A 72089-nucleotide genomic window follows, 5' to 3' on the forward strand; every position below is an offset into this window, starting at 1 on the left:
GAAATGGAACTACCTTGTATATGATCACTGCTTGAAATAATAGGTTGAACATCATTAAGATTTGAAGTAGGTGGGTCGAGAGGACCATGAAACAAGGAATAATGAGACATATATAGTAGAAGTTGAAGGGTAACCCTTGAGGCAACTGAGTTCTCATTTAGATCAGATTCAAGATTGAACTTATGTGGACTGATATGATCTTCAAAACCCAAGGGATCGACTTTCACTTCAAGCACTATGCAATTACTGAACATGACTCATAGACGAAGACAGTGGTTTTTTTTGAAATTTTTTCATTATGTATATTTTATATTATTGATTTTTTATTTAGCCCCTTTGAAATTTTCCAAAAAAAATTCAAGCATTATGTTTAAAAGAAATTAAATTAAAAATATCATATAAATTCAAAAATGTCAAACTCATATGTCATTGGATAGAGGATTCCTTCACGAATCCAACATGATTAACTCTTCCACTTAAGGAAAAATTCTACCTTAACGCCACCAGGGTACAAAATGGTGTTGTAGAGAAATCTACAGAAGTGGTGCTAAAACTGTGATTTTTAGGCCTTCAACAGCTCGATCGAGCACTTGAGTTATAAATTCAAGTATCTCATTCGAGATTTTATCAAACCCTCGATTGAGCCATTTTACGTGGTTAACCAGTGGCTCAATCAAGATATATAACTTGATTGAGCCTTTGCAAAAATAAAGTTTTCTATTTCAAGGAGGTTTTATTTTTTGGGATAGATCCTTATGTGAACCCCATAGATTTAGAATCAAGAAAGATATAAAATGTAATCCACTAATAATTTAACCAAGTTGATATAATATAATTTTACTTAAAATGGAAATTCAACTAGATCAAGGTTATGAACAACAATGAAATAATTTTATGTTATTAATAAATGTCATGTGTTAGTTTGATATAAAGCATGGAAAGAATTACAAATGCATCATATTGGATTGTAAAAAGTGCAAAACACACACACACACACACACATATAGATAAGCTCTTGTAGATAACCTAAAAAAAAATCGAATAACGCTTATTTGTAGTTTATCTCTTCACATATTTTAAACTTGAATAAAACTTATTTAGGAAAATTCATAACATTATATAAAATTATAGAAATCTTATCATATATTTTTTTTTACCTATATTAAATTCCAATATGGTTGACTTATATCATGTTATTACTAAGATCTTGTAGATAATCTCAAAAAAAAATATTAAATAAAACTTATTTGTTGTTTACAAGACATCTTTTAAAATTGAATAGAATGTATTTCAATCTTATTTGTGTTTTTCAATTGAACCTTTAGATAAGGAATTGATCAAAATACTTAAAAGACTTGATCATGCAATGGTATATGGGTGGGCAGCAAAAGTTACCATATCTAGACTTTTTATGATAATATGGATGACTTTAAAATTAAAGTAATTTAATTTAAAAATTATTGTAATAACATACATGTTAATTTCACTAAAAGGCACTTTCTACAAGCGAATATGAAGTATATTTGTAATTATTTTTATGCTCAACATTAAATAACAATGTAAACTTTGAAACAAGAACTGACACTGTTACCCGTTTCATAGAGATAGCAAAAAAGTGACCTGATTTTGAAAAAGGGTGATGCAGAACACACATGTTTTTTTTAGAGCATAGTTTTTTGCACTTCAATTTTTTTTATGTACATTACGTTTTAGAATGGTAATGATTTTCATGTTGATTCTAAAAAGTGGTAATTCTGCATCAGGCCCTTTTTTTAAAAGACCTATTTTTTGACTTTAAATTTTCTAATGTATGAAATGTAAATAATTATTTTCTAAATTTAATAAATTTTGAAGTGGTCTTCTTCTTCATATTTTCTTGTTTTTTTTTTTTAGTGAGGTTTTTATTGTTTTTCATATTTAAAGAAGAAGGTCGATATTTTGAATTTTTGATATTCTAGATATTTAGATATCGTTAATTAATTTTTCAATCCACATGAAATAATTGTTTCTAAAAAACAATAATTTTTAATAGTTGACATAAAAAAACCATTTTCAACATAAATATAACTATAAAACTACACATTTTAATAATTTTTTGTAATTTTTTGCTAGAAATGACATGTCAAAATCACAATTTTTATAGGAAAAATTTAACTAAAAATGGTTAAATAATAGTTTTTTTTATGAATTTCATATCAAAAAAATAATAATAATCACTGTTTTTTTTTAAATAATGACTAACATAAAAGTTAACGCAAAAATTACATAATACAAATATTGAATGCATAAAAACCTTAATTGAGTGCTTATTCTTCTCATAAAATGTTAAAGTCAAAACATTACAAGTATAACTAATTAATAGTTACAAAAAATGGGCTTGATTTCCAAGCATAACTTAAATTTAATCAAAAATGTCACATAATCCAAACTCTTCGTCCTCTAGAGTTTCATCATTGTCTTCTTCCACAATATTTTCTACTTTATTTTGCTCATTTTCCTCTTTTAATGGATCTTTGATGTCTGCAAATCTCCTAATGTATGTCTTTCCAATTATTCCGTGTAATGGTGGTTGGGGTTCCTTTTCCTTTTTTGCCACACGTGATTCACTAAAGTCCCCTTTCTTCAACCCAATTTCTTGCATTGCATCTGGAAGAAATTGAAGAGCATTAATTCTTTGCTGAATAAAATTGGACTGTATTGGATCTTTTTCAATGGAAATGCAATTTCTTCCTTTTTGAAGGCAACATACTAGTGTTGTACCTAATTATCAAGCACAAAATAAATAGTGAAATAAATTACTACAATGACATATAAATTAAGAAATAACATATTGAAATTCAATTCCATATAATAAAACTTACTTGAGCCAGAAAATAAATCGAGAACCCAATCTCCTTCATTTGAACATATGTCTATAAGATAGTTAATCAATAACTATGGTTTTTGATAAATGTTAACCACCTCTCATTTTTCTTCTTTGTCTTCATATGTTAGTTTTCTCACAACAACAACATAAGTCTGTGTTTGGCTATGACTCTTTCCATCTACCCAATTAAAAATCATAGACATATAGCTGTCATCTTTTGCCCAACTATCAATATGGATGAACTCACATTCATTTATAAGTGATTGATCTTCACGGTTAAGAAGATTTGACTTTTGCCCATAACATGAAATAGTAAAAGTTCAATTAACTTGTACATAAATGAATTTTTTAACATTAATCAAATATACATTTTAAACGTCTTACCATGTAAGCTATATCCTTGAATTTGTTTTCTACTTAAAGCTTGACAATAACATTGCCAATTGTGTGTCTGAATGAAATGTCACAAATCTCCATAATGGTGATGACGTGACTTCTAGAAATCCTGCAACCACTTTACTAAGAGCTTGATAAGTATAAGGGTCACTATCAAAGTCAATGTTTGGAATATTGAAACCATGGGGAATATTTGCAATAACTAGGGCATAATCCCTTTTAGGTATGATTTTAGCAATGTCTTCACAGTCGCCTTGTATTACTTGATATTGAATAGTGTCAAGCCCATTCCAAATGAAATGAGTAAGAGTTGGATCAAGTTCAACATTCTTAAGATGTTGCTTCTTTAGTCTTTCGATCTTAATTTTTTCAATAAAGGTTCTGAAACTATCTGGTGCTCCATTTGCATCCTTCTTCATATCTTATAAAATAAACAAATATATGTGTAAGTTATAAATTAAAAATAGTATAGAGATGAATAAAAATGAATGTATAAATCGACATACCTTTTTAAATGCAAGATAATTTTTTTTTAATGTTGACATAGAACTTGAATATGGATAGTTGCATATGACATCATCCCAACTATCTTCATTCAACAATTTAACCATTTGTTCTTGAATTTTCATGTAAACTTTGTGGCTGAATAGATAAAGTAAAAAAATTAATATAATGATATGTATAACAAATACTACCAAGAACAATATGTTATATTTAAAATAAAATTATAATCTAAAAATAAATAAAAATAATTCAACAAACTTACTTTTGAAATTCCTCAAACCTTTCCTCGAATGATAATTCCCCTGACCTCAGACGAGATAATATTGCTTTGACAAGTTTTTCATCCTTCACTCCTTGCAATTCTCTCCAAGGTGTGATAGTCATATCTTCTGGAAGCTGCTTCATTTCAAGACCTGATTTACCGTTGCTACATGTCAATGGTTTAGACCTTTTGACCTTCTGGTTTTTAATGCCAATGTTCTCTCACATGCTAAAAAACTCATTAATCAACTCCCATATCTCTCCAGTTCTAAATTCCAACTAGAAAATGTTATCAACACCTATGAATAAATCACTAACTTTTCCGCCTTTGTTGCCTTTTGAATTGATTTTCTCTTCAATTTGATAGCTTATTTCCATACAACATTCCTTTCGGAAATCTACAATAACATTTAGCTTATCCCCACCACATTTTTATTCAAATTCACTACGAATAAATCTAACCCTTTGGATGAAATTCATAGACATCCTATATTCATTATCTGAATTATGATCCTATGCCACTAACTTTTCTTTTGTATCTAATAAACCTGCATAAATGATACATTTCATTGTTTCAAAATGCGAGTTATTGGGATATTCCTCCATAAATTATCTTTGAGCTTCTACAGAATGGTTCCCCCCAAGCACATAATAATTGTATTCAAAACATTTTAACTTATCAAATGCTTCTTTGTTGGGAACTTGAACTGGATCAACAAGAAGCACACAATTAACTACATGAGCATATGGATTGTACCTCATCAATGTCTTTAAGTTGTGAACATGCAGATGGTGTGGCTTTCTGATTTGATATTTACATTGTCCTTCACTTGCCTTATAGATTTGTCTGACATTAAGATGAAATGCACGACCACCCTCAATTAAGTTTCTCTTTGTCAAGTTCTGTCAAATGGCATTTTGTTTTGTTTTGATAATTCCATCCTCTAAATCAGCTCCTGGTGTAATGATTTCTTTACTTTCTTTTGAAGTTTCACTAGGTTTTTTACTGTTGGTAATGACTACTTCAAAATGTTCAGCTTTACTTTTCTTCCTCATAACATTCTCATCATTAACTGGAATGGATTTATTCTTGGGCATGGTTACTTTTGGTCTTTTATGACTCTTCTCAGTTCCAATGTCATCCTCAGTAACGACAACATATTCTTGACTACTGATTTCAACTTCTTCATCTTTAAAATTAACTTGTCTACCTTTGCTAGATTTATCCACTAGAGGATTTTTTTTCCTGATCCCTTGGATGTAGTTTTGTAGCATCATGAATTACTACATTTTGCTTGTTTTTCATATCTTCTTCTAAAACTTAGTAAAAACTGCTGACAACTTTCATAATATCACGCTCTATGAAATGAATGTCTCCCAACCTAATTGAACAACTTTCAACAAAATTATGTCAAACAAAATATCATATGTCAATAAAAACAAAGTTATAAAAATATAGTGAGACAGTTACAAGAACGCAAAACACAAATATAAATAACAATACTTACGATATTTTGTGTCATCGCATTTACGATTTGTTTACACAACTTTGTAGATACCTCTCTCGTGTTATACAATGAATATGATAACTGGTATTTAATCATTTCATGTGACTTGGGAGGTTTTGTAAGTATATAAATAACTTCATTGTCCAATACCGAACGCATGTCTATGACCTTTCCCATCACCTCATAAATTCCATTATTATTAGGTATATCAACATATAAATATATATGCACATTTTGGCTTTCTCTTTCTTTCACATACCATACATTTGATGGAAGTTTCACTTCTTTTGATTTCTTCCAGTATGAAATCATCTTCTTATCATTTGAGGCACTTGAAATATTTGTAGCCATCAGCTCAAGTGGGGTTCATTCACCAATGTTTTTTGAAGATCCACCTTTAATAGTCTTTGGTCCATAAAGATTCACAAAAATCTTCTTTGATGCTATTTTCATGAAAAAATACACATATAAATCAATAAATCACACAAAAATAACTTAAATTAACAATGAAAACAATAAATGACAATTAATTTTATAAACCATAACAATTAAAAAAAAAAAAAAAAAAATAAAAAATACATTGCCCTGCCACCCCACCCTGAAAATCGGTTGGCCAACCGAGCTGGTCCTTGGGTCTAACTCCCCTAGCCCACCTTAGCGGCCCAACAACTTTGCCCCCAACCCGACCCCCATCCCCACCCCAATGCGACCCCACCCCAAACCGGGAATCGCCTCACCACCCCTGTGGGCCGTTAGGCCGCTGGGGTGGGGCAGTGTGCTGGGTAGCCAGACCCAACGCCCCTAACCCATGGGCCCATTTGGTTGCCATGAGCATTACAGGGCCAACCATGCCCACTACGGACGTAGTGGATAAATTTGGCCCACAAAAATTTTTAATTAAAAAAAAAAAAATGAAACTTCATTAAACTTATTTAATTTTAAAATTTGCAAAGGAGAAAAATTAACTAACCTTTCAAATGCGAGAATCCTCTATTGAATATGTTGTTGATAGAAATGTAGCTGCTCCACAAATTCACTCCAAGTCTTTTAACGAACCTCAGAAAACCTTGATGTGATGTGAGTAATAGTGATAATGAAATTTATTATATAGGTGAAATTACGGAAATGTTTTACCATACAGTTAATGTGGAATTAATTTGTTTTTAAAAAAAATTTAATATGTTAATTTTGTTATGACGATATAAGAAACTATGATAAAGTGAATATTATGGAATTGTTTTACAGCATAGTGAATGTGGGATTAATTTGTTTAAGAAGGTATTGTAAAAATTTTAAAAAAACATTCAATTGTTTAGTAAATATTATATAGTTTAACTATTAAATTAATTTAGGTAAAAGATTTAGTTTACAATTTTAAATTTAAAGATTTATTTCATAAAAAAAAATAGTTAAAATTTTTCAATAAATTGTAGAATAAAATAATGGAGGGAAATACATGAAACGAATTTTTTGGAGGGAAGATTTCATTCTTTAAGCTATATAACATCATTAGGAGAGTCTACATTTGTATCATTCAACATCTTCTATTTGAAAGGGATGGATTCTTCTGATAGTGAAGTTTCTCTTTATGAAGCATCAACATCTTCGTCACGTAACAACTCTATTCATATTGATGAATATAATAGAAATTCTTCCACTATGAATAGAGAGTCAATTCTTCCACTTAGTCCTAATCCTAAGGACTATAAGAGCAGCACTGATGAAAGAAAAGATGAAGAATTTCAAATAAATAAAGAGTCATGGTTCCACTTAGTCCTAATCCTAAGGATTATGAGAGCGACAGTAATGAAGAGCACGATGAAGAATTTCAAAAGAATAGAACGTCACGATGTCCACTTAGTCCTAATCCTATGGGATATGAGAGTAGCAGTGATGAAGAGCATGATGATGAATTTCAAAAGAATGGAGTGTCATGGTGTCCACTTAGTCCTAATCCTATAGACTATGAGAGCAGTAGTGATGAAGAGCATGATGACGAATTTCAAAATAATGGAGTGTCACGGTGTCCACTTAGTCCTAATCCTATGGACTATGAGAGCTGCAGTGATGAAGAGCACGATGAAAAATTTCAAAAGAATGGAGTGTCACAGTGTCCTCTTAGTCCTAATCCTATGGACTATGAGAGCACAAGTGATGAAGATCATGATGATGAATTTCAAAAGAATAGAGTGTCATGGTGTCAACTTAGTCCTAATCCTATGGACTATGAGAGTAGTAGTGATGAAGAGCATGACGAAAAATTTCAAAAGAATGGACTGTCACGGTGTCTTCTTAGTCCTAATCCTATGGACTATGATAGCAGCAGTGATGAAGAATTTTAACTGAATAGAGTGTCACAGTGTCCACTTAGTCCTAATGCTATGGACTATGAAAGCAACAGTGATGAAGAACATGATGAATAATTTCAAAAGAATGAAGTGTCATGGTGTCCACTTAGTCCTAATCCTATGGAATATGAGAGCAGCATTGATGAAGAGCATGATGAAAGATTTCAAAAGAATGGAGTGTCACAGTGTCCTCTTAGTCCTAATCCAATGGACTATTAGATCAGTAGTGATAAAGAGCATGATGACGAATTTCAAAAGAATGGAGTGTCACGGTGTCCACTTAGTCCTAATCCTATGGACTATGAGAGTAGCAGTGATGAAGAGCATGATGAAAAATTTCAAAAGAATGGAGTGTCATGGTGTCCTCTTAGTCCTAATCCTATGGACTATGAGAGCAATAGTGATGAAGGACAGGATGAAGCACTTAGTCCTAATCCTAAGGACTATGAGAGTAGCAGTGACAAAGGACAGGATGTAGCATTTTCAGTAAGTAAACAGTCACATTTTCGACGTAGTCCTAATTCTATGGACTATGAGAGCAGCATTGACAATGCACATGAGGAAGAATATCCAATAAACATCGAGTCAAATTTTCCATTTAGTCCAAATTCTAAGGACTATGGCAGTAGCACTAAAAAAGGGGAAGATGAAGAATATCCTCCAAGTCAGTATTTGAAAATCATAGCTGATCATAGTGTGGATAATATTCCTCATAATGATGATGAAAATGCTTATACAAATGATGATCCAATGATGGAGATGTTGCCAAGAAATATTGTATCAAGGAGTAGGAGCAGACCTTTTCGTATCAATCCAAGATGTTCTAGTTATACAAGGGTTAGAGTAGAATATTTGACGAGAAGAAGTTCTATCAGCGCCCTCATTTCAAGTGAATGTTGTCAAAAAGATTGCTTGAAACATATGGATTTCAAATTTGCATTAGAGAAAAGGAAGAGATATTTGTCAATGAATAAAAGCATGCAAAATTCATATTTAGTTGCGTGCATGCAATCTACATTGCCAGGTTATGATTATCATATTCGGTCTTTATTTATCTGTAGAAAGGCTTTCAAAATGTTTCATTCGATGGGTAATTTTCGTCTCTCGAGAATCCAAAAAAATTTGGAAAAGGATCCCACATTTTATTCAAAAGTACATCATAAACGACAGTTTGGGCCATTATCAAATACTGCAATGTCATGGATGAAAGATTTATTTTCAAAGAAGGGAGAGTGTATGCCAAATAGAGAGTCAATACATATTCCAGATAATTTTTCAAGACGAGAAATCTACAACTTATACAAAGAATATGCAAAAGGTTCTGAGGGACATGGTCAATTTATTACATATCAATATTTTGTGAAGGCATGGAAGAAAGAATTCAACAATGTCCGTATTCCTAAGAAGACAAGGATGGGGATTCACAGTACATGTGCTTCTCTTAAATAAAAAAGGGACAAATGTGAAGGGTCAAAAAGAGGTAAGAATTAATAACTTTAACTTTTAAAATTGTATAGTCATCAACTATGAAAACGTATTTCTTAATGGCTTTCTTTTATGTTGTGTAGATTCAATTGTCAAAGAACTTCAAGAGCATCGCGAACAACAAACAAGTGAAAGGAAAAAGTTGTACAAGCATAGAAAGAAGTGTTATGATAATCCGAATAAATATTTGGGTTTGATAATTTATGGTATGGACCAGAATAAAACACTTTTAACATATTTTGTTCGCACACCCAAAAATTTATAGGAGGAAAATTTTATTCAGTCTCACTTGGTCAGTTGTATGGTCTTCAATGGGAAAATGTTTCCAAGGGTGTACTTCACAGCTCCAAATATTCATAATGATGCAAATCTAACAATAACTCTAATTCATGATGTGCTTTCTCATTGGTCTGGTAATCTTCCTAGAGTGTTGTATTTACAATTGGACAACACTTGTCGTGAAAACAAAAATCAGGTTGCTTTTGGATATCTAAACATGCTTGTTGAATTGAGAATTTTCAGAAGGTAAAGGTTGGCTTCCTTCTTGTTGGGCACACTCATGACCATATTGATCAGATGTTCAGTCATTTTTCAGTCACATGTAGGAGGAAGGAAGTTGGAAGCTTGCCATCATTAATTGAATATATTAAGAAATCATACATGTCAGAGCCTACTTTTGATGTGTTGGAAGAAACTGTTAACATGCAAAGGTTTATTCTGGGATCGTATGGTGAGGAGAAATGCATTGAACAACTTAATGAAATTAGCTTCCAACATCAATTTCGTATTCAAAAAAATTGATGGGAAAACACTAATATGGGGCAAGAAGCATTCAACTACTGCAGAATGGGCACCGTCATCAGGTTTGGAATTTTTTTAAGTTCATTCTATATCATCCAATATTTTCATCAAAAATATTGTTATTACAATCAGTTGTTGAAGTTCATAATGCACACAGACAGAATAGAGATATAAATTATTCTGATTGCCTAGAAGAAATTAAAAAATGTATTAGATATACATATGAGTACTTTGACATTGCTGATTCAGTTTGGTGGGAGTCATTTTTCAATAATCAAAGTGATATCATTTCAACAACAACAAATGAAGATATACCTTTGAAAAAACCATTTATTTGGCCACAAAATGTGTCAAATGAACATGAGGAAATAAACATTGTTGAATAGCAACAATCTTAAGGTATTATTAATTCTTCACATGTAGAGGAAAGAGAGATGTATATTGGTTCCATAAGATCTTGTGCACAATGTGAAGCCATGGACGACCTTTACAGGGATTCAATACCAGATATTAAGGAGGGTTGAAAGATCGAAGTGCTAGAAGATGGAGATCCCAATGGCTATCCATTCTGGGTTGTTAAGGTTATAAAGGTATTTATAGAAAATGAGGATGTTACAGGTGTTGAAGTACATTGGTATGCCACAAAAACACACCCATTCAATGGTGTGTATAAGCCAGAGATGGTAATTGACAAAACAATTGGTGGAAAGAGAAAAAGAAAGGGTACAAATATAAATCGCCGCCACACAGATCTCTTAAAATTGGAGGATGTTGACATACTTGTTTATGACTTCAATTTAACAAAGAGAGGAACTCTTCGCTTCAAAACGAGAAAGATTCTGAAAATGTTCTTACCAGAAGGAACAATGTTGAGATGGGAGTCTGCTGAAACCAATCGTAGATCCAGAAGAATTTTGAAACCTGGAATGGTGGGCATGCATGTGGACTTAGATGGGGCACTACTTGATGAAAGAAAAGAATATGGAACATCTTCGTATGCATCCAGTGATTCATCTGAAGATGTGAATTCTGATGTTGTGCAAGAAGATATGAGTGATTTAGAATAATCGTCTAAGAAAATTTATATAACTGAGGTTTGCATCGTATCTTGAAATAAAAAATTTGATTTTCATATGGTGTTAAATCAGAAGTTATGAGTCACTTTTATGTTGTTGGATTATATAACTTGATTACGATGATTTTTATTGTTTAGAATATCTACAATGCAACATTAAATTAGAGACATAATGTATGTTTCATTCAATATACAAATAATGACATTTTGATTAATTTAGTCATGTAATTTGTTCATAATGTCATGGTTTTTTAATTTTATGGTTGAAAAAAATCCAATTTTTTTGTATCTTTAATGTTATGGTTGAAAACAATTAGAATTTTAACAATCTTTAGTGTGATGTTATTATATGTTTAACAACATGGATGAAAACTAATAGAATTTTAATGTATTTCAGATCCCATTATTTTATCTTTATGGTTATTACTAAAATATGTTGAATTTATACTTAGAAAAGAAAAATGTTATTCTACCAAAAACATTAGTGTGTTTTTTGCTCATAAAAAACTGTTGTTTTGCACATAAAAATTCGGTTTTACTAGCATTTTTTAAAAATGTTGAAAATTGACCTTAAAAAAAAAACCATCATTCCAGTATCAACATTTTTCGTGTTCAGGGTGTTTTTTGCATGAAAATTTCATTTTCATTGCCACTTTTAAAACATGTTCAAAATTGACCTTAAAAAAAAACCATCGTTCCAGTATACACACTTTTCATTTTTAGCACTGTTTTTAATGTTTTTTCAGGGTTTTTTGGCTAGAGTTTCTGTTTTGAGTTTATAGTTCCCGTTTCAAAGTTTACATTGTTAAATTAATACATGATATATTTTAGTTCATTTTAAGTATCAAAGTGACTTGCATTATAGTAAGATTTTATTTATATCATGTCATGACTAAGTCACTTGTAGATGAACTAAAATAAAATATAATTGAATAAAATTATTTGTTGTTTACAATACATATTTTAAAATCGAATAAAACTTATTTCAATCTTATTTGTGTTTTTTAATTGAACGTTGAGATAAGGAATTGATTGAAATATTTAAAAGAGTTGGCCATGCAATGGTATATGGGTGGGTCGCAAAATTTTCCATATATAGATTTTTTAAATTATAAAATAATGACTTTAGATTTCAAATAATTTATTTTTAAAATCATTGGAATAACATACATGTTGATTGCACTAAAAGGCACTTTCTACAAGCCAATATGAAACATATTTGTAATTATTTCCATGCTCAATATTAAATTGATACATAATATATTTTAGTTCATTTTAAGTATCAAAGTGACTTTTATTAGAATAAGATTGTACTTATATCATGTTATGACTAAGCTTTTATAGATGACCTCAAAAGAAATAAAATTAAATAAAACTCATTTGTTGTTTACAAGACATGTTTTAAAATTGAATAAAACTTATTTCAATTTCATTTGTGTTTTTAATTGAACCAATAGCCAAGTAAATTTAGCAAAGCTCATAAAATCACATATAAAATTATATAAACATATATCATTAATTTTTTTTTTGTATATTAAATTCGAATATATATATGACTTAAATATTATGTTATGACTAAGTTCTTGTAGATGACTTCAAAAGAAATAAAATTGAATAAAAGTTATTTGTTTCTCACCAAACAATTTTTAAAATTGAATTTAAAACTTATTTCAATCCTATAATTTGTGAATTTTTAAACTAGCGAAATAATTAACAGGTCCATAAGCTGAAATTTAATGAACATCCATAAACAAGATTAATAAGTATTCAAAAATTGAAATAATGAATGTATCAATAAATTGTCCATATGAAAATATATGCAAATTACATTACATCAACGTCTATAAACTGGAATAATAAGCATCCATAAATTGAAATAATGTTCATGTACATCCATATAATGTCCATGTATCAAAATATACAAAGTTTGTATCACATGTGAATTTGCCCTATGAAATGGGCTTGAAAAATATGCAAACTATCCACTCTAAGTACCACCAAAACTCTTATGTGAGTTTAGTTGCGCAAAGTAATAGCTCATTATCCAGTACTACAATATAACACATCCAAATTCAAATTAATTAGACCATTATTTGTAAAAAATAAACAATCTGGAAATAAATGATTTTGAATCACATTTAATTACATATATGATCTACTAACCTCACTCAATTCCCAATGCAAGTTAGGTAGGACAGGAATTCTGATCAATCTGGATTTAGTTCTCCCCTACTGATGGTTCAAAGATTGGGGCATGTGTCAATGGACCTACATCGTTAATACCTCTATACCCAGCATCCCATCATGCATCCACATAACTACGACATCAACAATACTTTGCATATGGGTCTGTCTACACAATGGAAAAGGAAAATTATAATTAGTCGATGAATTAATTAACATCCATGTAACTTAGAAAAATAAAATATTGAAATCTTAGGAATATTTTTTTTACCTCAACTGTTGGTCCATGTGATTGTACATGTAGAAATTCTGACTGTAGATTAACCTGATAATGCAATATAACCAAAGCAAAATACTATAATCTACTTCTACTATCAATTTGTGGAAGCTTAAAGATCGAGCTGAACAATATAACCAGAAGAAGAAGAATCAATGCACAATACACAGAAGAATACTTCAGGGAAAGCTTCAGCTAAAAACCCCACTATTTGTATTATCATACAAGGTGGAAATATATCAGAATTATACAAAGCCTTAGCTCTCACAGCTAGCCAGCTCTCAGTACAATCCTCACAGATGCTCACAGGCAAACTTGGCTTCTCACAAAACCTTCTCCTCTGCCCTCCAAGCTCCTATTTCCTTGCGTAGTTTCTCCTGGGTGATCCTCCTGTTACCAAGTGGAACACTGATCTCACACACTGCTCTAACACACTGTCGAAACTGCGCAATCCTCAAGGAATGATGCCTTGACTGCATGCATGAGTTTTCTTTATAAGAGAACACATGTAACTAATAGTACATTGTCCCTGTCTTTAATCTCAACTGGGTCTTTCTCAAAATAGACATGCATGAGTTATTGATGAGGGAATCTTCAGCTATCTGGAGTACACTAGTTGAGTGCATGCATGCATCAATTGACTGATAACTCACAATTAGTTCCTCAAACAGTTTGGAACTAATTTAACTGGACTTAACTCAGTAAACTGAGTTAATTAATTACAACTCAAATATAACTCAATCTTATCTCCTTAATTAAGGGATAATCTCCTTAATTTAAAGGATAATTGTTGCATGACTTCAGAAAGACTTCTAACTTGAATTTCTCCAACTAATTAATCCATAATGAATTAATTAATTATTTCCAAGCAGCTAGTGAGACTAAATTCAATTTTAATTCAAGGAAAAATTAAAATTGGAATATTCTTGTTGCCACATTTCAACAGTACATAGTGACTCTCCTCTAAATGTGTGTTATGATGTGGAGGTGTAGGTGGATGTGGAGGAGAATCTAGGGAAACATGCACTGGTGGAAACTACTCTGGTTGATCAACTGCCCCCTTGGATGACCTCAGAATCTCATCCATGTATTTGGACTGTGTTTACATGTTATCATGAGCTTATTAATATAAATGCAATCTAATATGACCTAAATTAGTATAAATAATGTATAATTTGACAATAAGAGTCAAAATTTTCATATATATGTACTTGGTCCATGTCTTGTAGGTTGTGCACCCTCCAAGTGTCACGAATGGCATCACAACACATACATGCATATGACAAATTCTAGTCAATGGGTAGATTGGCGAGATATGAATCATCATATAATGGAACTGGCAGGTCACGAGGCAATGGTGGTGGTATGCTCATCTCTCCATGCAATGTGACATGTTCATTGGCCAATGTCATTCGCATGTTATCTACAATGGTATGTCCGGTTTCAACCCTGAGTTGCGACGAATCCTCTAGCTCTTTCAACAATACCACACTCCGAGATGGTAGTGGCAACAATCTCAGAGGTGGGGGTACATGCCCAGGGTTCGTATGAGCCATAGCACGATCATAGTTACATCCTAAGTCGAGTCTATAAAACTCAACTCCAGTGCTAGTGTAATCTGACCTCATATGTAGCACGAACTCCACATCTATATGTTTTGCAAAGTAAATGGGCACATGGTCATGGTGGGGGAATTAGACCCAAGCTCTAATGAATTGATCATAAAAAAAGGGGTCGCATCGACATTCTTACAATATCTGTGTGGAATCCTACATCGATGTCTAGCACGATGCTCAGGAGGGATGTCAAACAACTCCCCAAGAACATCAATGTCCTTGGTGGCATCTTTCACTGCCTCCCAAGTATGTGGGCCTCTAACCTCTAGCCTCTTAATCCTACGTATGAAATGTACGAGGAAACTCTGTGGGCCCGCCCTTTGGTATGTCTCAATCAACCAATTGATGCTCTCAAACATAAAAGATGAACTACGCTTAGTAGGAAAACTAATAGATATTTTACCTAACTCTGATGTGATTTGTATATGCTGGGCCCTAACATCCTCCAGTGTGATATTGGTTGTGGCATTGTCCCATAAAGGGATCAATGTTGCTCTGTGATCCTCAAATTCGCAGTACTGAGGTTCAGCAAATCATAAACATAATTTAACATATATATAATGTCAACTAAGCATAATAACATATACATTAAATTCAAACACATCAATTGAAGACAATTTAAAAATGAAAGACAATTTCAAGTCATAGACGTACAAAAAGTTTAAAGAGGATTTTAAAATGCACCAGTAGCAGGTGAATATGGTGCATTATCTATAACATGATCGTCAATAGAGATAGAAACATTGTCTCTGACAATCCGACTGGTGTCAGAGTCAGGATCTAGGAGTGGAACACACGCTCTGGTTGAGCTACGTTATCTATCATGGGATCGGCCATGTATAGCATATTGCCCCCCACACTTTAACGGCCTGTAGTTGGGGGGTGTATAGGAGATGACTTTGCATATTACATACAATACATATAATACATATAAAGTACTGAGTTCCATGTAAACACAATTGAAAGAAGGGATCAAATCTAACTTCACACTTTTTCCCATTTCCAAATAATGCATTTGATTCATAGAGCATAAATATGTAAATATATGTAAAATTTTGAATAAACCTATTCAAAAAACTAATAAAATTTCATCCCAGCCAAATTATCCATAAGACTATAAGTTCTTATAATGTTTTACTTTGACACATTACATGTAGTAGGTGAAAACACATGAAGACAATATGATAATGTTTCTGGTACATGTACTACATAATGAAACAATGATGCATTCTTGGATATATATATATATATATATATATATATATATATATATATATATATATATATATATATATATAGTTATGCTATGGTAAATGTTATACAGAACTGTAATTATGGTATAGTTATAATGTTATGTTATATATTTATAGTTATTTATAGTCATGTTACATAGTTATGAATTTACTATTTATAGTCACATTACATAATTATTTATTGCACCATGAGGCACTCTGAGCCCACTATGGTAGAGATGTTGTAATGTAATTTTTGACATTTTGACTAAGTCAAATTACATAAAAATATCAATAAAATAAAATTGAATAAAAAATTAATGTAATGTAAACTAAATATCTTAACTATTCGAAGAAAAAAAAATTAAAAATTAAAAATAACCTTATAAAAATAAAATAATAATTAAAATAAAAATTACCTATGGTATTGACCCATGGTATTTATGTGGAATGTAGCTTATTTAACGGGGGAAATTAAACCATCCTAGATCCATCTTAACTCGAGATCTACCAAGGGCCGAGAGGGATCAAATTTCTTGATATGCAAAGAGATTGGATGCCTTTGGATGCCTCTCGACGCTTCGTAGATCCAGAGTTAAGATGGATCTAGGTTGGTAGTTATGAATATAAAGAAAATATTTTCATATAACATTAGATAAAAACGTATTTAAAAATTAAAAATAAATTACATAAAGTTATAATTACATCGAAGGTGTTCTATAAGGTCGTGTTAGCCCACTAACCTTCGTCATCTATTGAAAACCACTTAAGAGTTTCCAAGTGTTTGTAGTTAAAATCCACTTTCAGGATGCCAAGTGTTTGCAATCAGCACATGAAGTCTTAGGCGCATTTGTCTGAACAACGTTATTAGTTAGTAAACTACCATTGTTATCAATCCTTCAGGCTCTGGAATTAGTGGAAGGCAAGGATCATGAACGTAGTGTAGTGGGAGCAGATCTGACTGTCGATCCTCGCAATGAAGAGGGAATTTTGGCTGTAGTGGAGAGATTTGATACTAGCATTGGATGGTATGTCGGTTAATTTTTGTGTATTTCCAACTACCAAATTGGCAGTGGACAAAATATTAAATTCCTATGTATTAAGGATAATGGTTTTTCTAAATCAGAAGGGTTGTGAAATAGAAACATTGGTATCTTTGGAGTTGTTGTGGGAAGACAAATGTCTGAAGCTGAAAATCATACTGTAGCCCTGTTGTATCTGTAATTCTATTACATGTGGCAATATCAATGACAATTATAAAGTAATCTACATATTTGAACATTATTTAATTTAAACAAACAAAAATTGCCCCTGAAACTATCTACCACCATGTATTTATCATGTCATAACCTCCATTATGCATAAATGCTGCAATTTACACCCTTCTTCCCTAGTTTAAGTTTCTCTATGATTGCAAGATACTCTATAGAAACCCATCAAATTGTTTGAAAAGATAGGTCTTCCAAGGAGTTTTCACCCCATGTGGTGCTTGAAGAATGTAGTTACATGAAGGAAACTGGGTTTTCGTACCACACTCTAACCACTGCATCCTTCCATGCCACAATCTGACATGGAATTTCCAAGGTTTGATTTTAAAGGCTTTGAATGAGTCATGCATTGCAGTATGAAAGACATGATTTGACCCAGTTAAAAACCTTGTGGGTGTGTTCATTAAGAAAGATACTATGGCTCAGAGGTGTAGTTTAAAGATAATAATAATATCCATATCTTTGTTTTCTATCTAAACCTCTATAATGCATTGTTATCAAATTTTGGATATTGCAATAATATGTTTGCCTATAGATGTATTCAATAAATCTCTATAATGCATTGTTATCTAAATTTTGGATTTTACAATGACGAGGCATACTTTATACTATTCCTCTCACAACCCATCACAACCACACTAGAATCTGAATTTACTATTGAAGTATAGTTCTAGGAATTATAATCCCATCAATTTTTTTGTTCCATGGTTTAGAGGGATGAGTAGCCGGGTTCTCCAATGGTCTTATTCCAAGCATTAGAAAATTTTTGAGGATGTGATGTAGGAATAAAAAATATTTCTCTTGACTTGCTATGAGGAGCCTGAATCTTGTAATAAAACAACAAAATTGTTTATTTATAACCATCTTCTATATTCTTTGAGCTCGCTCTATATACAGTAATGCCAACTATTTTGATATATATTTATTAGAAACAATTTCGTTGTGTTCTTGTGAATGGTAGTGATATTTCTAGCTCTTATGTAAAATGTTGACAATTTTTGAGTAATTGTTCACTTCAAAGGAAGCAATAGAGATTGCAACCATTATACGAGTCTCTAGTCCCATGGATTATTGTTGGTTGCTTCCTCTTTCATCCTGGATACAAAGAGAATTAACAGGGACTACTTTGACTTTTCCATTATTGAATTTATTTATTATGCCATTTTGGGGCTTGAAACTGGAAACATCTACAAAATTCTGATTATGTACAATGAAACTCTATGTACAAGCCCAAATAAAATCCACAATGAAAGAGAATCGTATTAATGATAAAAATAGATATTTATACATGTGAAATCTAGGTACGAGACAGTTGTGTCTCGGTAACTTATTAACTGTAAAAACAGAATGTAAAACTAATTACATATTATACAATAACAATCCCGAAGGATTAGTTAACATTCCCCCCTTAATCTGAAGGGACATATAACATGCCAATTAACATTCTGAACTTTTCAAACTTTCCATGTCCCAGTGGCTTTGTAAATATGTCTACGATCTGCTCTGAATTAGGACAATGTGTCAGATGAATAACATTGGCCTTTACATAATTTCGAATCAAGTGATATTTGGTGTTAATATGCTTGCTTCTATCATGAAACTTGGGATTTCTGGCCAATTGAATTGCACAAGATTTTTCGATGAGTAGTGGAGTTTGTTGTCACTCACTGCGTTATGAGTTATCAGTTGCCCAAAGTGAAAAATAACAATGAAGTTTGAAGCCAATTCCCAAGACACATAATCTATCAAAGCTTAATCAAGCCTTCTCCATTGGATAGCGCTCAGAATGATATTTCTAATGGTAGGTGGAAGTCCAAAAATGGACTCCTGGATCAAAAATTAGCGCAGATTGAAGATACCCTTTGAAAGCCAAAAAACAAAGAGAAAATGACTAAGGGTAAGACTCATCACAAATCGCAATCGGGGCTTTTATGAAGCAGTAACAGGGGAAGACAGTGAAATTTGTGATCAACCGATCGTCGATATCACAAATCACAGATCAGAGGTCCATGGCCCATAGCCTAATCGACATATCGATGATCGACATTGTTAAAGTATCAATCCGAACAAAATTACGATCAATGATTGTCGATATCGTGAAATTGGCGATCGAGAGTTTCAAGGTCCAGGCTTATCGATGATCGGCGGGTCCAAGGCATTGCACATCGGCGAATCAACATGACGACAGGGTGACAAAGCTAAAACATTGCAATATCGCGATGTTGTGATATGATAGTGTAAATCATCGGGGAAGGGCCAGTTGTGATTAACAAAGAAATTCAATACAAATCCAAGGGCAGGCGAGCCTTTTCTCTCTCCTCCAATAGGACGCGTGATAGCACAGGATTGGTCCCGATAAAGACACATGGCAGCGAATGTCAACATAATGTGGTGGTACAGAGGGACACGTGGCATGTTGATCTGATATTTTCAGGGGTCACATGGGGACATATTCGAGTGAAACGTGTCACCAGTCAGGATGTGCCACATGGCACTGATGACGTCATCAATCCCATAGATCAACGACCGGTGAAGGTAAAAAGTCACAACTCCAAATAAAGGGGCTAGCCCGCAATCACATGGAGGATCGAAGAACCAGGGGCAAAGCACAAAAGGGGCCAATCCCACACATCGGGGATCGTATAGGTTAAATTTCCTCCTCCATTGAAGTCCCTTCGGACTTGCGATTGTGATATGTGGGAACTCTCCCGGATGCGATATTCTATGTGATATGCCTTATGGAAGTTTCATGTCCAGACAATTAGAAAACTCTACGAAGTATGGTAGGAAGGCCCTCTCCTATATTACAATTGCGATATCCGAGGTGGGCCCATTCCCGCAGATGAACGATCGCAGGTGTCAAGGGAGATACCAAAGGCAACCACTAGAAACCACTGATTTGCGGGATTTTATTAAATAAAGCAAAAAGAGCCTCGGAGGGGAATCTAAAGGCCCTACTGCCTGAGGACTAAGCACCTGGTCATAGCCCCCAGTTGTATAAGAATAAATGTAGCCAAGGTCTAAACCAAAGGGGGCCAAGGAGCATCGAAACTCGCAGTTCTGCAATGCCTTTCAGAGTAAAATTCCCACTGCCATAAAGCCCCGATAGTATGGTACAGGGCTATGAAGGCAGATGGGTCGAAAGCTGAAGCATTGAATGAAGTATGGTGCAGTGATAAATCAGTATGGGGGGCTCCAAAAGACTTAATGGATCGACATGGAGCTCCACTCGGATACGAAATGAATCACTGCCTTGACTAACTCTATTTATGCTAAGTGACATGCAAACACAGTTAATCGCTATAGGCTATAAAGAGTGAAGAAGTCTGGGAATTAAGATGAAAGTGATGGGAACCAGCCAAGCAACAAGAAAGGGACATCATGGTAGAGACATGGCTTGATCAGAGGCTCTCACAGGAACAATAGAGGGACACTTCCTTCATCATCATTCAGATTTCCTTGTTTCTATTTTTTGTGATTTCTGTTTATTCTATATTTTTTTATGTATTTCCAAGAAAGGAATCAAATCCTTAGAAATCATTTTGGGGTAGCAGAGCTATCGTAGGCCTAGGCAGCTTGTAAATCTGTCAGCTAGCCCTAAGCTGAGATATCTTGTAAATGTGGTTTCAAAGCCCCACTTGTAGTGGTCCAAATTCTATGATTCCATTTTTGGTTCTAAATGCTTGTTCATGAGGGACTTGAACGATACACATGCTGAATGTAATGGACTGGTTATTGGGACCCTTCAAGTATTAATGAAACTATTCCAGTGATTCCAAGCAGATCAATGCACAATATGTTTCCTCTTATGTTTATCACTTCATGTATGTTTTTCTCCCTTTGAAATAGTGTAGTCAAGTTGTCGGTTTCTCCCCTTATTCATGATTGTATATTTGTTACCAAGTAGCAACAATACCTGTGCTAGTTACAGATTTACTTAAGTACCTATAATATGCCCATATTTTCTTGAGATTTTGGATACAAATGTGCCCATGAGGTATATGGCCTAAAAACCTTCATTTTCACTCCACTGTTTCTACCATTCCACCTCTTCAATCTTCCATACCTCTGCTGGGACATTGGAGCTTAGGATTTTGTTACAGCCCTATGCATTGAATCCCCCCTTTCTCTCTTCCTCTTCACCTTTACTACAACTGCAATATTAAGTTGTGTGATTGTTGTGTGTCGGCCACTAGAACAAGGCATTTCTCTTTGGGGTTGGCCTGATTTACCCCCTGAACATTTGGGTCCATGTCTTGGCTTTGAGTCTACTTTCAGGAAGGCTGATTGAACCAAGCCCTCTTTTTATCTTATTCTCTTCAACGTGACAATTGGAGTGATGTAGAAACCCTCTCACTAATAATATTCTCTATTTAAGATGTCCTAGGAACTGGTTTACAATCAACCTAGAGGCAGTCTCTAGGAAGCTTTCTATGTCTCCCAAAGCATTCGTGTTGTGAGTGTCATTTAAAGTGACAACATAGTTGAAGCCTTTTGTTTCTCCTACAATTCTTCAAGTATTTTGCGAAGCCAAATGATTTCTTTTGTAGTTTGAGCTTCTGCAACATATTCGACTTCGGTGGTAGAATCAGCAAGAACAGATTTTTTGCGTGATCTCCAATTGATAGTTGCTGATCCAAGACTCATCAAATAACCAGAAGTAGATACTCTATTCTCCTTATCTCCATAAAAATTAGAATTTGAATAGTCGGTGAGATGGAAATCTACAACTTTAGAATATTTGATACCATATGTTTGAATGCCTTTCAAATAGATGAGCACTTGCTTTGTTGCATTCCAAAGACCTTCACATGGCTTATGCATGAACCTAGAAAGTATCCCTACAACAAAAGCTAGGTCAGGTCGAGGAGTAGTCAAAAAATTCAAACTTCCGACAAGTTTCTTGTACTTTGTTGGATCTTCAAACATACTTCTTTCAGTGGAAGTAAGATTTAGATTCTGCTCCATAGGAGTAGCCACATGATTACAATTCTGCATCCCAAATATGTCCAATAGCTGTCCAATATACTTTTTCTGAGAAATGAAAATATATTTGGGTTTCTGATCAACTTCAATCCCTAAATAATAATGTAATAAACCCAAATCTATCATGTCAAAAAATTTCAATAATTCTCTTTTAACAGACGTTATATAGTCATCATTGTTTCCTATGATCATCAAATCATCTACATACAAAACCAAATATACAACTGACTTTCCAATTTTCTTAACAAAGAGAGTTGCATCATCCACATAAAATAACTTATAATTCAACTTTAGAAGGTGTTCAGTTAACTTTTCATACCATGCACGAGATGATTATTTCAGTCCATACAAATCTTTAACCAACTTGCATACCTTTTGCTCTTTGCCTTTAACAACAAAACATTTTGGCTGAAACATATTAACATCCTCCTTCAAATCGCCATTCAAAAAAATTGTTTTAACATCCATATTGTGTATCTTCCAGCTATTATGAGCTGCAAGATAAAATAGAGTTATAATTGTGCCCAATTTTGTTGCAGGAGCAAATGTATCTGTGTAGTCAACATCTTCCTTTTGAGCGTAGCCTTTTGCTACAAGCCTTGTCTTGTATTTATCAAGAGAACCATCTGCTTTGTATTTAATCTTATACATCCATTTGCAACCAATGGGTTTGACAACTACAAGAGGATCCACTAACCTCCAAGTTCTATTCTTAATAAGTGCATCATATTCCTTTTTCATTGCATCCTTCCATTCATCACAATTAGCAACTTCTTCAAAACTTCTTAGATGAAAATTTCTCCAAATGAGCCAGTTGCCTATTGACAGTGGAATTATTTTTATCCGATTCAAGGAAAATAACATCTCTGGAAAGAATGAATTTTTTATTTTCTTCATCATATAACATGTATGCTTTGGAAGAAGTAGAATATCCCAAGAAAATACATTTGCGACTCCTAGCACCCAACTTGTTATGCTGATGTTTAGGAATTAATGCATAACATAGAGAACCAAAAACTCTAAAATGTTGAACGGTAGGAAGTTGATTATACCACATTTCATAAGGAGATTTATTATTGATGACAAAAGGAGGACAATGATTGCGAATATAAGTTGCACAAAGAAATGTTTCTCCCCAAAACATCAACTTAACATTCTTAAACAACATCATAGATCTAGCCATATTAAGAAAAGTTCTATTCATACGTTCTGCAACGCCATTCTGTTTTGGATTATAGGGTATGGTAGTTTGATGTTTGATTCCATTGTCCTTCAAATATTGTTTAAAAACGTGAGAAGTATACTCGCCATTATCATTTCTAAGAATTCCTATATTCTGTTGAGTTTCATTTTTAATCATCAAATGAAAAGTTTTAAGAACTTCAAACACCTGTGACTTATCCTTCAACAAATACACCCAACACATTCTTGAGTAATCATCAATAAATGTCAGCACATATTTATTTCCATTGGAAGTTGCAATAGGCATAGGTCCACATAAATATGAATGTACGAGACCTAATTTTCATGAAAATCTGAAAAGAAAAACTATGAAAAGGTTGTTTACAATGTTTTCCCAAAAAACAAGCATCACAAGGTGTAATTTTTCTTGGAACTATAGGAACACCTTTAATACCTATTTTTTCATAATTTTGATGCTTCCATAATTGATGTGACCAAATCGAGCATGCCATAACAAGCTAGGAGATAGGATGTCACTTTGTTGCACCAAAAAAGTAGAACTTTCACAAAAATTAGTAGATGAAGTACCATTTAACTTTAAAAGTGTACCTTCTTCCACACCGTTAATAATAACTACATGATCAGATGTTCTTCTTATCTCGATGATGCCATCAAATATATGAATATAATGCCCCTGCTGCCGAATATGGATAAGAGACATCAAATTCCGCTGAAATTGTGGAATATAAAGTACATCCTATAGAGCATAATATGTAAGATTCAGTATCTTCAAACAAATAGACCCAATGCTAGATGGTTTAATTTGAGACTTGTCAGCAAAGTAAATAACACCATCAATATCATCACTAAAAGTTTAAAAAAAATCTCGCCTAAATGTCATATGACAAGTGGCTCCTGAATCCAAAATCCAACTATCTCGCCATGAAGAAAATGCAGTGTTGAAAACATCATTAATATTAAAATTATAGTGAGCAACAATGTAATGTGTAGACTCTGATGATTTTCCCTTATCTAGTGGTGGCTGATATTTCTTTTCATTCAATTGTTCTCTCCTTTCACTGACTTTCTCCAAAGGGATTTTATAGTTAGTAGCAGTATGACCAATTTTACCACATCTAAAACATTTGATAGCTGGTCTATCATTAAAATTCCTTTGTTTTCTATCATTTTGTTGTATGTCTCTCTGATTATTTTTGCCTCCCCTGCCTCTATAATTTATCCTACCATGACCTCTACTACTTTTATCACCTCTAGAAGTTTCAACATGAGACTTATGATCCTTTTGTGCAAGGCACAAAGTTTCTACATTAGAGTTAGGAGTTAGATGGAACCTCTTTCTTCCCAAAGGTTTTTTCTCTCAGAGCTATTTTTCCTACTAATTTATCAAATGTAATGTTTTTTAACTGCCCACTAGCTTGGAGAGATTTCAAATAATGTGAATACACAGGGTGAACGACTTTTATAAAAGTTGTAAGCTATAAGTCTACTTTAATTCAATTGGATTCTATATCATGAAAAATGGCTTTTACTTCAGAGGCATTCTTTAAAGGATCATTATCCTTCATCTCCAAATTAAACACCTTTAACAATAACTGAATAATTTCGAGTTCTCAGTGTGAACCATACAATTCTTTTAACTTCTTTAATGCTTCGAATGCAGTACGACAAGAAACGATATATCAGCTTACCTCTTCTGTGACCGATGCAGTTATTAATGCATATGCCTTGTTGTCTTTTGTCTCGCAAATTGCACGCTACTTCTCATTATCAGGCAGCTCCGGTGCAATTTGTTTTCCATCACTATCCTTCTTTCCTTGACAAACTTCCCACAAATCATTAAAAACAATGGTACTTTTATGCTTTGTAAACTACTCTGGATAATTTTCCTTTCCATTAAGAACAACTGCAACTATGGAAACTATCAAAGTCATATTTGTTATGTAGCCAAATATTCTTCAAATCCTTTCAAATTCAAAATATATGCAATACTTCTGAAAAGATATAAATTTTTTTCTCCTCTTATTTCAAACAAAGTTGGCTTTGTGGTTTAATGGTAAGTTTCAAAAATATTTTAGCAAAGAGCTAGGTTCAAATATTATTTGCCTACAAATATTTTATTTTACCAATGGTCTCTTAAAAAAAATGTATTTCAAATCACAAGAAAATTGACCACTCTTCAATTAAAAATTTAATTAAAACCACCAAAAATAAATACATGTATTTCAAATCACCAGAAAAATGATGACTTAAATTAAAGATTTAATTCAAAGGACCAAAAATATATATCCTTCATTTTAAGTATCCTTTAGTAAAAACTTTGTATCCTTCAGAAATCTTTTAGTAAAAACTTCGGGTATCTAAAAACTCAGGTTTCGGTTTGCAGTAAATGTAAATATTATCTTTCAAAAATTTTACTGTGATTAAACACCTATTTACTTATATTGCATTCAAATACATGGAATTTAGAAACAACTCAACCATGCTCTAATAAACTCCACAATAAAATAACACAATGAGAGAGCATCCTATTAATGATAAAATTATTTATTTATACATGTACTTCACAATAAAAAAGCATCCTATTAATGATAAAATTACTTATTTACACATCTGCAATCTAAATAAAAGACAATTGTGTCTTGGTAACTTATTAACCATAAAAACAAATATAAAACAAATTACATATTATACCATAACAATCTCTAAAAATTTATTAACACTCTGATCGTGTACAACCGAAATCTAAGCATTACATAGTATTTATGATTGTGTATCACCGAACACTGGGAATACTAAATGTTGTGCAGATATGTTCTGTCTAATTGGTACGTGTCTCAAGTAGAGTTCCACTCCGTGGACATTTCAAAATTGGCTTTTTAAAAGATAAGTCCTAAGTATCTGACCTATTCGTTAAAAAAAAGGTGAAATTTAAATGTTTTATAAAGTTCCAGAGAAAAGCATACCAAAGTAGACATTTATAACAAGAGTGTTAAGTGCTAGAGACTTCAGTTTTTAATAGTCTTTTACATATGCTAAGAGGATTCCTTTATAGACAACCTAAACGGTCTTCAGTTTTTAATAGTGTCTTTTACATAGGCTAAGAGAAATCCTTTATACACAATCTAAACGGGTTAATGTACAAGATTATGGTAGCGATTCAGTGCAATGGCGGTTATAAAATATCAGTGCTGATTTCCAAGTTCCCCTTACAACTCTTTGGGTTTCTCTTTATTTAACCTCACTAGCCGTTTTTATTTTTCTCTAACCTATTATCAATTTATGGTTTTCCAGCAGAGTTAACATTACACCAATCATGCATGCATTACTTCTCTTTAATTGATTCAACGGAAATTTTTTGAGGCAAAGTCGGTTAGTTTTTAAATATTATGGGTTTTAAAGCACAATTAAGATTACACCAATAATAAAACGATTCTCTTTAAATTGATTCAATGAAAATGTGCTGAAAATGTGTGGAAATGTGCAGAGCGTAAGGGAGTTTTGGGTGTGTTTAACATCATACTAAATATTTGATTGGCTTCAGATTCTTAGTAAAATTTTTGAAAGGGTAAACTAAAAGTCAAGCTTTTTAATTCCACGAGTACTTGAAGTATTAGATTTTTAAAATTTTAAAATTATAATATTTAATCAATTTTATTTAAAATTTTGAATTATTTATTTATACATTATTAATTATATAATTAAATTTTAATAATGATTATTTAAAAAATCTTAAAATATCTAATATTTAAACCTATAATTTTAGAAAAAATAATTTTAAACATATAATTTTAGAAAAAATAATTTTACTTTATTATTTCAGTACAAATGGCTTTGCTTTTTAGAAGGAAAAAATTAATTAGATTTTTATTAGGCACAAAAATCAATTATATTCATCAATCACATAGTGAAGTTCATATCATATATAAATTGTCAAACTTCATAATAGTTCAAAAACTCTGAAAAAATCTTTTCAAATTGATATACTTCCAAAACAGTGATTTAGGAAACAAAACAGAAATAAAAATGTCCATTGCTCAACACACACACACACACATATATATATGAAACTAAATCAGAGATTCCAATGTATGTTTCCGGCTAAGGAATAGTTGCGCGTCCTTCCTCCCTCACAATGTCATCTGAGATAAAACTGTAATATATGAATCACTCTGGATCGTTCAATCCCATCTTGGAAAGGGCATCAGAAGTCCTGTTGGATTCTCTGTAAATATTCATCATGCCGAAACTCCTGGAATCCTGTAACAATGTCCTGATTCAATCCTGCCATCCCCGAAGTTCTGGAGGGTCAAAATACGATATACCAGAAAATCCATCTATGATTGATTTTGAATCCCCATAGATGTGGATATTTTGGATCTCTCTATCTTTGGCAAACCATAGTAAACCCCACAGGGCCACCATCTCTGCCCTGGAATTTGTACCCATCCCCCCATGCTAGTGTAATTTGTAGCCAATATTTTTGTTGATGTGCAACCATCCCCCACATCCACAACGGCCATGTTGTGTAGCATCATCAAAGAAACTAGTCGGCAAGAAAATGTTGTGAGTCATAAAGCGCTATAACATATCTATGGTACTTGACCACCTAGGTACCATATACTCCAACCAAGATAGAAATTTTGTACAAATTTTGTAAATGTTAATCGACACCCAATGAGATATATAGTGATTTCGTGCCTTCCGAATCTCCCAGAAAGTAAACATTGGTATATAGTTATGTGTCCCTTCCTTGGAGGCACCCCATCTCAAGTAATGTTCAATTGAAAGAAAACATCTAGAGTTTAACTTACAAGACGATAAAATCATAGACCAAATTTGTAAAGAAATGTTGCAGTGGATGAAGAGGTGTGTTCCCATTTCATTACCGTCACTACATCGGATCCACCATCTAGGTCTCAGAAAGCCATGCTTGCATAAATTATCCCAAGTCAATATTATGTTTCTCCATACCAACCAACTGAATTGAATGATTTTCAATGGTGCGGTTGATCTCCATACCACGAGGAACCAAGGACTCGGTGCATATTATTGTGCAATGTGCGTGATGCGCTGGTAGAAATCCGCAACAACCACTGTGCCATTTATGAGTCTGCCTACCCATGATAGAGTGTCTCCTCTAGGGTGTTGGCATAACCCCACTCCTCTTAAACTGTTAATGTATGAATTACATGTTTGTGCAGCCTGCCCAAATAAACCAAGATACTTGACCTCTCTCCATGTTAGGTGTGCACCATTCCATCCACTGATTACTTGTTCAAGGAAGAAAATGCCCCTCTGGTGTAATGCCTCCATAGTGTCCTTCATGAGTCTATTATTGTTAGATAGTCCTACAATACCATCCCTTCCAATAATAATCATATTTCCCCTGCAAAAAAACCATTTGATCCGTTGTAAGAATACTTTTTTTATCTTCTCGAAGCTCAGCAATATAAAAGAGCCCTTTCTTATGCTAATTTCCCCCCTCCAAATCCAGTCTATGATTGATCTTCCTTTATGATATTTTCCTGATATGATCTCTTTCCATATGCCTTCGCCAAACAGAGCCCGCCACAAGGATTTCATTAATAAAGACCAACCAAATAAGTTTGTGTTAAGAATACCCCATCCACCCAGATCTCTAGGACAATAAATATTATTCCACTTAATCAAATGGTATTTACAATTCCCCTTAGTTCCAAACCACAAAAGCGAGCCAAAATTGTTTGTCTTTATGAAATAACACGCGCAGGGAGGGAAAATAGATGCATCCAGTAATTTACCGATTGTTGAAGGACATATTGTATCAATGTGAACTTGCCTCCCAGCGAGAGCCAACAATGTGTCCAACACTTGAGTTTGTTCTAAAATTTATTGAGAAGCCAAGTCCAATCCTCCACACGATAGTTGTTGGGTTTCAACCTACACCCCAAGTAAGTGAAGCCTTCATGAAGGGGTTTGCAGACGACCCCAAACATCTCGGCAATGGGTTGGATATCAGAAGGGCTTCCATGTGAAAAGATGAGAATTGGTTTCTATCCATTTGCAATCAGACCAGAAGCCTCACCGAAACGATGAAAAATGTGATATAATGTCTCCCACTCTAACCTGGAGATCATGCCAAAGGTCAAAATATCATCAACAAAGAAGAGATGTGTGATACTAACCTCTTGAATCATTTGCAATCCCCTGAAAGTCCCCACGACCCTGGCCATATTTATCTTTATGCTTATCCCATCCATGACGAGAATGAATAGAAGGGGTGATAAAGAACATCCTTGTCTCAAGCCATGACCCACACGGAAAAATTGAATGGGGTGCCCATTTATAAGAACTATTAACCATGCTTTTGTCACACATTCCATAATCCACTCTATGTTTTGAATTTTTAGTCCAATCCTCTGAAGGGTAATCTTGAGAAATGCCCAATCCACACTATCATATGCCCGTTGTAAATCAACCTTCATTACCAATGCTTCCAATTCTATTGTATGAATACACTCTTGTGCAAATGCAATTGCATCATGAATATATATGTTATGAAGGAATCTGAACCGCTCCCTAGAGATGTGAAGTAAGAGAAATTCTTTGATTCGTTCCACAATGACCTTTGAGATAAGTTTATGGATGGTATTACATAGTGAGGTCGGCCAGAAATCTAAAAAAGTGGAAGGAAAAATGACCTTTGGAATAAATGCAATGAAAATTGACTTAATAGAACCCAAGATGTGTCTCCTAATCCAAGACTCTTCTACCATCTCCAACAATTCCATATTCATGTTCTCACAGAAATGTAAGAATATCTCTATTGTCCAATCGCCAAGGCCGGGGCATTTGTCCCTAGAAAATGATTATAAAACTAATTGGATCTCTTCAATAGTGACAGGTCTATATATAGCCTTATTGGCTTCATTGTCAAACATTGTAGGGTATTCCCCACCCCAAATAATGTCTTCAATGTGTACCTCCTCCCTAGCTCTGAATAGATTTTCAAAGTAATGAACTACAGCCCTCTAAATCTCAACATCTGTGTAGACTTGTTTTGGTTTCCATCAACCCCCATGATGCTCCAAATGGCATTTCTATTTTTTGTTTGATTTGAAAATCGATGGAAAAATTTGGTATTAAGACCCCCCTCCCATATCCAAATAGCCCTGCTCTTTAATCTCCATGTGGACTCCTGAAATTTTAGTATGCATTTCTTCCTCTTCTCCAAGTATTCTAATCTATCCATTTGTTGTTCAGTGGGCATCATTCTTGTAAAGTTCTCCCCAATATCTCGAATGTCCACCACCAATGATTTTAGTTCCTGTAGTAGACAATCTTTCTTTTTCCTTTCCCATATATGCACCTAGCTCTTTAGGTGCTTTAACTTCCAAGTGCTGCTTTCCATGGTCGGTCGGTCCTAAATTGTATCATTTCCTCTCCAAATCCCAATAACCAGGTTGTTGAAAGATTCATCCTCGAGCCACATTTGATTGACTTTGAAAGGAATACCCCTTCTAACTGACTCTGCTCGCCATTGCAGAACAATGGGACAGTGGTCAGAGATGAAAGTCTTACGAACATTTGATCTTAAATTTCCCAATATTTCAATCAAATCCTAGTGTACATGAATCTATCTAGTATCTTACAAATATACTCATCTCCACATCTCCCATTATGCCAAGTGGGCTCGATGGGGTTTGGACATATATCGTTTAAATGATTTTCATCAAAAAAAGTTGTTAATCTTCATGCAAGGGGATCACTTTGGCATTTCATACCCCATCCCTCCTCCCTGGATAATATAGCACTGTAATCACCAAAAACGATCAATGAACTGATCTTTAAAATGTTTGAGGCCTCCACTCTGTCCCAAAATACATGTCTTCCCTTGTATGGTGCATATATATTGCCTATGTGTATTCGCTCCACCAGACCCCGAATATGTGCAGTGAGCAGGATCCTAGCGAAGAATTTATGGGCCTTTAAGTTTGCCTAGTATGGATCCCACAGTGCCACTAAGCCCCCCAACAAACCACATGAATCTACTACAACAATACACCAACGTGGAAATATGGACTGAAAATATAATATGGATCTCACAACCTCTACCATTGTTTCCTATATAAGGATGATGAACGAACGAACAAAGTAGAACATATGTCCAAGGGACATCATTTTCATGGCATCCCCGAAGTCATGCATATAAAAAGATATGCTGTTCATCATGTCTCAGTCTCAAAGGGCACATTTTCTCCAAGGGCCCCAGAAGAAGAAGAATCAAATATAAGCACATCAAATAAACCAATTGAATCTTGAAACAAATTTTTACGCAAGTTTTTCCCATGAAAATGTCTACTTCCCTTCGCCCCCCACCCCCGCAATGAGTAGTGATATTTTTTGCCAAATTTGGGCTAATAACAGGGGAGGTAGTTGAGCCTTTTCCCTTATGTACCATGAGGGTGGATAGGTCCATGGAAGGGTTTAGAAGTAGAAATTCAATGTCACTGTCAACGGAATTATGAGGTGATGGTGGAGGGATAAGGTGCGATGAGTGAGGGGAGGAGCGGATTGGATAAGATGAAGATGGGAGTCCGTAGCTAGGGGGTTTTGAAAGAGGATTGTTGTCAGCGCCTACGAGAGGGGGTAGTGGATGGACAACAGAAACTGTGGGCAGAGATGAAGTCTTATCCCCACAAATAATTGGTAAATTTGGTAATGGTTCGATAACATGCAAGTTTTGATCAGGAAAAGTAGTATTATGAATCCCCTTTAAGCATGAGTGCAATGTATTGATAGTAAATGTAGGTATCGACTCTGAAGGTTCAAAAATAGACATGTTTTTTGGTAAAATGGTTTTATCGGAGGAAGTAGCGGTACCTTGTTCAGATTCCAATTGCGATTGTCGAATTTGCTTCTCTCCGACCAAGCATATTTCCTGTGTTGAAAACATTGCAGACATCTCTCTAGTAGGTGGCCCATGTGGTGACATAACAGACAGCAGAATGGGATGCCCCAATAATCTATCATCTATCTAAATCACCGGGAATCCCACTCCAAATCAATGTTTTCCATGAGACCTCCCATGTAATTCACTTCCACCAGGGTGCACATACCCTTTTATCTCGTGCCCTAGGATAGGAGGGTCCATGTAGACAAATCTTCCCACATCATTGCCGATCCAGGTTACCCTTTTATCTCTATACTAGTACAAACTACTTAGTCACTACCAAATACATTTCGTTTGCAATCACCTATTATTACTATATATCATATATGAATTTGCACATAATTATCTCTATATTATTCTCTTATGGCTACTTTGTCTGTGCAAATTCAAGTTACCAAATAAACTATTTATAATTACTTATAAATTTATATATATATATATATATATATAACAATGGCCTACCAAGCCTATTTTGCTTAAAATGCAAGCTTCTTTGATTGCATATTCAAACCACTTTATACATACACCATCATCAAATACTAGGCTGTTAAAGCTGTCTGCAGGAGCGACAACGAAATGTGATATGTCAATCCTGCCTGGTCATACAAGTCACGCAATTCATGGCACATATAAATCCTTTATTAATTAATATTTAAACATTTAAGGAACTCTTAAGTTTTCGATGCCACTAGGCATCTATTACTGAAGTGAAAAAGAATTGTGCGTTAAAGGCAAGTTGCAGTGACTACAATTAAAATTTCAGATAATTCATGATTGCCAAGTAGAGTGCTTGGAGATTTTTTAAAAGTAAACTTATTCTATTAAGAGTGAAGTAGATTTAAAATTTGAGATATTTCATAATTGTTGGGCAGGAGAGTGGTCAGGGATTTTCTAAAAAAAAACTTATTGTATTCTTTTAATAGAATCACAATATCTGCATCGATAGAAATGCAGATGTAATTTGAAAATCAATTGTTAAGCATCTAAATTTATTTTATAGCACTAACTGGACATGCAGATAATAAGCAAAATATTTTCTTATGGAACAACTCCCCCATTCAAGAGTCAATTCAACTGTTAAATACACACAACTCATGCTTTCCGCTCCCCTTGACTCCAAGGATTGCTTGACATCAGTTAGTTTTTTCTTATTTTTTTTAATAATATGGATACGGATTTTTACGGTTGGCCGCTGCACGTAGATATCACAATTTATTTTCCTTTTTTTACTAATCCTCCGCTGGTATAGAGAGGTTTTAGCCTTATGACAGTTTTATACTAAATTCAAATCAATTCTAATTACAGCTAATTTTTAACCTTTGAAACATAGGGTGAAAAAATAATATAAATAATTGAAATAGTTTTAGACCAACCCACTTCACACACGAAGAGGGATGTCGAATATCATATGAATAATTTAAGGACGATCAAGAGGTTTAACTAATCAAGACTTCGGCTTGTGTTTCGCCTTATGCTCTCGGAACACTCGTGTGATATAGAGATATAAATGAGTTGCATGGTATGTGTTTTTAACTGACGACATTAGATAGCCACTTAAGATTAAGTGCCTGCCATTTTCAAAGAACAATATTTTTACCAACAAGGCAAAGGACAAGAAATGTGAGATAGCAGATGGGAGCTTACACTGGTGGTTAATTTCGACTTAAAATTTTTTTTTGATGATCATTAATATTATTTATTTTACAAGAATGGTGGTTTTTTAATTAGTTTATAATGGTTAATAGGTAAATTTATTTTTTGGGAGATTTTTTTGAAAGGAATAATATGAATTAAAATCTCAATAATGAGTAGAGGGATATCTTGAAATTGATTAAAATTTTAAATTAATAGAGGAATTTCAAATACTTAATTCCTAAAATATATATTTGGAAAAATTAGTTATAAGATGAAATGAGTTTATTTTTTAATAATTAATATTGTGAGATATTTTGAATTTAGAACAAATTAAAATTTTATTTTTTAATATAATTTAAGAAGAAATTAATTTTATAAATCAATAACTTTTTTAGTTTTTAAGTTGTCTTGCAATTTTTGTTTTAAATAAATTGTTAATTTTGCATTCAATACACTTATATATAGTCAAAATTTAACTAATGTATGAATGTTTTATTTAATTGTCAAAATTATAAAATGAACTTAATCAAACAGATTTGTGAGTGGTAAAGTATTTAGGTTTTGATGTAGTTAAGGCTTTGATCACTTGAGTGAGTTTTCTAGTGCATCTCTAACTCTTGACATATGAATCAAGGAAGTGCAATATGGCTTCCAGCAAGTTTTGACACTCAACCCTCCACTTCCATTTGGTATGCTAAGCCAAATGCATTAATCAACACACACCTTGTTGTCATTCATTTCCAAAGATACTTGTCCTACAATCGATAGATAACTTCAAATGCATAACCTCAAATACATTTACACATAAAGGGAATATAAACTATAATAATAAAGAAGAAAAAGAGCAAGAAAAAACCAAAAATCTAAAAACAAAATAACCCAATTCAACAAGCTTCCCATGATAGACATTGTAAATAAAGCTATACAACAAGCTTCCAATGATACCATTGTAAATCAAGCTATACAACAAACGTGCAAAGAAGTGCAAAAAAAGTTACTTATTGTTATATTTACGGTAAATATTCGTAAAAAAACGTTACAATCAATTTAACTATTATTAAGTTAACATTAACCATTGCAATTTATAAAATTTAACTTCAACCGATTGAAAAAAAAAAAAAAATGTTTTTTATATTATTTAAAAACTAATTTTCTGATTATAAAATATAAATGTAAAACAAAGCACTCAGTCATATCAGAAATAAAGTACTCAGTCATATCAGAAATAAAGTAGTGATATCAAACAAAGCTATGACAACTACTACTCCCCAACTATGACAAAGCTATGACAACTACTGCACCCCAACTTGACATATGACAAAGCTATGACAACTACTACACCCCAACTTGAGATAGAGCACAAACTCAGGTCAAACTTGATGAGGGCGACACAAACCGAACACGAAAATGACCAATAATACGTGGCTTCAAAGGGGCAAAGTGCCTACCAGCACGTACAGTGGCATTTTGCAGGTGTAAATCTTGTTTTCATCGCCCCACGCCTCTCTGAACCTTCTCAATACCGTTTCGTTCAGAAGATCGACGCCCTTCTCTCTCGCTTTGACCACCACATTGGCAGAATTGCACAATACCAATAACTTTTTCAACGACAGCTGCATCTCCATCTCCATTTCCAAGGGATTACCTTCGCTCCCCCCTCCATTTTCTAGCACCGGTTCGAACGGGAACGGCAGCTTCCTGTATCCATCGTTTACTATATCTATATCCATCTTTACTTGCCGGTAAGGAATGGTTGACTCACGGAATTCTGCATACACTGCATCGACAGCGGGACTGACGCTGAAATTCGCATAAGTCCACACAGCTATCACGCCCCCTGGTTTGCGCAGGAGACGTTTAACTTGAGAGTAAAAGGTGTCGATGTCGAACCAGTGGACTGCCGTGGCCACAGTCACCAGATCCACCGATCCCTCCTCCCCCACTATCGAAAACAGCTCTTCATCCGTCATGACGGGCGCAGTGACAGCATACGTCACTTTGGGATGCTTCCGCGCCAAATCCAGCTGCTCCTTGCTTCTGTCTGTGGCGATCACGCGATCGTAATGCTCTGCAATCTACGCTCTAATAATTTCATTAAATCTATTTTTGGCGGCAATGATCTCATAATTTCATGTGAAACCTGACAATTACTAGATATGTAAAAATGAGCAACGGAGTGAAATTAAATGAAAGGAAAGAAGAGGGTAGGAGAGGTTACAGAAACAGAAGCCTGCCCATTGCCTGCACCCACGTCCCAAGCCAGCTGGTGATTGGCAGTTAGAGATGCCAACATGGAAAACAACGATGCGGGATAACCAGGCCTGCTGTCTAAATACTCCTTCGCTTGTTTATCAAATGGCCCCGCCATTTCTCCTCTGTATTCTCGCGCAGTCGCTGCGAAAAAAGCGTACGCTGCCGGGTCTCTGCTGGCTCATGCCGACACATGATTTATAGAAAGTGCGCACGATTTAAGCAAATTTTTATTACGTGTGGTGCAAGTAATTGACCTAATCTTCTCCATTGTCAATTTTTTTTTGCTTTTTCCTATCATTTAAAGTTTAAAATAAATTTTTAAATATATAAAAAAATTAAATCAAACAATTTTTCAAATTCATTCAATTTCTAGGTGCATTCACTTTCTACACGATCATAACTCAATTATTTCTTTATTTATAAATTAAAATAACCATTCAGGACGAAACTTCTTGTCCTCCTTTTGGAAGTCAAAATCTAACAATCTAATTGTTAATTAAAATATAGTGAAATTTATCTCAATATAATATTTTAAATATTAATACTAGTTTATCATAAAGAAAATTTGTATTCATTGAAAGTATATATGCTTTTTTTAGAAATTATAATTTCAAATTCAGGAATTAGAGTTTTGATAAATTTTAAGTACACTCTTCAGTAATGTGTAGATCATCCTCTGAGACATTGAAATGTCATGCCGAATACACTTCACGAAGTCTGAGGTATTCTGAGAAATTCTTTTCCAGTCTCCTTTTGTGTCACATTAATGGGCCATCCATCTTCTTCTCGACCCACCTTCAGAATGATACACTGCCACAAGGGTTCAACATGAGAAAAAAATGTTAGGATTATGCATACTGCAAACAATCATGGAACAAGGTCGTTCACAGAGGGGCCATGGCAATAAGTAACACACAAAATAGGGATTTTTTTTATGTAATTCTTCACAAAGTTTGCTCCACACCAAATTGGATTCCATTCCAATTCTCTAATTTCGCTTGAGTTGTAATAAACTTATAAAAAGAAAAAAGTTTGAATGAGAACCATTCTAATTTTTCGGGGCTAAGAAAAAAAACCATGTGAAGTTATTTATGAGACTTACTTAAGCTCCCAAGTTAACCTTGGTGATTTGTTTCTCCATTCGAATCCTTCGTAGGTTACAATTCAGAACAACAATCACATGTGTTTATTGAACTTACACAAGCCAATAATTTTGTTACTAGCAAAATCCATCCTTGAACTTTCTAACAAATAAATCTGATTTGAATCTCAAATTGTATGTCAGGGTTTAATTCAATGTGCACAGCTGGAAATTCAGGTGCTACACCATGAAATTTCGTTGCATGCATTTCATGGTCGGTGTGAATGTACGGAACTTCAAGCCTATGCAATGCGATGTCCACATCTAGTTGGATAGCTACACATATTTAGTATTTATTTTTCTTTTGTTGTGTGTTTTTTTTGAAATTTCCTTTGTGCTATTGTTTATATCACATTCATAGAGTTTATTGATGCCTATTAAAGCTTCATTTTCTAAAATTTGAAACAAGAATGGAAGCATGTAATCTATTTGTTAAATCATAGCACGATACAAATACTTAGTAATTCTTTAAATTGTAGCAGAGAAGGATATTATTTCAATTCATTTAAGTTTTTAAGCACCCCATAAAATGTGTGTTTCTCAATTGTTTTTTTTCTCCCCTATCCAAATAGCTTCTCGACATAATCTCCAAGATGTTGTTCAAAGAAGATGGTAGAATATCACAATGTTGTCTCCTCAAAGATTGATTCTAGTTTAGTTATGAGTTCAACCACAAAAATATGATATATTGCATATTCTTAATGCACTTTTATCCACATTGAAATCCCTAATTTATGAATACTTTAGCCTCCTGATTCCTCATGCCTTCCATGTCCACATTCTTGTTTCCTAAAATGTTACCTCTGTGTCACTCTATATTCCTCTACACTTCTATCGGCATGTCTTTGCACCTTGTTGGTGCAAATGCTAGCTTTTACTCATTTTAGATACATTCTCGCATCTAAAGTAATGCACCCTTTTGGCGCAAATACTAACTTTTACCCATTTTAAATACATGCTCGCATCTAAAGTAATCATAGTTATTGTTCAAAAGAGACTATGTCATTGAATAAAACGAACTCATGTTTGAATAGTCATACCTATTGCTCAAATAGCTAGTTTGAAAAAAGAGTAGTCCACAGAGGCCACAAATTAGCTCGGAATATAGTAGAAATTCCGGCATGATTTTTGCCAAAATCTGGCAAATTTTTTTTTTTTTTTAATTTGGGTTATAACTATCAAACTTCGGGATTTTGAGTGCCCAACAGGTTTTTGATGGTGCTGAATCCATTTCCACCATAAAAATAAAAAAATAAAAAATAATTCAAACACTCCTATGATTAGATTTTTTGAAAAAAAAAATTGTCGGATTTCAGTGAATTAACTTTCCGGGTGAATTTGTGGCCTCGATAAGCAACATATTTTGAAAAATATGCAATATCCCTTTTAATTTTATTTTTTAAAACATGGCTTAGCAATCATAGAAGATTAATTACCTTGTATTTTCTCACATCGTATTTTTTAAATTTTTAATCCTTAGTTATTTTATGTAACCCAACCTAGATCCATCTTAACCCCAGATCTATCAAGGGTCGAGAGGGATTCAATCTCTCAAGGTACAAACCTATTTTTTGAGTGTGAAACTTGAGGAAATGATTGCACCTCAAGAGATTTTATCCCTCTCGACGCTTGATAGATCCGGGGTTAAGATGGATCTAGGTTGGTTTTATAATATTATATAATATCTATATTTGTATCTATGTGTCTCTTTCTTATTCCCTCTCTCTATCTCAACCCCTAAACATACACATTCTCTTGCTATATCTATCTATCTCTTCATCTCTCTCTCTCTCTTCCTTTCAACTTTGTCACTATCTCCCTTCCACTCTCCTTCTCTCTCCCCCCTCCATCTTTGTGTCTCCCTCTCTCTCTGTCTCTTCCCCTTCTCTCCATGTCTCTCTCTCTTCCCTCCAACTTTGTCACTATCTCCCTTGCTCTCTCCATCTCTCTCTCCCCTCCATCTTTGTGCCTCCCTCTCTCTCTTCCCCTTATCTCCATATCTCTCTCCTCTCTTCTTTGTCTTCTCCCTTCTCCTCTCTCCCTTACTTTCTCTCCATCTCTCCCTTGTGACTCCCTCTCTCTCCACCTCTATATCTATGTGTATTTGTTCTCCCCTCGCTCTCTCACTACCCCCTTATCTCTTAAATTTGATCCCATTGTATTGTGTTTACGAAAGTATCTAAATTAAAAAAAACTTATTTGTTGTAAAATATTGAACCTATATTTTGGATCAATCTTGTCAACTAAAATACAATAATGAAATACTTAAAAAAATCATGAACTCTCTTTCCTCTATTATTGTTAGTCACTTTATTAAAAAAAACTTATTTGTTGTAAAATATTGAACCTATATTTTGGATCAATCTTGTCAACTAAAATACAATAATGAAATACTTTAAAAAATCATGAACTCTCTTTCCTCTATTATTGTTAGTCACTTTGCTTTCTCTCATAGCTTATATCCTTAGTTATCCTAGATACTAGTTTTTAATAATATTATTTATATTATATAAATTTTACGTCTTTATATATTAAAATACTCAATTTGAACTTTATTAAAAACTTAATTTAATTTCTATGGGAATATTTTTAGTAGTTGCAAGGATACAAGGTTTAGATATATCTCAAAAATAATTATAATTTTTTACTTTTAGATTGAGATAAAAAAATGTTATAACATTAAATTAAAATAAAATCTTTTTATTGTGAAATAGGTTATGGTTTTTGGGCATGAGGTATTGATAAACTATGGTATTGGCCCAGGTAGTGTAACAAAACATATTTACAAGTTAATAATATCCATGGTTAAGAATATTGTCATATTGTTATAAAATATTTTGATTGTGAAATAAGTTATGGTTTTTGGACATGTGGTAATGATAAACCGTGGTATTGTAACAAATCCTATGTACAAGTTAATAATATCCATGGTAAAGTGGGGGTGAATATCCATGGTTAAGAATATTTCATACTATTATAAAGTATTTTGATTGTGAAATAAGTTTTTTTGGGCATGTGGTATTGATAATCAATTGTATTGTAACAAAGCATATTTGCAAGTTAATAACATCCATGGTAAAGTGGAAGTGAATAACCATGGTTGAGAATCTTTTCATACTGATATAAAATATTTTGATTGTGAAATAAGTTATGTGTTTTGAGCATGTAGTATAGATAAGCTAGGGTATTGGCCCATGGTATTGTAACAAATCCTATTCAAAAGTTAATAACAAAATCAAAATATAACAAATTGAATTTTATTATTTTTATTACTTTAACTTTTTATTATTAATTGAATCAACATTTCAATGTTTACACTCATTACTTTTAGCTTTTTATATATTACTTTTAACTTTTTATTGTTATTTGAGCCAATATTTAAATGTTTACAATAATCCTGATATCACTTTTAACTACTTTTTTTTAATTGGTTTGTACGAAGGTAGGGTTTTATTGACTATTATTAGTTTATCATTTATCAATACAACTTATAATATTTAACTTTGAAAAATAAGTATTTATTTTTTAATAGTATTAATAATTTGAATATGTCATTGCATTGTTTGCACAATATAATGACATATGGATATATTCAACTTTGAAAAATAAGTATTTATTTTTGCCCTATATTAAAATAATTATTTTTCAAACATTTGATTGAACCAGAAATCCGAAAAAGTAGAAGGAACAATCACCTTTGGAATAAGTGCAATGAAAATTGACTTAATAGAACCCAAGATGTATCTCCTGATCCAAAACTCTTCTACCATCTCCAACAATTCCATATTCATATTCTCACAGAAATGTAAGAATATCTCTATTGTCCAATGGCCAGGGCCGGGGCATTTGTCCCTAGAAAAAGTTTTTAAAACTGAGTGGATCTCTTCGATAGTGACAGGTCTATATATAGCCTTATTGGCTTTATTGTCAAACATTGTAGGGTATTCCTCCGCACCCCAAATAATGTCTTCAATGTGTACCTCCTCCCTAGCTCTGAATAGATTTTCAAAGTAATGAACTGCCTCCCTCTGAATCTCAGCAACTATGTAGACTTGTTTTGGTTTCCATCAACCCCCATGATGCTCCAAATGGCATTTCTATTTTTCGTTTGATTTGCAAATCATGGAAAAATTTGGTATTAAGACCCCCTCCCATATCCAAATAGCCTTGGTCTTTAATCTCCACGTGGACTCCTGAAATTTTAGTATGCGTTTCTTCCTCTTCTCCAAGTATTCCAATCTATCCAGTTGTTGTTCGGTGGCATCCTTCTTATAAAGTTCTCCCCAATATCTCAAATCTCTGCCAACAATGATTTGAGTTCCTGTAGTAGACCATCTTTCTTTTTCCTTTCCCATATATGCACCTAGCTCTTTAGGTGCTTTAACTTCCAAGTGCTACTTTCCATGGTCGGTCGGTCCTAAATTATCCCATTTCCTCTCCAAATCCCAATAACCAGGTTGTTGAAAGATTCATCCTCGAGCCACATCTGATTGACTTTGAAAGGAATACCCCTTCTAACCAACTCTGCCCGCCATTGCAAAACAGTGGGACAGTGGTCAGAGATGAAAGTCTTCCGAACATTTGATCTTAAATTTCCCAATATTTCAATCAAATCCCGGTGTACCTGAACCTATCTAGTATCTTACAAATATACTCATCTCCCGTTATGCCAAGTGGGCTCGATGGGGTTTGGACATATATTGTTTAAATGATTTTCATCAAAAAAAAGTTGTTAATCTTCCTGCAAGGGGATCACTTTGGCATTTCGTACCTCATCCCTCCTCCCTAGATAATATAGCGCTGTAATCACCAAAAACGATCAGTGAATTGATCTTTAAAATGTTTAAGGCCTCCACTCTGTCACAAAATACATGTCTTCCCTTGTATGGTGCATATATATTGCATATGTGTATTCGCTCCACCAGACCCGGAATATGTGCAGTGAGCAGGATCCTAGCGAAGAATTTATGGGCCTTTAAGAGTGAAGTAGATTTAAAATTTGAGATATTTCATAATTGCTGGGCAGGAGAGTGTTCAGGCATTTTCTAAAAGAAAACTTATTCTTTAATAGAATCACAAAATCTGCATCGATAGAACTGCAGATGTAATTTGAAAATCAATTGTTAAGCATCTAAATTTATTTTATAGCACTAACGGGACATGCAGATAATAATCAAAATATTTTCTTATGGAACAACTCCCCCATTCAAGAGTCAATTCAACTGTTAAATACACACAACTCATGCTTTCCGCTTCCCTTAACTCCAAGGATTGCTTGAGATCAGTTAGTTTTTTATTTTTATTTTTTTTTATAATATGGATACAGATTTTTACGGTTGGCCACTGCACGTAGATGTCACAATTTATATTCTTTTTTTATTAATCCTCGGCTGGTATAGAGAGGTTTTAGCCTTATGACAGTTTTATACTAAATTCGAATCAATTCTAATTACAGCTAATTTTTAACCTTTGAAAGATAGGGTGAAAAAATAATATAAATAATTGAAATAGTTTTTAGACCAACCCACTTCACACATGAAGGAAGAGGGATGTCGAATATCATATGAATAATTTAAGGACGATCAAGAGGTTTAACTAATCAAGACTTCGGCTTGTGTTTTGCCTTATGCTCTCGGAACACTCGTGTGATATAGAGATATAAATGAGTTGCATGGTATGTGTTTTTAACTGACGACATTAGATAGCCAATTAAGATTAAGTGCCTCCCATTTTCAAAGAACAATATTTTTACCAACAAGGCAAAGGACAAGAAATGTGAGATAGCAGATGGGAGTTTATGGTGAGTTAGAGCTTACACTGGTGGTTAATTTCGACTTAAAAGTTTTTTAATTGATCATTAATATTGTTTATTTTACAAGAGGGGTGGTTTTTTAATTAGTTTATGATGGTTAATAGGTAAATTTATTTTTGGGAGAATTTTTTTGAAAGGAATAAATATGAATTAAAATTTCAATAATGAGCAGAGTGATATCATGAAGTTGATTATAATTTTAAATTAATAGATGAATTTCAATTACTTAATTCCCAAAATATATATCCGGAAAAAATAGTTATAAGATGAAATGAGTTTATTTTTTAATAATTAATGTTGTGAGATATTTTGAATTTAAAACAAATTAAAATTTTATTTTTTAATATAATTTAAGAAGAAATTAATTTTATAAATCAACAATTTTTTTAGTTTTTAAGTCGTCTTGCAATATTTGTTTTAAATGAATTGTTAATTTTGCATTCAATACATTTATATATAGTCTAAATTTAACTAATGTATGAATGTTTTATTTAATTGTCAAAATTATAAAATGAACTTAATCAAACAGATTTGTGAATGGTAAAGTATTTAGGTTTTGATGTAGTTAAGGCTTTGATCACTTGAGTGAGTTTTCTAGTGCATCTCGAACTCTTGACATATGAATCAAGGAAGTGCAATATGGCTTCCAGCAAGTTTTGACACTCAACCCTCCACTTCCACTTGGTATGCTAAGCCAAATGCATTAATCAACACACACCTTGCATTAATCAACACACACCTTGTTGTCATTCATTTCCAAAGATGCTTGTCCTACAATCGATAGATAACTTCAAATGCATAACCTCAAATACATTTACACATAAAGGAAATATAAACTATAATAATAAGAAGAAAAGGAGCAAGGCTTATATTTAAGGAGTAAAAAAACCAACAATCTAAAAATAAAACAACTCAATTCAACAAGCTTCTAATAATAGACACTGTAAATCAAGCTATACAACAAGCTTCCAATAATACCATTGTAAATCAAGCTATACAACAAACGTGCAAAAAAGTTACTTATTGTTATATTTACAGTGAATATTTGTCATAAAATACATTAAAATCAATTTACCTATTATTAGGTTAACATTAACCATTGCAATTTATAAAATTTAACTTCAACAGATAAAAAAAATATGTTTTTAATATTATTTAAAAACTAATTTTCTGATTATAAAATATAAATGTAAAACAAAGCACTCAGCCATATCAGAAATAAAGTACTCAGTCATATCACGAATAAAGTAGTGATATGAAACAAAGCTATGAAACTACTGCATCCCAACTATGACAAAGCTATGACAACTACTACACCCCAACTTGACATAGAGCACAAACTCAGGTCAAACTTGATGAGGGCGACACAAACCGAACACGAAAATGACCAATAATACGTGGCTTCAAAGGGGCAAAGTGCCTACCAGCACGGACAGTAGCATTTTGCAGGTGTAAATCTTGTTTTCATCACCCCACGCCTCTCTGATCCTTCTCAGTAACGTTTCATTCAGAAGCTCCACGCCCTTCTCTCTAGCTGTGACGACCGCATTTGAAGAATTGCAGAATACCAATAACTTTTCCAACGACAGCTGCATCTCCATCTCCATTTCCAAGGGATTACCTTCGCTCCCCCCTCCATTTTCTACTACAGGTTCGAACGGGAACGGCAGCTTCCTGTATCCATCGTTTACTATATCTATATCCATCTTTAGTTGCCGGTAAGGAATGGTTGACTCAAGGAATTCTGCACACACTGCATCGACAGCGGGACTGACGCTGAAATTCGCATAAGTCCACACAGCTATCACACCCCCTGGTTTGCGCAGGAGACGTTTAACTTGAGAGTAAAAGGTGTCGATGTCGAACCAGTGGACTGCAGTGGCCACAGTCACCAGATCCACTGATCCCTCCTCCCCCACTATCGAAAACAGCTCTTCATCCGTCATGACGGGCGCAGTGACAGCATACGTCACTTTGGGATGCTTCCGCGCCAAATCCAGCTGCTCCTTGCTTCTGTCTGTGGCGATCACGCGATCGTAATGCTCTGCAATCTACGCTCTAATAATTTCATTAAATCTATTTTTGGCGGCAATGATCTCATAATTTCATGTTAAACCTGACAATTACTAGATATGAAAAAAAGAGCAACAGAGTGAAATTAAATGAAAGGAAAGAAGAGGGTAAGAGAGGTTACAGAAACAGAAGCCTGCCCATTGCCTGCACCCACGTCCCAAGCCAGCTGGTGATTGGCAGTTAGAGATGCCAACATGGAAAACAACGATGCGGGATAACCAGGCCTGCTCTCTAAGTACTCCTTCGCTTGTTTATCAAATGGCCCCGCCATTTCTCCTCTGTATTTTCGCGCAGTCGCTGCGAAAAAAGCGTACGCTGCCGGGTTTCTGCTGGCTCATGCCCACACATGATTTATAGAAAGTGCGCACGATTTAAGCAATTTTTTATTACGTGTGGTGCAAGTAATATACCTAATCTTCTTCATTGTCTATTTTTTTTGCTCTTTCCTATTATTTAAAGTTTAAAATAAATTTTTAAATATATAAAAAAATTAAATCAAACAATTTTTCAAATACATTCATTTTCTAGGTGCATTCACTTTCTACACGATCATAACTCAATTATTTCTTTATTTATAAATTAAAATAACCATTCAGGACGAAACTTCTTGTCCTCCTTTTGGAAGTCAAAATCTAACATAATCTAATTGTTAATTAAAATATAGTGAAATTTATCTCAATATAATATTTTAAATATTAATACTAGTTTATCATAAAGAAAATTTGTATTCATTGAAAGTATATGTATTCATTGAAAGTATATGTGTTTTTTTGAAATTATAATTTCAAATTCAGGAATTAGAGTTTTGGTAAATTTTAAGTACACCCTTTAGTAATGTGTAGATCATCCTCCGAGACATTGAAATGTCATGCCGAATACACTTCACGAAGTCTGAGGTATTCTGAGTAATTCTTTTCAATTCTTGTAGTCTCCTTTTGTGTCACATTAATGGGCCATCCATCTTCTTCTCGACCCACCTTCAGAATGGTACACTGCCACAAGGGTTCAACATGAGACAAAAATGTTAGGATTATGCATACTGCAAACAATCATGGAACAACGTCGTTCACAGAGGCAGCACCTAACCAGCCATACATAGGGTATTCAATGCGCCGGAAGATGCACGGGACATAGCTCGCTAACACGCGAATTGCCCTTTCTTATTTAGTGGCGAATTTCCAAATTCGCGTGTTAGCAAGCTATCTCCCGTGCATCTCCCGGTACATTGAATACCCTATGCATGGCTGGTTAGGCGCTTCCGTTCACAGAGGGGCCATGGCAATAAGTAACACACAACATAGGGATTTTTTTATGTAATTCTTCACAAAGTTTGCTCCACACCAAATTGGATTCTATTCCAATTCTCTAATTTCGCTTCACTTGTAATAAACTTATAAGTAGAAAAAAGTTTGAATGAGAACCATTCTAATTTTTTGGAGCTAAGAAATTAGAAAAACCATGTGAAGTTATTTATGAGACTTATGTAAGCTCCCAAGTTAACCTTGGTGATTTGTTCTCCATTCGAATCCTTCGTAGGTTAGAATTCAGAACAACAATCACATGTGTTTATTGAACTTACACAAGCCAATAATTTTGTTACTAGCAAAATCCATCCTTGAACTTTCTAACAAATAAATCTGATTTGAATCTCAAATTGTATGTCAGGGTTTAATTCAATGTGCACAGCTGGAAATTCAGGTGCTACACCATGAAAGTTCGTTGCATGCATTTCATGGTCGGTGTGAATGTAGGGAACTTCAAGCCTATGCAATGCGATGTTCACATCTAGTTGGATAGCTACACATATTTAGTATTTATTTTTCTTTTGTTGTGTGTTTTTCCTGAAATTTCCTTTGTGCTATTGTTTATATCACATTCATAGAGTTTATTCATCCTATTAAAGCTTCATTTTCTAAAATTTGAAACAAGAATGGAAGCATGTAATCCATTTGTTAAATCATAGCATGATACAAATACTTAGTAATTCCTTAAATTGTAGCAGAAAAGGATATTATTTCAATTCATTTAAGTTTTTAAGCACCCTATAAAATGTGTGTTTCTCAATTGTTTTTTTTCTCCTCTATCAAAATAGCTTCTCAACATAATCTCCAAGATGTTGTTCGAAGAAGATGGTAGAATATCACAATGTTGTCTCCTCAAAGATTGCTTCTAGTTTAGTTATGAGTTCAACTACAAAAATATGATATATTGCATATTCTTAATGCACTTTTATCCACATTGAAATCCCTAATTTATCAATACTTTAGCCTCCTGATTCCTCATTCTTTCCATGTCCACATTCTTGTTTCCTAAAATGTTACCTCTGTGTCACTCTATATTCCTCTACACTTCTATCTACATGTCTTTGCACCTTGTTGGTGCAAATGCTAGCTTTTACTCATTTTAAATACATTCTCGCATCTAAAGTAATGCACCCTTTTGGCACAAATGCTAACTTTTACCCATTTTAAATACATGCTCGCATCTAAAGTAATCATAGTTATTGTTCAAAGGAGACTATGTCATTGAATAAAACGAACTCATGTTTGAATAGTCATACCTATTGCTCAAATAGCTAGCTTGAAAAAAGAGTAGTCCACGGAGGCCACGAATTAGCCTGGAATATAGTAGAAATTTTGGCATGATTTTTGCCAAAATGGCAAATTTTTTTTTTTTTTAATTTGGGTTATAACTATCAAACTTCGGGATTTTTGAGTGCCCAACGGATTTTTGATGGTGCTGAATCCATTTCCACCATTAAAAAAATAATAATAATAATAATTCAAACACTCCTATGATTAGATTTTTTGAAAAAAAAATTGTCGGATTTCAGTGAATTAACTTTCCGGGTGAATTTGTGGCCTCGATAAGCAACATATTTTGAAAAATATGCAATATCCCTTTTAATTTTATTTTTTAAAACATGGCTTAGCAATCATAGAAGATTAATTACCTTGTATTTTCTCACATCGTATTTTTTAAATTTTTAATCCTTAGTTATTTTATGTAACCCAACCTAGATCCATCTTAACCCCAGATCTATCAAGAGTCGAGGGGGATTCAATCTCTCAAGGTACAAACCTATTTTTTGAGTGTGAAACTTGAGGAAATGATTGCACCTCAAGAGATTTTATCCCTCTAGACGCTTGATAGATCCGGGGTTAAGATGGATCTAGGTTGGTTTTATAATATTATATAGTATCTATATTTGTATCTATGTGTCTCTTTCTTATTCCCTCTCTCTATCTCAGCCCCCAAACATACACATTCTCTTGCTATATCTATCTATCTCTTCATCTCTCTCTCTCTCTCTTCCCCTTTTCTCCCTTTGTCTCTTCCCTCCTACTCTCCTCTGTCACTCCCTCTCCATTGTTCCCTTGTCACTCCCTCTCTCTCTCCACCTTTCTCCCTCTATGTATTTCTTCTTCCCTCCCTCTCTTTCCCCCTCCAAATGCAACTTTCTCTCCTTCTCTCTCTTGAGTCCTCTCTTTTCCCCTCCAAATCCAACTTTCTCTCCTTCTCTCTCTTGAGTCCTCTCTCTCCCCTTCTCTCCCACCTCCTTTTGTCTCCCCCACCCCCATCTCTCTCTCTCTCTTCCTTTCAACTTTGTCACTATCTCCCTTCCACTCTCCTTCTCTCTCCTCCCTCCATCTTTGTGTCTCCCTCTCTCTCTGTCTCTTCCCCTTCTCTCCATGTCTCTCTCTCTTCCTTCCAACTTTGTCACTATCTCCCTTGCTCTCTCCATCTCTCTCTCCCCTCCATCTTTGTGCCTCCCTCTCTCTCTTCCCCTTATCTCCATATCTCTCTCCTCTCTTCTTTGTCTTCTCCCTTCTCCTCTCTCCCTTACTTTCTCTCCATCTCTCCCTTGTGACTCCCTCTCTCTCCACCTCTAATTTTCTGATTATAAAATATAAATATAAAACAAAGCACTCAGTCATATCAGAAATAAAGTAGTGATATGAAACAAAGCTATGACAACTACTACTCCCCAACTATGACAAATCTATGACAACTACTGCACCCCAACTTGACATATGACAAAGCTATGACAACTACTACACCCCAACTTGACATAGAGCACAAACTCAGGTCAAACTTGATGAGGGCCACACAAACCGAACACGAAAATGACCAATAATACGTGGCTTCAAAGGGGCAAAGTGCCTACCAGCACGTACAGTGGCATTTTGCAGGTGTAAATCTTGTTTTCATCACCCCACGCCTCTCTGAACCTTTTCAATACCGTTTCATTCAGAAGATCGACGCCCTTCTCTCTCGCTGTGACCACCACATTGGAAGAATTGCAGAATACCAATAACTTTTCCAACGACAACTGCATCTCCATCTCCATTTCCAAGGGATTACCTTCGCTCCTCCCTCCGTTTTCTACTACCGGTTCGAACAGGAACGACAGCTTCCTGTATCCATCGTTTACTATATCTATATCCATCTTTAGTTGCCGGTAAGGAATGGTTGACTCAAGGAATTCTACACACACTGCATCGACAGCGGGACTGACGCTGAAATTCGCATAAGTCCACACAACTATCACACCCCCTGGTTTGCGCAGGAGACGTTTAACTTGAGAGTAAAAGGTGTCGATGTCGAACCAGTGGACTGCCGTGGCCACAGTCACCAGATCCACCGATCCCTCCTCCCCCACTATCGAAAACAGCTCTTCATCCGTCATGACGGGCGCAGTGACAGCATACGTCACTTTGGGATGCTTCCGCGCCAAATCCAGCTGCTCCTTGCTTCTGTCTGTGGCGATCACGCGATCGTAATGCTCTGCAATCTACGCTCTAATAATTTCATTAAATCTATTTTTGGCGGCAATGATCTCATAATTTCATGTGAAACCTGACAATTACTGGACATGAAAAAAAGAGCAACAGAGTGAAATTAAATGAAAGGAAAGAAGAGGGTAAGAGAGGTTACAGAAACAGAAGCCTGCCCATTGCCTGCACCCACGTCCCAAGCCAGCTGGTGATTGGCAGTTAGAGATGCCAACATGGAAAATAACGATGCGGGATAACCAGGCCTGCTGTCTAAATACTCCTTCGCTTGTTTATCAAATGGCCCCGCCATTTCTCCTCTGTATTTTCACGCAGTCAGCTGCGAAAAAAGCGTACGCTGCCGGGTCTCTGCTGGCTCATGCCCACACATGATTTATAGAAAGTGGGCACGATTTAAGCAATTTTTTATTACGTGTGGTGCAAGTAATTTACCTAATCCTTTTCATTGTCAAATTTATTTATTTTATTTTATTTATTTATTTATTTATTTATTTTTTTTGCTTTTTTTCAATTTGTTTTTTTGCTTTTTCTCATTATTTAAAGCGAACTTTTTATTAAAATAAAAAATTACAAAGCATATGCATTAAGCATTCAATTTGGTCGTGTGAAAAAAGATCATACAGCCCGCAATGTACAGTACTGCCTAAAAACAGAAAGAGAAAGAGCTGGTCCAATTTTCCGGAGAGCAGCCTAAAGGAAAAACAGCTGGCCTAAGTCTTCCTGCCCTTCTTCTTCGCCACTTTTCGCCAACCATCCATGTTGGGGGGGAGTCAATAGCGGCTCACTGGTTTTCCATCGTAATCATTGGATGCTCCTTATCTGAATCTGATACTTCAGGGCTGTGACTTCGTTTATTACCACTTATTTCTAGCTCGAGCTCTTGTTCCCTTTCCTCATTAATCTCCTTGTACTTATTGTCCTGATTTTTATCCTTTTCTGTATTTTGTTCTTCTTTTTTTTGCTGTAGTTGCCTTCTTAAGTGCGGCGTCCATATTCTGCCATCCTTTCGGCTTTCTTTGTTGTTGCTTGCTCTTGTTGAGGCTTGGACACGCATTGTACAGATGACCTATTTGTTGACATCCCCGGCATCTGAAAGCTGTATTCTCATAGTCCAAAGATTGTTTCCACTGTGCATTATTAAAATTCAGGATGATGCTCTCAGGTAGTCCTCGGCTGAGATCTACCTCGACACATATTCTGGCAAAAGTAAATATTCCTTTTATGTGTCTCTCTCCATTTATCTTTAGTATTCTCCCCAGGGTATTTCCAATTGCTATTAGGACATTTGAATGCCAAAAATGTAATGGAAGATTATGCATCCTAACCCATACTGGCATCCTTGATACCACCATGGTGTTAGCATCAAATTCAGGAAACCAAGGGGTAATAAACAGTCCAGCACTGCCCCAGAACGATGGCCCTTGGTTGAGAGCTGTTTCCTTTTCTTCCTTTGTATCAAAACATACTATAAAAAACCCTTTAGGGTATAGGTAGATTTGGCACTTTTTTGTCCAAACCGAGTAGATCCATTGATACAATGCATCAGTTCTAGGCCAAAAGCCATTAAATCTACAAATAACTGCATTTTTTTGTAGATCTGAATAAATGTTTTTTACCTCTGGTATTTCGATGGAGATGGATGGGCTCTCCGGCATTTGATCTACAATGTACTGCCCTAGAGGTTCAGTGACAGTTGTGGTGGTTTTTCCTTTGCCCTTCACTGCTTCCTTAAAAAACCCTTTGCTTTGCGAGCTAGTTCCAGCGTTTTCGGCTCCTCCTCATAATCTCATATTGAGAAAGATTGTGGAGCCTGGCTTGATGTTGTATTCTTGCATGGTTCTGCATTCCTGCAATGATCTGCCCTCATTTAACAGGTGTTGTTCCTCAGCTGGGTAGCCAGTTTGATCGGCGATATTGTTCTTCAGATCTGAAACCCTGTCGCTGTCATATGTCCAGATCACGATTGTGGTTCCTTTTGGCGTCTTAACAAAGATTTGAAACCCTGACCTAGCCCTCTGGGGTGGCTTGATACTTGTCAGATCTGAGCCATTCAAATCCGTATCCGAGAGAGGTTCCAGATAAAACCCTGGGTCGAAAGAATATTCGCCTGCGCTCTCCATTTTTTCCTTTTCACTTGGGCAGAGGGATGACTTGGCGCGTGCATGCCTCCAGATCTGGGCTTGGGATGGGCCTTCCAGTCTGCTGTATGCCTGATCTGTCAGATTGCAGGCGGATCTTGTCAAGTAGTTCAGTTTTCCGACTTGAAGATCCCCGCAGCCTCTTTTCACCTCACAGTACTCTGCTTCTCGTTCTTCCTTCCCTTTGCTGCGCTTCCTTCTCAGTGTCTCTGAGACTTCAACAGATCGTTGAATGGCTCGAGTGATAGATTCCTCTACAATGAACTTGGATGCAGCTCCATCGATTGAGTTGTTGTTGCTCATTGACTCCCGTCCCACGTAACCGGGTTGTAGAACGAGTGCAGACGCGTGAGGGTTCATGGCTCGGACCTTGAACCGAAACCTCGGGAGCTCTCCCTGCTATTTTTTTTATTGCTGACAGAGTGCAGTGTTTTTACCCTTCATTTAAAATAAATTTTTAAATATCAAACAATTTTTCAAATAAATTCAATTTATTATTTTTTTTAAATTTCATTTATTAAAAAAAAAATTGACAACACCCGCAGGGGTTTGGTGTCGTAGCCAGCGAACAGTCTGCTAAGTCGTTTGTGCCGCTGTGCAAGTCACGGGTTCAAGTCTCATCTTAACCTGAGGGCCGTTCTTGCGAGCTGGGCAGTTCCTCCTAGTGTTTATAATGGCAGCCGGTGAGATTCGACCCCGTGTAACACGAGCATGATACCACCCCCATTGCCGATTCCGCTAGATATCAAAAAATAACAATAAATAAATAAATAAAATTGACAACTTATATTAGCCAATCTAACAAATTCCCACAAAATTTCAAACAAATTCCATTAAAAATATATATTTAAAAAAATCTCCAAAAATTAAAATAAGTAAACTACAACGAAATAGTAAAATATATTAGGTTAGGTGCAAATAATGGTGCTTATCCTCATATATTGCAAAGGTTCAATAATGACATAGGCAGTGTCACTGATGTCCCCTTATTAGTCCCTGCCTCTGGCATAGCAGGGACTATAGCGTTCGATACGGAGTTGACTGACAATTAAACACTTATTTGACCAAACATTTCACTTGCGTACAAATATTTAACCAATGTTTTTGCTGGCAATTTGGCTGCACCAAAATTTTAAGCAAAGTTTTCAAATCGATCTCTTATTGGAAACTTCATGTTTCTCGAGGCAACTTTAGATATACAAAGCATTTTTATCCAAAGTTCGGATTCCTAAATGCAGAGCATTTCTTCTTTGTCTATTTTGTGATATCCAAAGTAACTTTCGCTTCCTGTACGCTGCCACTACCATTTTCTTGGATGCCACCTGTTCTTGTTGCCCTGAATTCTGTCACAACTCTTTGATGCCACATGTTCTCATTGTGTCTTTGAGTTATCAACAATAACTCACAATAAATCCAATCGGTGAGTTGAGGTAAATTCTCTTCAGAGCCAAGCCGAGCCAATTGCATAGCTTCCCGCAACCTAAAGGAAGCCTCTGGAGCACTGTAGAGGGTCCCGGAAGCTTCCTTGTCAGGTAGGCAAGATCCTCTGTGAATCCTGCATCATTCGCATCGATTTAGCATATTTCAAAATAAACAATAAATTAATCACTGATGTAAAATGTGAAAGATATCTCGTATTTCAGAATGAAAAACAAATTCAGTTACTAAAGCATTTACTTAACTTGGATTTCTAAATTTCAAAAGAAAATAATGCAAAATTTCAAATTCTCTTCATTCGCATCATATGCATCATTGCTTTCCCAACAATAAACAGATGTCTCTTTATTTAAAAATAAAAAAATGATTTCTTTTACAATTTCAACATTGTACTCCGACAAATACAAATCATTTCAAAAAAATTATGCATAAATCATTTAAAAACAATTTCGATGAACATTTATTTATAAAAAAATAAAAAAAATACTTTTACAATTTCAGCATTATACTATGAGTAATACAAATGATTATTCTAACCTTTGTTTCGTTGTTTTCAGCCTCTTGGCGAAGGGTGTGAAGAGCTGGCAAAAGGTATGTGAAAATCTTTCACCATGAGGCCTACAAAGAAACATAAAAAACAGAGTTAATTGTAATGATGCTCAGTGTGGATAACAGAGATGCAGAAATGGGTTTTTTCCACAGTTCAAGTCTTTGTTACTCGTGATGGTGTTATTACTCTGACGCATCCCAGAAGTAATAAAAAAGGTTCTAATCACAACATTCAACAACAAAAATAGCGTATTCAGAGTGAACAAGCTTACCATAACAACCCACATTTGAAACACAGCTTCCATGACTCTCCTGCATTATACAAACTGCAAGAAACCTTTCTTGCTTCAAGATCCCACATCTCCCCTTCTCAATCCTCTCAGAGAACAAAAGGCCTCAAGCAACTCCCCTTATGATATTATGAGAACCTGAAGCAACCGAACAAGCAAGGGAGGGTTCAATCGCGATCAATCAAAAGGTATAAAAGTGGCGACACAATCTCGCTTACTGTTTGTTGACAAAATTTATATTCATCTGCGCTCTTCATTCACTGTTTTTCTACTATTGCTCATGAATTTGGCTGAATGACATACATAATGTTTTTCCAATATTGTTCACAAAATCGGCTGACATGCAGAATTGACGGGATGTTGAGGAGATGCTTGTAGGTAGGAAGTTCAATTGATCGGCTGCAACTGCCATAATTCATAGAACATCTCAACACAGTTTAGTCTCCAGAAGTCGACCTACAATGCGATATCTTAATCACTTTAAGGAACTCTATTCCTTGCGAGGCTAAATGCTCCATGGTGACTGTTAGAGAATGAAATACAACATGAAATCCCCCAAGCAGTAGCAAGAGGGTTGTAATTGATTCAAACGAAACTTGATTTTTCAATTTCCGTTTTAGCTTCTTCAAAACCAGTTTTCGCAGATATTTCTGATTTAGATATAGAGGGTACAACTGCGGTCTTTTAGAGACCTTCGCGACTTTGGAGGTGCTACACATGGATTAGGTTAATCAACACATGCTTGTGGTCTATCCATATTTGCTAATGTTGCTCTCGCACCTCAAATGGAATCTGCTACCAGAAACATATGCCATACATGCAGAAGGGTCACACATATGGCACCTCGCATGGCAAAATGGAGCCACATAGAATTTTAGACATACTCAAATAAAAAAAGAGGGAGTGTCACTCCTTGTTGATGTGCCTGAGACGTGCACCAGTCTTTTTCCAGTACAAAATCAATCCAGGCCCAAAAGCTATATGATGCACTCCATGGGAATGAACGACTGGCCTGGGTTAGATTCTTGGCTAAGTGGGGGTGGGGCACGTGGGCTACATGCAAGCCTTGCGTGCCTATCCTACACGTTCTTTTTTTTTTCTTTTTTTTTTTCTAATTTTATGTTTATTTTGCTTTCCGGAAACAGTCCTACTACAATGTTGTATTGTTTACATTTATTTTCTTCGTGTAAACGACAGTTTTCTTGGCACTTCGGTAATCGCTGATGTGCATAAACGAGTCATAAAATCATGGTTTCATCATGATTCTTGGATTAGGTGAACCGTGAAGTACCTATCCATCGTTCATTTCCCATTAAATGTTTTAAATAGGCAATTTTAACGTGAAGTTCTGCTTGATCATAGTTATTATTTAAAATCTCTTGTGAACTCCCTAAAATATACACAATACAATTTTTGAAGACTATAACACTCTGACATGTTTGAATTTTTTGAAAAATGATACTTATAAGAAATAATAATATAAATGATCATGACCTTTAAGCATACGTTAATTAAAAAAAGGAGAACAATTTTAATCATCATTAATGAAAATGATATGTGGACGTAACTTTACTTTTGTTTAATGAACTGAAGTGAGGGCAGTTAATGCGGGACTGCCATGTAATTTCCATTCCATTGGCTATTGTATGGACTTGGTTTCAATAGTCATCTGACGCTTTACTAGGGAATCCAACAGTTTACAGATCGTTCTCCTTGAGCAAACCAATCAGATGCCAAATCTGAACCGGAAGGAGGCATTTTTTGCAGTCGTTCAATCCCTTAGCGAGTATGCAGTCGTTCAATCCCTTAGCCAGTAGAAGCAGAGGATTTTGAATGAGGCTTTTGCCAGATATACTAATCCAGTGCAAGAAACAATGCAAAACAAGCGGCCCCAGGTTCTCAACCCCGGCAAGGACTACCGCTACGACAGTGGCTCCCTTGTTATATTTATATAAGTATATTATAAGGTTTTTGTTGGTGACAGTGTTGAAATTCGTCGTTGTCCTTAATAAGTGTTGTGAATCTCAATAAAAATCACAAAAAAACCGCACCGGATATGTATATGGCTTATTTTGCACCCAATGGGGTATGTGTTTCTAATCTGGGAATCAAACTGGACATAATTGAGAAAACTCGAGGGGCAATAAAATTCAAGGGAGATTCACTATTGCTTGATGGATTGGAAATAGCTGAAGCAATTTCAGTTGAAGGCTTAGTTTCACCGGTTGTGTTAGAGGTTGCGAGGAGTGGCTAGATACTCGAGATTGGCGCATCAATGAAAGCAGGGAGTTAACATTTTGGCCCCGAGGGGAGGAAGGGAGCGAAAAGCACTAAAAGTGAACATAATACGGATTTTTTTCAAGTCAAATGATGCTAGCGTTGTAACAAAGGTAGGTGCATTCATTTTCCACACGATCATAAGTCAATTATTTCTTTATTTATAAATTAAAATAACCATTCAGGACGAGACTTCTTGTCCTCCTTTTGGAAGGAAAAATCTAACATAATCTAATTGTTAATTAAAATATAGTGAAATTTATCTCAATATGATATTTTAAATATTAATATTAGTTTATCATAAATAAAATTTGTATTCATTGAAAGTATATGTGTTTTTTTCAGGAAATTATAATTTCAAATTCAGGAATTAGGAGTTTTGGTAAATTTTAAGTACACCCTTTAGTAATGTGTAGATTATCCTCTGAGACATTGAAATGTCCGGCCGAATACACTTCACCAAGTCTGAGGTATTCTGAGTAATTCTTTTCAATTCTTGTAGTCTCCTTTTGTGTCACATTAATGGGCCATCCATCTTCTCCTCGACCCACCTTCAGAACGATACGCTGCCACAAGGGTTCAACATGAGATAAAAAAAGTTAGGATTATGCACATTGCAAACAATCATGGAACAAGGTTGTTCACAGAGGGGCCATGGCGATAAGTAACACACAACCTAGGGATTTTTTTATGTAATCCTTCACAAAGTTTGCTCCACACCAAATTGGATTCTATTCCAATTCTCTAATTTCGCTTGAGTTGTAATAAACTTATAAGTAGAAAAAAGTTTGAATGAGAACCATTCTAATTTTTTGGAGCTAAGAAATCAGAAAAACCATGTGAAGTTATTTATGAGACTTATGTAAGCTCCCAAGTTAACCTTGGTGATTTGTTTCTCCATTCGAATCCTTCGTAGGTTAGAATTCAGAACAACAATCACATGTGTTTATTGAACTTACGCAAGCCAATAAATTTGTTACTAGCAAAATCCATCCTTGAACTTTCTAACAAATAAATCTGATTTGAATCTCAAATTGTATGTCAGGGTTTGATTCAAGGTGCACAACTGGAAATTCAGGTGCTACACCATGAAAGTTCGTTGCATGCATTTCATGGTCGGTGTGAATGTAGGGACCTTCAAGCCTATGCAATGCAATGTCCACATGTAGTTGGATAGCTACACATATTTAGTATTTATTTTTCTTTTGTTGTGTGTTTTTCCTGAAATTTCCTTTGTGCTATTGTCTATATCACATTCATAGAGTTTATTGATGCCTATTAAAGCTTCATTTCTAAAATTTGAAACAAGAATGGGAGCATGTAATCCATTTGTTAAATCATAGCATGATACAAATACTTAGTAATTCCTTAAATTGTAGCAGAGAAGGACATTATTTCAATTCATTTAAGTTTTTAAGCACCCCATAAAATGTGTATTTCTAAATTGTTTTTTTTCTCCCCCATCCAAATAGCTTCTCAACATAATCTCCAAGATGTTGTTATAGAAGATGGTAGAATATCACAATGTTGTCTCCTCGAAGATTGCTTCTAGTTTAATTATGAGTTCAGTGACAGAAATATGATATATTGTAGATTCTATAATGCACTTTTATCCACATTGAAATCTCTAATTTACCAATACTTTAGCCTCCTGATTCCTCATGCCTTCCATGTCCACATTCTTGTTTCCTAAAATGTTACCTTTGTGTCACTCTATATTCTTCTACACTTCTATCAGCATGTCTTTGCACGCTTTTGGGGAAAATGCTAGCTTTTACTCATTTTAAGTACATTCTCGCATCTAAAGTAATGCACCCTTTTGGTGCAAATGCTAACTTTTACTCATTTTAAATACATGCTCGCATCTAAAGTAATCATAGTTATTGTTCAAAAGAGACTATGTCATTGAATAAAACGAACTCATGTTTGAATAGTCATGCCTATTGCTCAAATAGCTAGTTTGAAAAAAGAGTAGTCCACGGAGGCCACAAATTAGCACGAAATATAGTAGAAATTCTGAAATGATTTTTGCCAAAATCTGGCAAATTTTTTTTTTTTTGGGTTATAACTGTCAAACTTTGGGATTTTGAGTGCCCAACAGGTTTTTGATGGTGCTGAATCCGTTACCACCATAAAAAAATATAATTCAAACACTCCTATGATCAGATTTTTTGAAAAAAAAAATGCTGGATTTTAGTGAATTAACTTTTCGAGTGAATTTGTGGCTTCGATAAGCAACATGTTTTGAAAAATATGCAATATCCCTTTTAATTTTATTTTTTAAAACATGGCTTAGCAGTCATAGAAGATTAATTACCTTGTATTTTCTGACATTGTATTTTTTATATTTTTAATCCTTAGTTATTTTATATAACCCAGCCTAGATCCATCTTAACCCCAGATCTATCAAGTGTCAAGGGGGATTCAATCTCTCAAGGTGCAAACCTATTTTTTGAGTGTGAAACTTGAGGAAATGATTGCACCTCAAGAGATTTTATCCCTCTCGACGCTTGATAGATCCGGGGTTAAGATGGATCGTAGTTGTCGAGTTCTTGTTTCTGTGACTGCTTCCGGTTCCAATATTTTTCCTTCCTCGTCAATTTCTGGCAATATTATTTGAACTGGGAGCTTGTCGCCTATAACCTTCTTTAAACATGAAACATGGAAAACTGGGTGCAATCGAGAAGTTGCAGGGAGCTCCAATTTGTATGCCATAGTCCCAATCTTTTACAACACCTTGTACGGAGCATAATACTTTGGTGATAATTTATTATCCTTCTTAGCTTGCTTGAGGGACATTTGCTTATATGGTTGTAGTCGTAGGAATACCCAATCACCTACATTAAAACTTCTTTCACTGTGATGTTGATCTGCCTGTTGTTTCATTCTATTCTGTGCCAACACGAGGTTATCCTTTAAGAGTTGGAGGACTTGTTTTTGATGTTCAATGTGATGTTCCACTGCCTGAACCTTAGAATTTTCTCTTAAATATGATGTGATGGATGGTGGTTGATACCCATAAAGTTCCATAAAGGGGTCATTTTTGCTGCTGTATGGAAGGAAGTGTTTATACCACCATTTAGCCAGAGGCAACCATTTGACCCATTGTATCTGTTTATCAGATAAAAGCAACGAAGATATCCTTCCAAACATTTGTTTACTATCTTAGTTTGCCCATCAGATTGAGGATGATAAGATGAGCTATGAGCTAACTGAGTACCAAGACAAGAAAATAATTATGTCCAAAAATTTCCAGTGAAAATGGGATATCTGTCACTTACAATAATCTTTGGGTTTCCATGTAGCTTTTGAATTGTTTCCATAAATGTAGTAGAAACTGTACTGGCTTTAAATGGATGTGATAATGCACAAAAGTGTGCATACTTGGTAAGTCTGTCAACTACCACAATTATGAAACTCTTTCCCTCAGACTTGGGTAAACCTGTGATAAAATCCATTGAAACCTCCTCCCAACGTTGGCTTGGAATGGATAAAGGTTGTAATAGACCCGGTGTCTTAATTTTTTCAACTTTATTTTGTTGGCAAACCAAACATTCCGCCACAAACTTTTGAATATCTGATTTAAGGCCATCCCAAAAAATTCCTTCTTAACCCTGTGGTAAGTTTTTAGAAATCCTGAGTGCCCTCCTAAGGGAGAAGTGTGCAATTCCATAAGAATCTTTTGTTTTGGTTGGGAATCCTTACAGAGGTATAAGCAATCTTTGTACCATAACGAATCATTTTGCCAACTAAATGTATCAGACGTACTGGAATCTTGTTGTAACTTTCGAATAAGTGCCCACACTTCTTCGTCATTCTTCCATTCCTCCTTTGCTTCATTTATCCAATCTGGTTGGATAATAGAAATGGCGCACAACAATGCTTCCACATCCTCATCCTTTCTTGAGAGTGCATCTGCCACCACATTTTGCTTCCCTTTTTGTAGATGATTTCAAAGTCATAACCCAACATCTTTGTGACCCACTTTTGTTGCTCTTCAGAGGATAATCTTTGTTCTAAAAAGTATTTAAGGCTATCATGATCCGTTTTTACCTTGAAGTGTCTTCCCATTAGGTAGGGTCGCCATTTCTTAAGTGCATGGAGTATTGCCAACATTTCCTTCTCATAAATAGCTTTGCTTAAACTTTCCCTTGATTGGATGACTTTCAAAAGCAATGGGTCTTTCATCTTGCATTAGAACAACACCAATTCCATTTCCTGAAGCATCACATTCCACAATAAAGGTTTTTGTGAAGTCTGGTGTAGCTAAGACCGGTGCTTGGCACATTGCCTTTTTAAGATGTTCAAAGGCCTTTGTTGCTTCCAGAGTCCATGAAAATGCATCTTTCTTCAATAATGTTGTTAGAGGTGCTGCTATTCTCCCATAATTCTTAACAAACTTGCGATAATACCCTGTCAACCCGAGAAATCCTCGCAGATGCTTTATGGATGTGGGGATTTTCCATTCCTTAATGGCTTTAATTTTGCTAGGGTCTACCTTAACTCCTTCATGAGATACAATATGACCCAGATATTCCACCTCCTGGACTCCAAAGAAACATTTGGATCTTTTTGCATATAATTGTTTCTCCTCCAATAGTTGTAGCACCTTGTCAACATGTTCAACATGATCCTTCCAAGACTTGCTGTAGATTAGTATATCATCAAAAAATACTAACACAAATTTTCTAAGGAATGGTTTGAAAATTGAATTCATCAAACCTTGAAATGTTGAAGGTGCATTGGTAAGGCCAAAAGGCATGACCAAAAATTCATAATGACCCTCATGAGTTCTAAATTCTATTTTCGGAATGTCTTCAGTCTTCATTCTGATTTGATGATATCCTGAACGAAGATCCAACTTGGTGAAGTAAATTGATCCATGCAATTCATCCAGTAATTCATCAATGACAGGAATGGGGAACTTATCTTTAATAGTGAGCTTGTTGAGCTCCCTATAATCCGGACACATGCGCCATGATCCATCCTTCTTGTGCACCAATACTACTGGAGCAGAGAAAGAACTTTGACTCGGTTGAATTATACCAGCCTCTAGCATTTCTGCAACCATACGTTCAATTTCACTCTTTTGGACATAGGGATATCTGTACGGCCTGATGTTTGGAGGAACACTTCCTGGAATCAGATGAATAGCATGATCATGATCACGCATAGGTGGGAGACCTTTGGGAGTCTCAAATACCTTGGAATGATTGTCCAGGACTTTTTGGAGATCTGGAGAAATAGATGATTCCGATGTGGAAACATCTAGCGAACATAATTGTGCAATTACACCTCTTTGCTCCTTTTTTAGAAGCTTTGTCATACCATTAGAGCTGATTATCTTTCCTGGTTTCCCTGCAATACCCCTTAATTCAACTTCCTTTCCTTCCGTAGAAAATTTGATGAAAAGTTCTTGAAAATTAAAAGCTATTGTACCCAAGGATTGTAGCCATTGGACTCCTAGTACAACATCAGCACCTCCCATTGGAATGGAAAGCATTGGGCTAGTCAATACATATTCTCCCATGGATAGCTTGATATTATGGCACTTTCCAGAGCAATTTATTGTTCCTCCATTTGCAATCATCACTTGACACTCTGGTGCTGGATATAGGAAGCAATTCAATTCTTTTGCTACCTTACAATGAATAAAATTGTGGGTGCTTCTTGAATCAATCAACACTATTACCTTTTTCTTCTTGATTTGTCCTTCTATCTTGATGGTTTGAGGAGTGGTAATTCCCGCCAATGCATTACAAGATATGGTCGGATTTATTTGTTCTTCATCTAGGCTTTGTTCCTGGAGTATATCCTTTTCTTTTGACCTTTCTTGCTTCTTTTCTTCTTCCTCTTCACAATCTATGTAGAATAATTTCTTCTCAGCACACTTATGACCTTTAGTGTATTTGCTATCACAACTGTAACAAAGCCCTTTTGCTCTTTTTTCTTCCAATTGTTGTGGTGTCAACCTTATAGGTTGTGGAAGACTAGGGGCAACAACACTTCCGTCTTTATAGTTGTGAGTGGTATGCTTCCTGGTTGCCATAATTTTGCTTTCCATTTTTCTTGCTACCCTGAATGCTTTCTCTAATGAATCAAGTTCCAAAGGTGAACATTATGTTGGATATTATCCTTTAAAGACCCTATGAACACATCAATCCTATGCTCCTCTGGAATATCTTTTACCCTTATGTTCAATTTTTGGAACTCCTCAATGTGCTCCATTATTGAACCCTTTTGTTTGAGACTTATCAATTGGCTAAAAAAAGTGTTGCTTTTTGTATCCTCATAATGTGCTATCAATTCTTCCGTAAAAATTGCCCAAGTGATAAATTGTTTACGAGAGCAAAGCCATTGATACCATACAAACTGATTTGGTTCCAAATATAAAGTTGCCATATGTACCTTTTGTGTGTTTTGCACATTATTGAGATCGAAGAATTGCTCCATCTGTAATATCCATGTTGCGGGATCCTTGCCATCAAACTTCCTCATATCGATTTTTGGAATATGGTGGGTCTTCGATCCAACATTAGAGTCTATGGAATCATGATTAACATTTATTTTGTTATCATCATGAGTTTCCTTTACTACCCTTTCACCATTAGTGACCCTTTCTTGTAGCAACTTCTTCAATTCTTACATGACTATCTTCAAATCTATCTTCAAATCGTCCATCTTAGCTTCTACGCCTTTCTTTAAACAATCCATCTTAGCTTCTACACCTTTTTTTAAACCATCCATCCTAGCTTCTACAACTTTCTTTAAACCATCCATCTTAGATTCTGTTCCTTTTTGTGCAAGTGACACTTGTTGCACTTGGTCTCGTAATTTTGTTATATCATGTTGCATTTCTTCCTTTTCTTCATAAGTCATGCTAGAGCTTTCAGGTTGCTTACTAGGTGTTTGCATTTTCTTTCCTCGGGGCATCAATTACCGATAATAATGCTTTACTATGCCCTTTGAATTCCTTCAAACCAAGCTTACACAAAAATAAAAAAAAAAATACACACCTTTTTTCACTTTGTAGAAGCCTGATATTGAATCTGATGTATCTCTGTAATTTCGAATCATCCAGTTCTAAAATTGTGATCCGTAGTAGCCTTCTGTGTCCTCTTTCCAATGCCACTAGTCTGATCCAAATTGGATTCTCCAAGAAAGAGTTATGCACAATCTCTCGCAGTGACTTGATTATAGATTAGTTCAGTAGAGCGAACTTGTATGAAGTGCCACGTGTCACTGTTTCGACCTTTGACTCTAAAAAAAAAAAAAAAAAAAAAACTACAGTCCTTCCTCTTTTTGTACCTTCCTACGAAATTTCAATCTGATGCTCAGAAAGAAAGTTATGACGATTTTCCCCAGGTCACCTGTTTGGAATGTAATTCAGGAGTCTACAAAAAGACCAACTTCCTCAGATCATATCTCCGCAAATATTGCTCGAAAAGCTCTGAAATTCAGACTCGAGGTTCAGCGCGATTTCTTCTCAAATGGGTTTTTTTGCAACTTTTGAAACGTCACAGAAAAAAAAATTATAGCGAAAATGCCACGATGACCTGTTTGGAGCAGCGAAACCCTAGAATCCAAAGCTCTGATACCAAATGTTATGAAACCAGCTCAAGAAAAGATAGAAAAGATAGATCAACGCCTTAGAATTCAGCCTCTTCGATGGGGCAACCTCCTTTACATTACATAAATCAACAATTCTTGGATGATTCAAATGACAAAACCTCCTTTCTATATATAGGAGTCTAAGGAGTCACAATATAATCCAGCCGACCTAACAATAATAATATAAAGCCACAAAAATAACAATAGAGGGATTCTATGGGGCACAGTAATAACAATATGGGGGAAATAAGGGCACAACAATATTAATAAGGGGTATAACTACAATAGTAATGGGGTAATCACTAGTATTATAAGGACCCAACATATTTACAAGCAACATATACTTATATGATTTATATACAGATGCTAACAACTAGAGGGGAGACTTTGACTCTCCTCCCAACCATAGGTTAAGCTACACTAAAATCTTTATTGCAGATAGCCACCCTACAGCTAGATTCAGGGCCTGAGTGGATAGTGGTCAAGGGATTTATGTTTCAATTATTCAACAACTGTCTAAGAGTACAGGGACCTCATAGTGAACCCACTTACAACCCCAACAAGACTTTTGCTAACAAATGTGACCCTTCTCCTCAACAACAATCTTGTTGTTCCTCTCTATTTGACAACCATGTATACTAACATGTCTTCTATTTTTGTAAGATGGATCCCCTTTAAATGGTAACGCTCAACCATGCAACCACCTATGAAGGTTTCATGTTGATTTGTGAAACCTCCATGCTATAAAAATCTTGCTAAGTTTTTTGTTGACTCGTCACACCCAAGATTTCATACCTCATGATGTCATGAATGGTTTAACTAATGTATGAATGTTTTATTTAATTGTCAAAATTATAAAATGAATGTAATCAAACAGATTTGTGAGTGGTAAAGTATTTAGGTTTTGATGTAGTTAAGGCTTTGATCACTTGAGTGAGTTTTACAGTGCATCTCAAGGAAGTGCAATATGGTTTCCAGCAAGTTTTGACACTCAACCCTCCACTTCCACTTGGTATGCTAAGCCACATGCATTAAGCAACACACACCTTGTTGTCATTCATCTCCAAAGATACTTGTCCTACAATCGATAGATAACCTAAAATGCATTTACACATGAAAGGAATATAAACTATAATAATAAGAAGAAAAAGAGCAAGGCCTATATTTAAGAAGTATAAAACCAAAAATCTAAAAATAAAAGAACCCAATTCAACAAGCTTCCAATGATGACATTGTAAATCAAACTATACAACAAACTTCCAATGGTACCATGGTAAATCAAGCTATACAACAAACATGCAAAAAAGTTACTTATTATTATATGTACAATGAATATTTGTCATACAAAACATTAGTCTTATTAGTACAATCAATTTCCCTGTTATCTATTATTAGCTTAACATTAACCATTACAATTTATAAAATTTAACTTTAAAAAGTAAATATATTATTTATATTATTTAAAAACTAATTTTCTAACTATAAAATATAAATGTAAAACTTGAAAACTAGAGTAAAAGCACTCAGTCATATCAGAAATAAAGTAGTGATAAAGTACTCAGTCACATCAGAAATAAAGTAGTGATATGAAACAAAGCTATGACAACTTCATCCCTACTACTGCACCCATAGATGACAAACTCAGGTCAAAAAATAAAGCAGTGATAAAGTACTCAAGTCATATAAAGTAGTGATATAAAGCAAAACTATGACAACTTTATCCCAACTACTACACCCCAACTTGAGATAGAGCACAAACTCAAGTCAAACTTGATGAGGGCGACACAAACCCAACACAAAAATGACCAATAATACGTGGATTCAAAGGGGCAAAGTGCCTACCAGCACGTACAGTGGCATTTTGTAGGTGTAAATATTGTTTTCATCACCCCACGCCTCTATGAACCTTCTCAATACCGTTTCATCCAGAAGCTCCACGCCCTTCTCTCTAGCTGTGACGACCGCATTTGAAGATTTGCAGAATTCCAATAACTTTTCCAACGACAGTTGTATCTCCATCTCCATTTCCAAGGGATTACCTTCGCTACCCCCTCCATTTTCTAGCACCGGTTCGAACGGGAACGGCAGCTTCCTCTATCCATCCTTTACTACATCTATATCCGTCTTTAGTTGCCGGTAAGGCATGGTTGACTCAATGAATTCTGCACACACTGCATCGACAGCGAGACTGTCGCTGAAATTCGCATAGGTCCACACAGCTATCACACCCCCTGGTTTGCGCAGGAGATGTTTAACTTGAGAGTAATAGGTGTCGAGGTCGAACTAGTGAACTGCCGTGGCCACAGTCACCAGATCCACCCATCCCTCCTCCCCCACTATCGAAAACAGCTCTTCATCCGTCGTGACGGGCGGAATGAAAGAATACGTCACTTTGGGATGCTTCGGCGCCAAATCCAGCTGCTCCTTGCTTCTGTCTGTGGCGATCACACGATCGTAATGCTCTGCAATCTACGCTCTCATTTAACATAATATAATCAGGACGAGACTTCTTGTCCTCCTTTCCAAAGGAAAAATCTAACATAATCTAATTGTTAATTAAAAAAAGAGTGAAATTTATCTCAATATAATATTTTAAATATTAATATTAGTGTATGATAAAGAAATATACATATATATATATATATTTTCTTCTTCTTCTAAGAAATCATAATTTCAAATTTAGGAATTAGAGTTTTGGTAAATTTCGAAGTACACCCTCTAGTAATGTGTAGATCATCCTTTGAGACATTAAAATGTTTCTAGCCGAACACACTTGACCAAGTCTGAGGTATTTTAAGTAATCCTTTCAATTTTTGCAATCTCCTTTTATGTCACATTAATGGGCCATCCATCTTCTCCTCAACCCACATGCTACCGCAAGGGTTCAACATGTGACAAAAAAGTTAGGATTATGCAGACTACAAACAATAGTGGAACAAGGTCGTTCAAAGAGGGGCCATGGCGATAAGTTTTACACAACATAGGCATTTTTTTATGTAATCCTTCACAAAGTTTGCTCCACACCAAATTGGATTCTATTCCAATTCTCTAATTTCGCTTGAGTTGTAATAAACTTATATGTAGAAAAAAGTTTGAATGAGAACCATTCTAATCTTTCTAAGTTAAGAAATCAGAAAAACCTAGTGAAGTTGTTTATGAGACTTACGTAAGCTCCCAAGTTAACCTTAATGGTTTGTTTCTCCATTTGAATCCTTCATAGGTTAGAATTCAAAACAACAATCACATTTGTTTATTGAACTTACGCAAGCCAATAAGTTTGTTACTATCAAAATCCATACTTGATCCTTCTAACAAATAAATCTGATTTGAATCTCAAATTGTACACCAGGGTTCGATTCAAGGTGCGCAGCTGGAAATCCAGGTGCTACACCATGAAAGTTCGTTACATGCATTTCACGCTTGGTGTGAATGCAAGGGCCTTCAAGCCTATGCAATGCGACGTCCACGTGTAGTCGGATAGCTACACGTATTTAGTATTTCGTTTTCTTTTGTTTTGTGTTTTCTTGAAATTTCCTTTGTGCTATTGTCTATATCACATTCATAGGGTTTATTGATGCCTATTAAAGTTTCATTTTCTAAAATTTGAAACAAGAATGAGAGCATGTAATCCATTTGTTGTCCATCCAAAATCACAACATGATAAAAATATTTTGCAATTTCTTAAATTGTAGTAGAGAAGGACACTATTTCAATTCATTTAGGTTTTTAAGCACCCCATAAAATGTTTGTTTCTCAATTGTTTTTTTTCTCCCCCATCCAAATAGCTTCTCAACATAATATCCAAGATGTTGTTCAAAGAATATGGTATGATATCACAATTTTGTCTCCTCAAAGATTGCTTCTAGTTTAGTTATGAGTTCAGTGAGAAATATGATATATTGCAGATTCTATAATGCACTTTTATCCACATTGAAGTCTCTAATTTACCTATACTTTAGCCTCATGATTCCTCATGCCTTCCATGTCCACATCCTTATTTCCTACAATGCTACCTTTGTGTCACTCTACATTCCTCTACACTTCTATCGGCATGTCTTTATACCCTTTTGGTGCAAATGCTAGCTTTTAATCATTTTAAATACATGCTCGCATCTAAACTAAACACAATTATTATTCAAAAGAGACTCTGTCATTGAATAAAATGAACTCGTTTTTGAATAGTTATACCTACTACTCAAATAGCTAGTTTGAAAAAGAGTAGTCTACGAAGGCCACAAATTCACCCGAAAATAGTAGAAATTCTGGCATAATTTTTGCCAAAATCTGGCAAATTGTTTTGAAAAGTTGGGTTATAGCTGTCAAACTTAAGGATTTTGAGTGCCCAACGTGTTTTTGATGGTGCTGAATCCATTTCCACCATAGAAAATATAATTCAAACACTCCTATGATCACATTTTTTGAAAAAAAAAAATGCCCGATTCCAAGCAAAATTAACTTTCTGGGTGAATTTGTGGCCTCAACATCTTTTGAAAAATACGCAATATCCCTTTTAATTTTTATTTTTTTAAACATGGCTTAACGAGCACAAAAGATTAATTACCTTGTATTTTCTGACATTGTATTTTTTTTAAATATTTAATCGTTAGTTATTTTATGTAAACCAGCCTAGATCCATCTTAACCCTGGATCTATCAAGCGCCGAGAGGGATCCAATCTCTCGAGCTGTAAACCTATTTTTTTAGTGTGAAACTTGAGGAAATGATTGCACTTCGAGAGATTTTATCCCTCTCGACACTTGATCCAGGGTTAAGATGGATCTAGGTTGGTTATATAATATTATATAATATCTATATTTGTATCTGTGTCTCTTTCTTATTCCCTCTCTCTATCTTAGCCCCTAAAGATACACATTCTCTTGCTATATCTATTTATCTCTCTCTCTCTCTCTCTCTCCACCTTTCTCCCTCTATGTATTTCTTCTTGCCCCTCTCTCTCCCTCTCCAACTCTAACTCTCTCTCCTTCTCTCTCTTGATTCCTCTCTCTCCCTTTCTCTCCCACCTCCTATTGTCTTCCCCCCAATCTTTCTCTCTCTCTCTCTCTCTCTTCCCTTCAACTTTGTCACTATCTCCCTCCCACTCCTTCTCTCTCTCTCTCCTCTCCCCTCCATCTTTGTGTCTCCCTCTCTCTCTCTCTTCCCCTTCTCTCCCCATCTCTCTCTCTTCCCTCCAACTTTTTTATTATCTCCCTCCCTCTCTCCATCTCTCTCTACCCTCCATCATTGTGCCTCCCTCTCTCTCTTCCCTTCTCTCCCTATCTCTCTCCTCTCTTCTTTGTCTTCTCCCTTCTCCTCTCTCCCTTACTCGCTCTCCATCTCTTCCTTGTCACTCCCTCTCTCTCTCCACCTCTATCTCTCTATGTATTTGTTCTCCCCCCACTCTCTCACTACCCCCTTCTCTCTTATATTTGATCCCATTGTATTGTGTTTAGGAAAGTGTCAAAATTAAAAATAACTTAATTGGTTGTAAAACATCGAACCTATATTTTGGATCAATCCTATCAACTAAAATACAATAATGATATACTTAAAAAAATCATGCACTCTCTTTACTCTATTATCGTTAGTCACTTTTCTTGCTCTCATCCCTTATATCCTTAGTTATCCCTGATATGTACTGGTTTTTAATAATATAAATTTTATGTCTTTATATATAAAAATTCTCATTTTTAACCTTATTAAAACCTTAATTTAATTTCTATGGGAATATTTTTATTAGTTGTGAGGATACAAGGTTTAGATATATCTCAAAAATAATTATAGGTTTTTCCTTTTAGATTCAGTTAAAAAGATGTTATAACATTAAATTAAAATAAAATATTTTTATTGTGAAATAAGTTATGGTTTTTGGGCATGTGATATTGATAAAACATGGTATTGGCCCATGGTATTGTAACAAAACCTATTTACAAGTTAATAATATCCATGGTTAAGAATCTTGTCATATTGTTATAAAATATTTTTAATCTTGTCATATTGTTATAAAATATTTTTATTGTGAAATAAGTTATGTTTTTTTGGGCATGTCGTAAGTTAATAATATCCATGGTTAAGAATCTTGTCATATTGTTATAAAATATTTTTAATCTTGTCATATTGTTATAAAATATTTTTGTTGTGAAATAAGTTATGTTTTTTTGGGCATGTCGTATTGATAAACCACGGTATTGTAACAAATCTTATTTACAAGTTAATAATATCCATGGTAAAGTAGGGGTGAATATCCATGGTTAAGAATATTTCATACTATTATAAAGTATTTTGATTGTGAAATAAGTTTTTTTTTTGGGCATGTGGGATTATTGATAAGCCATGGTATTGGCAATGGTATTGTAACAAATCATATTTGCAAGTTAATAACATCCACGCTAAAGTGGAAGTTAATAACCATGATTGAAAATATTTTCATGCTGATATAAAATATTTTGATTGTGAAATAAGTTATGTATTTTGGGCATGTGATATAGATAAGCTATGGTATTGGCCCATGGTATTGTAACAAAGCTTATTTTTTACAAGTTCATAATATCCACATTAAAGTGGGGATGGATATCCATGGTTAAGAATATTGAATTGTTATAAAATATTTTGTTTGTGAAATAGGTTATGGTTTTTGGCATGTTGTATTGATAAGCCATGGTATTGTAAGAAATTCTATTCAAAAGTTAATTACAAAATCAAAATATAACAAATTGAATTTTATTATTTTAACCTTTTATTATTAATTGAGTCAATATTTAAATGTTTACACTCATCCTAGATACTAGGTTTACATTACTTTTAACTTTTTATTTATTACTTTTAACTTCTTGTTTATTACTTTTAACTTTTTATTATTATTGAGCCAACATTTAAATGTTTACACTAATTCCGATATCATTTTTTTTTAAATTGGGTTGACATTTAAAATTGTTTACATACTTACATTACACTAATTTGGATATCACTTTTAACTTCTTTTTTTAATTGGGCTGACACTTAAAAATTGTTTACATACTTACATTACATCCACACATCTAATAGCTATAGAGCACCTCTCCGCCCAATAAGCATACTAAATTTATTTTTCAAACATTTGATTGAACCATAATTTGAATATTTCATTGGAGTGTTTGCAT

At 34.7% G+C, this 72089-nt stretch overlaps 3 protein-coding genes across 3 annotated transcripts; all 3 read right to left on the minus strand.

The window, feature by feature from the left end:
• Positions 1–35770: 35770 nt before the first annotated feature.
• LOC149249421 (uncharacterized) lies at positions 35771–37030 on the minus strand. Its single transcript, XM_089458689.1, has 2 exons — positions 36796–37030; positions 35771–36652 (listed from the first exon to the last, which is right to left on the minus strand). Exons 1-2 carry the CDS (start codon positions 36943–36945, stop codon positions 36005–36007), a joined length of 798 nt encoding a protein of 265 aa, XP_089314815.1. The 5' UTR covers positions 36946–37030; the 3' UTR covers positions 35771–36004.
• Positions 37031–44913: 7883 nt separating this feature from the next.
• LOC149249422 (uncharacterized) lies at positions 44914–46209 on the minus strand. Its single transcript, XM_089458690.1, has 2 exons — positions 45978–46209; positions 44914–45834 (listed from the first exon to the last, which is right to left on the minus strand). Exons 1-2 carry the CDS (start codon positions 46125–46127, stop codon positions 45187–45189), a joined length of 798 nt encoding a protein of 265 aa, XP_089314816.1. The 5' UTR covers positions 46128–46209; the 3' UTR covers positions 44914–45186.
• A 3513-nt stretch (positions 46210–49722) lies between these two features.
• LOC149249423 (uncharacterized) lies at positions 49723–51006 on the minus strand. The gene is made up of 2 exons (XM_089458691.1): positions 50795–51006; positions 49723–50651 (listed from the first exon to the last, which is right to left on the minus strand). Exons 1-2 carry the CDS (start codon positions 50942–50944, stop codon positions 50004–50006), a joined length of 798 nt encoding a protein of 265 aa, XP_089314817.1. The 5' UTR covers positions 50945–51006; the 3' UTR covers positions 49723–50003.
• Between the last annotated feature and the right edge of the window lie 21083 nt (positions 51007–72089).

Source organism: Pinus tabuliformis, chromosome 7 (assembly GCF_031772625.1).
Source record: "Pinus tabuliformis cultivar Carrire ecotype Pingquan chromosome 7, CPIR1, whole genome shotgun sequence".
Lineage (NCBI taxonomy): Eukaryota > Viridiplantae > Streptophyta > Pinopsida > Pinales > Pinaceae > Pinus > Pinus tabuliformis.

Excerpts from the sequence above, each read along its gene's own strand:
- LOC149249421 (XM_089458689.1), bottom strand. The coding sequence starts at position 36,945 with ATGGCGGGGCCATTTGATAAACAAGCGAAGGAGTATTTAGACAGCAGG. Across the intron at positions 36,653-36,795 it reads ATGGGCAGGCTTCTGTTTCT|ATTGCAGAGCATTACGATCG; the intron begins GTAACCTCTCCT and ends ATTAGAGCGTAG.
- LOC149249422 (XM_089458690.1), bottom strand. The coding sequence starts at position 46,127 with ATGGCGGGGCCATTTGATAAACAAGCGAAGGAGTACTTAGAGAGCAGG. Across the intron at positions 45,835-45,977 it reads ATGGGCAGGCTTCTGTTTCT|ATTGCAGAGCATTACGATCG; the intron begins GTAACCTCTCTT and ends ATTAGAGCGTAG.
- LOC149249423 (XM_089458691.1), bottom strand. The coding sequence starts at position 50,944 with ATGGCGGGGCCATTTGATAAACAAGCGAAGGAGTATTTAGACAGCAGG. Across the intron at positions 50,652-50,794 it reads ATGGGCAGGCTTCTGTTTCT|ATTGCAGAGCATTACGATCG; the intron begins GTAACCTCTCTT and ends ATTAGAGCGTAG.